At 44.4% G+C, this 72,089-nt stretch overlaps 1 pseudogene; it reads left to right on the forward strand.

Moving 5' to 3' along the window:
• The first annotated feature begins 1,572 nt into the window (after positions 1 to 1,572).
• LOC124594283 lies at positions 1,573 to 59,481 on the forward strand (annotated as a pseudogene).
• Positions 59,482 to 72,089: the final 12,608 nt, after the last annotated feature.

The raw sequence follows: 72,089 nt of genomic DNA on the forward strand, positions 1-72,089 counted from the left end.
CATCTAACACAGCCACACATCGATCAAGACGCATCCAACACATGGCTAAGAAAAGGCAATATATACAGTGAGACGGAAGGATTCGTGATTGCAATACAGGATCAAACAATACACACCAGATATTACAGCAAGCATATTATTAAAGATCCCAATACCACAAGAGATAAATGCAGACTTTGCAAACAACAAATAGAAACAGTAGATCACATCACAAGCGGATGTACAATACTAGCAAATACAGAATACACCAGAAGACATGACAATGTAGCAAAAATAATACATCAACAACTTGCCATACAACAAAAACTAAAAAAACAACACGTTCCCACATACAAGTATGCACCACAAAATGCACTGGAGAATGATGAATACAAATTATACTGGAACAGAACCATTATAACAGATAAAGCAACTCCACATAACAAACCTGGCATCATACTCACCAATAAAAAGAAGAAATTAACACGACTAATCGAAATATCCATACCCAATACAACAAATATACAGAAGAAAACAGGAGAGAAAATTGAAAAATACATCCAACTAGCTGAGGAAGTCAAGGACATGTGGCATCAGGATAAAGTTGACATTATACCAATTATACTATCAACTACAGGAGTCATACCACACAATATCCACCAGTACATCAACGCAAAACAGCTACATCCAAACGTATATATACAACTACAGAAATCTGTAATTATTGATACATGTTCAATTACCCGAAAGTTCCTAAATGCAATGTAACATATACCGTACAGTTAAAAGGAAGTCACGCTTGGTCAAGGTCCGCGTCACTTTCCATTTTTAACCAGACATAACGTCTGAGAAAGGAAAGAAATAATAATAATAATAATAATAATAATACCACAGGTTGAAAATACCACTACACTTGTGGGGTTCTTTTATTTACAACACGACCGGTTTCAGGCTGTTATACGCCCATCTTCAGATGTTATCAGTTCGTGCTGTGGCCCCGAGCGGCGTAAAACAGCCCGAAAACGGTCGTATTCTAAATAAAAGAACCTTACAACTGTAGCGGTATTTGCAACCTGTGGTATAGTGCTCAGTTGTGGATGTGCCTCCGATAGAATTGTTTGTCATAATAATAATAATAATAATAGTTGTAGGCAACTCTGGCACTTTATAAGTGGTGGTAATGACAAGTTAAATTTGGAGGGGGAAGGTGAAGATGGTTCTGTAATAAACTGCGACCTACCCCCAGAGCTGAATACTGTGTCCGAGCATGCTACTACCACCCATGTATCGCTCTAGTGGTATTCGCGAAGTCAAGGTTAGACTAATTATGGCACGCACAGATGCGTTCAAGCAATCATTTCTCCCTCTCTCCACACGTGAATAGAATGGGAAGAAGCCCTAACAACAGGTTGTTTGGGAATTAGCCTCTACCATCATCTTCACAATGGTTTACACAGTGTGGGTATGTCAACTAAAAATCATTTCTTTTATTCATAGGAGTCATGGATTTTCTTGGGAAGTGACGTGTCATGCAATCAAGTTTGTTTGTGGCCGGTTCTGCAGCTCTTGCCCTTTGCTGTGGTGTGTCCAGTGATGCCCTGGATACCCCGCGACGCCCGGCGGCGCGGCGCGTCTCTGCACGAGGCGCTGCGGCCCATGCTGGTGGCTGCGCAGGTGTTCGCCCTGATGCCAGTGGAGGGACTGCGCCAGGCCTCGCCGGCCTCTCTCAGGTACTTGCAGCGGCCAAGTGTGCCACTTCTCTCCGCATATGTAGCACACGAGACTGCAGCTACCTTCCCACTGATCTGAAACGCAGAAGCTCCAAAGAAACTGGTAAAGGCATGCGTATTGAAATACGGAGGTATATGTAAACAGGCAGAATACGGCGCTGCGGTCGGCAACCCCTATATAAGACAACTAGTGTCTGGCGCAGTTGCTACATAGATTACTGCTACCACAATGGCATGTTATCAAGACTTAAGTGAGTCTGAACGTAGAATCATAGTCGGCGCACGAGCGATGGCGTACAGCATCTCTGAGGTAGCGATGAAGTGGGGATTTTCCCGTACGATCATTTCACGAGCGTACTGTAAATATCAGGAATCCGGTAAAAGATCAGATCTCCGACATAACTGAGGCTGGAAAAAGAACCTGCAAGAAAGGGACCAACGACGACTGAAGAGAATCGTTCTACGTGACAGAAGTGCAATCCTTCTGCTAATCGCTGCACATTTCAATGCTGGGCCATCAACAACTGTCAGCGTGCAAAACATTCAACGAAACATCATCGAAATGGGCTTTCGGAGCCGAAGGCCCACTCGTGCACCCTTGATGACTGCACGACACAAAGCTTTACGCCTCGCCTGGGCCCGTCAACACCGACACGGGGCTCTTGATGAGTGGAAACATGTTGCATGGTCGGACGAGTCTCGTTTCAAATTGTATCGAGCGGATGGACGTGTACGGGTATGGAGACAATCTCATGAAACCATAGAACCTGCGTGTCAGCAGGGGACTGTTCAAGCTGGTGGAGTCTGTAGTGGTGTGGGGCGTGTACATTTGGAGTGATATGGGACTCCTGATACGTCTAGATACGACTCTGACAGGTGACACGTACGTAAGTGTCCTGTCTGATCACCTGCATCCATTCATGTCCACTGTCATTCCGACAGACTTGGGCATTCCAGCAGGACAATGTGACATCCCACACATGCAGAACTGCTTTAGAGTGGCTCCAGGAACACACTTCCGAGTTTAAACACTTCCGCTGGCCACCAAACTCCCCGGACACGAACATTGTTGAACATATCTGGGATGCCTTGCAACGTGATTTTCGGAAGAGATTTTATTTTATTTTACTTACACGTCAAGTTCCGTGGGATCAAATTAAGGAGTAAATCTGCAAGGCCATGGAACCTGTCAGTATATGAAATTACAACATAAAAGTAATAACAGATAAAAATAAATGTTTATGAACCCGAAAAAAGTCAGTCCACAAGTTTAAGTAAACGCCATCAACAGTACAATAAGAATCAGCTTAATTTTTCAAGGAACTCCTCGACAGATAGGTGTGACCCATGAGGAAACTCTTCAGTTTCGATTTGAAAGCACGCGGATTACTGCTAGGATTTTTGAATTCGAGTGGTAGCTTATTGAAAATGGATGCAGCAGTATACTGCACACCTTTCTGCACAAGAGTTAAGGAAGTCTGATCAAATTGCAGGTTTGATTTCTGCCGAGTATTAACCGAGTGAAAGCTGCTTATCTTTGGAAATAAGCTAATATTTCTACATATAAATCTACATCTATACTCCGCGAGCCACCTTACGGTGTGTGGCGGAGGGTACTTATTGTACCACTATCTGATCCCCCCTTCCCTGTTCCATTCACGAATTGTGCGTGGGAAGAACGACTGCTTGTAAGTCTCCGTATTTGCTCTAATTTCTCGGATCTTTTCGTTGTGATCATTACGCGAGATATATGTGGGCGGTAGTAATATGTTGCCCATCTCTTCCCGGAATGTGCTCTCTCGTAATTTCGATAATAAACCTCTCCGTATTGCGTAACGCCTTTCTTGAAGTGTCCGCCACTGGAGCTTGTTCAGCATCTCCGTAACGCTCTCGCGCTGACTAAATGTCCCCATGACGAATCGCGCTGCTTTTCGCTGGATCATGTCTATCTCTTCCATTAATCCAACCTGGTAAGGGTCCCATACTGATGAGCAATACTCAAGAATCGGACGAACAAGCGTTTTGTAAGCTACTTCTTTCGTCGATGAGTCACATTTTCTTAGAATTCTTCCTATGAATCTCACCCTGCGCCTGCTTTTCCCACTATTTGTTTTATGTGATTATTCCACTTCAGATCGCTCCGGATAGTAATTCCTAAGTATTTTACGGTCGTTACCGCTTCCAATGATTTACCACCTATGGCATAATCGTACTGGAATGGATTTCTGCCCCTATGTATGCGCATTATATTACATTTATCTACGTTTAGGGAAAGCTGCCAGCTGTCGCACCATGCATTAATCCTCTGCAGGTCCTCCTGGAGTACGTACGAGTCTTCTGATGATGCTACTTTCTTGTAGACAACCGTGTCATCTGCAAATAGCCTCACGGAGCTACCGATGTTGTCAACTAAGTCATTTATGTATATTGTAAACAATAAAGGTCCTATCACGCTTCCCTGCGGTACTCCCGAAATTACCTCTACATCTGCAGATTTTGAACCGTTAAGAATGACATGTTGTGTTCTTTCTTCTAGGAAATCCTGAATCCAATCACAAACCTGGTCCGATATTCCGTAAGCTCGTATTTTTTTCACTAAACGTAAGTGCGGAACCGTATCAAATGCCTTCCTGAAGTCCAGGAATACGGCATCAATCTGCTCGCCAGTGTCTACGGCACTGTGAATTTCTTGGGCAAATAGGGCGAGCTGAGTTTCACATGATCTCTGTTTGCGGAATCCATGTTGGTTATGATGAAGGAGATTTGTATTATCTAAGAACGTCATAATACGAGAACACAAAACATGTTCCATTATTCTACAACAGATTGACGTAAGCGAAATAGGCCTATAATTATTCGCATCTGATTTATGACCCTTCTTGAAAATGGGAACGACCTGCGCTTTCTTCCAGTCGCTAGGTACTTTACGTTCTTCCAGCGATCTACGATAAATTGCTGATAGAAAGGGGGCAAGTTCTTTAGCATAATCACTGTAGAATCTTAAGGGTATCTCGTCTGGTCCGGATGCTTTTCCGCTACTAAGTGATAGCAGTTGTTTTTCAATTCCGATATCGTTTATTTCAATATTTTCCATTTTGGCGTCCGTGAGACGGCTGAAGTCAGGGACCGTGTTACGATTTTCCGCAGTGAAACAGTTTCGGAACACTGAATTCAGTATTTCTGCCTTTCTTCGGTCGTCCTCTGTTTCGGTGCCATCGTGGTCAACAAGTGACTGAATAGGGGATTTAGATCCGCTTACCGATTTTACATATGACCAAAACTTTTTAGGGTTCTTGTTTAGATTGTTTGCCAATGTTTTATGTTCGAATTCGTTGAATGCTTCTCTCATTGCTCTCTTTACGCTCTTTTTCGCTTCGTTCAGCTTTTCCTTATCAGCTATGATTAGACTACCCTTAAACCTATGATGTTTCTTTGTTTCCGTAGTACCTTTCGTACATGATTGTTATACCACGGTGGCTCTTTCCCCTCGCTTTGGACCTTAGTCGGTACGAACTTATCTAAGGCGTACTGGACGATGTTTCTGAATTTTTTCCATTTTTGTTCCACATCCTCTTCCTCAGAAATGAACGTTTGATGGTGGTCACTCAGATATTCTGCGATTTGTGCCCTATCACTCTTGTTAAGCAAATATATTTTCCTTCCTTTCTTGGCATTTCTTATTACACTTGTAGTCATTGATGCAACCACTGACTTATGATCACTGATACCCTCTTCTACATTCACGGAGTCGAAAAGTTCCGGTCTATTTGTTGCTATGAGGTCTAAAACGTTAGCTTCACGAGTTGGTTCTCTAACTATCTGCCCGAAGTAATTCTCGGACAAGGCAGTCAGGATAATATCACAAGAGTCTCTGTCCCTGGCTCCAGTTCTGATTGTGTGACTATCCCATTCTATACCTGGTAGATTGAAGTCTCCCCCTATTACAATAGTATGATCACGAAACTTCTTCACGACGTTCTGCAGGTTCTCTCTGAGGCGCTCAACTACTACGGTTGCTGATGCAGGTGGTCTATAGAAGCATCCGACTATCATATCTGAACCACCTTTGATACTTAACTTAACCCAGATTATTTCACATTCGCATTCGCTAATAACTTCACTGGATATTATTGAATTCTTTACTGCTATAAATACTCCTCCACCATTGGCGTTTATCCTATCCTTGCGGTATATATTCCATTCTGTGTCTAGGATTTCGTTACTGTTCACTTCCGGTTTTAACCAACTTTCCGTTCCTAATACTATATGCGCACTATTTCCTTCAATAAGAGATACTAATTCAGGAACTTTGCCCTGGATACTCCTGCAGTTTACCAATATTACGTTAACTTTTCCTGTTTTTGGTCTCTGAGGACGGACGTTCTTTATCAACGATGATAATGTCCTCTCTGGTAAGCCGTCAGGTATTTTATCGTTTAGCCCAAGGGGGGGTCCCTCTAACCTAAAAAACCCCCGTGTGCACGCCACACGTACTCTGCTACCCTAGTAGCTGCTTCCGGTGTGTAGTGCACGCCTGACCTGTCTAGGGGGGCCCTACAGTTCTCCACCCAATAACGGAGGTCGATGAATTTGCAACCATTATAGTCGCAGAGTCGTCTGAGCCTCTGGTTTAGACCCTCCACACGGCTCCAAACCAGAGGACCGCGATCGACTCTGGGCACTATGCTGCAGATATTAAGCTCAGCTTGCACTCCGCGTGCGATGCTGGTTGTCTTCACCAAATCAGCCAGCCGCCGGAAGGAACCAAGGATGGCCTCAGAACCCAAGCGGCAGGCGTCATTCGTTCCGACATGTGCTACTATCTGCAGCCGGTCACACCCAGTGCGTTCAATAGCTGCCGGAAGGGCCTCCTCCACATTACGGACGAGACCCCCCGGCAAGCACACCGAGTGCACACTGGCATTCTTCCCCGACCTACCCGCTATTTTCCTGAGGGGCTCCATAACCCGCCTAACGTTGGAGCTCCCTATAACTAATAGGCCCGCCCTCTGTGACTGTCGGGACCTTGCCGGAGAATCGGCCACTGGCCCAACAGGCGAGGCATCCTGTGGTGGCTCGGAAACGATGTCATCACCACTAGGAAGCACCCCGTACCTGTTGGAAAGGGGTAAGGCAGCTGCCACGCGGCCAGATCCCACCTTCGCCTTTCGGCCAGGCACGCGCGAGCCCACCACTGTCCGCCATTCACCCTGGAGTGATGGCTGACCGGTAAGATGCTCACTGCCGGAAGACGCAGCGACATCAGGGGTTCCATGTGATTCCAAGGCCACCGAAGTAGGCATAGGTCTCACCACAGTTGCCCCAACGCCACTACGAGCCGACGCCTGCGCCTCGAGCTCGATGAGCCTAACAGACAAAGCCTCCACCTGCCCCCGAAGAGTGGCCAATTCTCCTTGCGTCCGCTCACAACAACCACAGTCCCTACACATGACTATGTTTACCCTACTCTATACGGTGACAAATTCCCAAGATAATCTTCTGATGAGCTACTCTGATAATCAAGAAACACTCACTTAAATACGAGGCGCGAAAACTACGCTAGGTTTTCCCAGAAAAACTATTTAAAAGCTAAGCGCAGCAAATAAGTACAAAAACGCTTTATACAAACAGTACTCGCTGCTGCTGGTGCTCTCGCTCTGGCTGTCACAAGACAACTGCTGATTCAAGTGACTAGTGGCTAACGGCCGCGAAACAAACAAAAGACGGTTATAGGGCGCTTTCTGTTCTAAACGATCAAGAAAACACTAAGAAATCTAACACGAAAACTACGTAAAGTTTTATCAAGAACTGTTAGTTACTATGCAGAGCAGATAAACACAAATAGAATCCCTTCCTTAGTGGAAGGTCGTAAACAAAATGCAAAATAAACGCTTTATACAAACAGTACTAGCTGCTGCTGGTGCTCTCGCTCTGGCTGTCACAAGACAAAAAATGACAGTAAGGAATATATATATATATATATATATATATATATATATATATATTGAGATGCCAATGTCAAAATACCCAGACTCGTGAACAGGTGTCGACAAGAGGTTCGTGAACTTACACCACTTATTGCCCGAACCGCCCGTTTTTGAGCCAAAAATATCCTTTTAGAATGGGAAGAGTTACCCCAAAATATAATACCATACGACATAAGCGAATGAAAATAAGCAAAGTAGACTAATTTTCGTGTCGAACGCTCACTCACTTCAGATTCCGTTCGAATAGTAAAAGTGGCAGTATTAAGTCTCTGAACAAGATTCTGAACGTGGGCTTTCCACGACAGCTTACTCTCTATCTGAACACCGAGAAATTTGAACTGTTCAGTTTCACTAATCATATGCCCGTTCTGTTCTATTGTGCGGAAAGGTGTGCAGTATATTGCTGCATCCATTTTCAATAAGCTTCTACTCGAATTCAAAAATCTTAGCAGTAATCCACGTGCTTTCAAATCGCAACTGAAGAGTTTCCTCATGGGTGACTCCTTCTATTCTGTCGAGGAGTTCCTTGAAGGTCTAGTTGTGTTGTGTATTAGAAACTGTAAAAACTGAGTCTTACTGGGATTTAGCGTTAGTTTATTTTCGACAAGCCATGAACTTAGGTCATGTACTGCACTATTTGAAACCGGGCAAATGTTGCACACAACATCCTTTACTACCAAGCTAGTGTCATCAGCAGACAGTATAAATAAGGAACAGGAGTGGTCCCAACACTCAACCCCCTCGTACTCTTACAGAATCATGGACAGCCCTGCAAGATTCATGGTGTCAGTTGACTCCAGCAGTACTTCAGACGTTAGTCGAGTCCAGGCCACGTCGTGTTGCGGCACTTCTACGTGCTCGCGGGGACCCTACATGATATTAGGCAGGTCTACCAGTTTCTTTGGCTCTTCCTTGTATAACGGACCCGCTGTCTCTGGCGGCTCGTTACAGAGTTATTGCATTTCGTTCGCTTTCTTGCCCTGTATTAGCTTTGTACCTCTGATGCACTGAAAGTAGTGCACCACAATGCAAACTTCGACGGTATGCGCTGTGTGTGTTGTTTCCATTCTTCACGGTACCTGCTGTTGACAACAGTAATGGCCCTTTTAACACGTTGTTTCGCGTTTGCATTCAGTACTGCTCGGTTATGTCTATGATCTCCTTTTCCAGCTGTATCAGTGTTTCATCAGCAGTGATTCAGTCAGCACTATGGATAGGTTTATTGATGAAAAGGTGGCCGACATGCAGCTCGTGTATGGCTTCACTGAATGTAACGGAAGAACTGCGCAACGACACTACGATGAGCTGCTCCTGCACTGAGGGCAAACGCATCACAGGAACGATCGTTTATAAATTAGTTAGACGAAAGTAACCTTTAATTGTGAGAAAGGTAAGTAACTTACAGAAACGTTCGATACAGCGGCGAATGCAGTTTATCTGCAAGTGTCACTCCCGCCTAACACTGTTAGTTCCCGGCGTTCCCACTAGGTGACATAAGCGGATTAGTTATTCCAACAGTCATCATGGAGTCGTATAATGCTGAGAGAGTAATTGGAATATCGTACCTGGTCGCGCTTGAACATTATCTGATGGCGCAATTACAACAGGATATGGGTACAGAATTTATTTTCAGCAAGGTGGCGTGCTGCGAAGTCGTCCTCCTTAGGAATGTGCCCACTTGAACTGGACGTCGAGGCATAATATCCTGGACACAACGACCACCTGACTTAATACAAATGGACTTCTATGTATGGGGTTACATGAAAGGCAGAGTGTTTGTTCCCCCACTTCAGAGAAACGTAGACGAGCTGCAGCAATGGATAATACAAACAGCTGCCACCATGCATCAAGATTTGCTTCAAAGGATTTGGCGGGAAACTGGTTAAAGAGGGGCCATTTGTTACAAAAGGTAGCCACATTGAACATTTGTAAATAAAACTTGAAGATACTCTACACTCAGTGCAGTATCAAACATTTCTGTAACTTATGCACCTTTCTCACAATTAAAGGTTACATTTGTGTAACTAATTTATAAACACTTTGTACTTTTGCATCTGTAAATAGGCGCCTACGAAAAACAGGACCCTTCCAGTTTAGAATGGAAGATAGTGGCTGTGTGTAGTATACTAGAACACCCGATATGGAAGAGAATGTGTTATATGCGATTGGTGTCACACCTGTCTCTAGTGCTCAGCGCGTTGCACTAGCTCTGAGCACAAGCCACTGAACTGTTTTGAGGGGGCGTTTGCTGTGAACGTATGGGCTGGTATAGTAAACAAGTATGTGACTGGACCTTACCTATTTCCTTATACACTGAACGGAGTGGTGTACACATCGTTCTTTAAACATGTGCTCGAACAATTCGCAGAAAATGTGCCGCTGAGAATTCGTCACCTTATCTTGTTTCAACATGACGAGGCTGTGGTGCACTTCGCAACTCGATGTTAGGAACGACATTGAAGTACAATTTGGATGACGATGTGTTGTATATATCTGAGAGGTGCCTGCTCCGTCGGACATGTCCGACAGGACACCATTCCTGATGACGCTGCTGGTGCATACATTTATATGAAACAGAGGATGGGGAGAAACGGAAAGAATGGGAATTCCAGCCGCGCAGTCCATTGTGGTAATGCAGTGGCTGAAGTTGAAAATTTGTGACAAACTGGGACTGGAACCCAGATGAAGCGCTTCTCTTAAAGGGTTGCCTTATTCGCCTCGGCCACTACAATATACTAAAAAATAATAATAAATTTTTAGGTATATGGAAATAGTGAGATTAATTTTTCGGCGAGTCGGCCAAGCAGAATAAGCTGAGCTATGCCAGTAAATGGGTAAAGAATCTTTTCATATTAGTTCCTCATAAACGAAATAGTCTTTCTCTTGTTGTAGATTTATGCTTACCAATTAATAATACTACGTCCGATTGCCGTCCCACCTAGAAAATCTTGGCCGTGTCCATCATTCCTTGTGTAATCGGATCTTCCTAATAACTCTGAAGTACACAGTTGGGCTTCTTGGATTTTTATATATTACAGTACTACTTGGATTAATTACTTGCCGGCCGCGGTGGTCTAGCGGTTCTAGGCGCTCAGTCCGGAACCGCGCGACTGCTACGGTCGCAGGTTCGAATCCTGCCTCGGGCATGGATATGCGTGATGTCTTCAGGTTAGTTAGGTTTAAGTGGTTCTAAGTTCTAGGGGACTGATGACCACAGATGTTAAGTCCCATAGTGCTCAGAGCCATTTGATTAATTACTTAATTTTCCACTGGTGAAATACCGCTATGCCGGCCGAAGTGGCCGTGCGGTTAAAGGCGCTGCAGTCTGGAACCGCAAGACCGCTCCGGTCGCAGGTTCGAATCATGCCTCGGGCATGGATGTTTGTGATGTCCTTAAGTTAGTTAGGTTTAACTAGTTCTAAGTTCTAGGGGACTAATGACCTCAGCAGTTGAGTCCCATAGTGCGCAGAGCCATTTGAACCATTTGAAATACCGCTATATTCTTCTTTCTACACACATAAAAAATACAGACTTTTTAATTAGTCTCAGAACCATAATGGCTACTGCCGATTTCGCTCTAAAATAAGTGCGTCTGTCTTGGTTCATTAACAGAGAGCGAGTCCTTCCTCTTACTGAGGAACAGGAAAAAAAATCTTATGTTTTTTAACATTAGAAAATCAAAAATACATGACGGTAGGGGCAGGCTCAACGCTGGGCTACCGCTTCACCTTTTCTCTTTGCCCTTGGGGGGGGGGGACATAAAAGCAAGAAATGGTACATCGCACCACCCTGCTTAAGAACTGGGTCGGACGGAGACCGTGTCCAGATGGCCAAGGTGGTTAAGCCAACCAGGGATTCGTGTCCTGATCCGGCACAAATTTTCAACTTTCACCATTACATTAACACAATTCCCCGTGCGGCTGGAACTCACGAGATTTCCAGCCATCCCTTCCCTTCCCTTCCCTTCCCTTCCCTTCCCTTCCCTCTACATCATATACTCATTGGATCGCTCGCAGCGGTCCTATTCCATGACCAAGCCGCTCACCAGTCATGACACCAATGGAGCTCTTCTCCCGGGGACGTATGTAGTGCTTAGTTTACGTTGCGCGGACCTGTTTGCTAGGATTATCGCAGCTGCGGAAATAGTGTGCCAGAGTCCTGGAATTCTTGAACATACAAGACAGTTGACGGAGTGGCACTATACTAACTTCCATGATCATGGTGGTCGACATTTCGAAGAAGGTTCAAATGGCTCTGAGCACTATGGGATAAACTTCTGAGGTCATCAGTCCCCTAGAGCTTAAAACTACTTAAACCTAACTGACCTAAGTACATCACACACATCCATGCCCGAGGCAGGATTCGAACCTACGACCGTAGCGGTTTCGCGGTTCCGGACTGTAGCGCCTAGAACCGCTCGGCCACCCCGGCCGGCTTTCGAAGAAGGCCCGTAAGGAAAGAGTTCTACATTTATTACGTGCTGAATCTGTGTTCCGACTGAGGGTATGTTGTTTTACTATGTGTTGTACGTTTTGGTTATTGCATATTACAGGATTCTTCGCTGTTGTAAAGGCGTTTTTACAGAAGCGAGGGTGATTGCGGTAACAAACGGAATAAATTATAATTATTTTATTACTCTGTAACGAACCGCCAGAGACCTTGGCTTCTCTATTCCAAAATAGTCAGAAGGTATTCCTGAATAACCTCTGAAAGTTTTTCAGTGGGGTTTTGGGTATACAGGGTGTCCCTCGTAAGGGTCAACGCTAACAAATACTTCTCATTACAAGTTTCCTGTGACGTCCATTGCCAATGGAAAACGTTGGCTTATTGCCTGTTACTAGCAAAACGATTTTTAAAGTGGAATTCTAGATATAGTGCGACATTCGGTTTAGCAACATGTATTAAGCGATATGTATCAACAGGGACAGTGAAACACAAAGTAACCAGTACTCCAGCAGCGACAGAGTTGAACTGCTGTGTGGAGGCAGCAGGCAGCGCCGGCCACGGCCGTTCTGACACTGGTTATTCTTCGTCTTTTACCGTCCCTGTTAATACATGTCGCTAAACCGAAGATCGCACTAATGAATTTGGAACCGCTCTATCCAATAGGCACGTAAAATTCCGCTTTAAAATCATTATGTTTGGAACGGGAAACAAACGGACATTCTTCGTTGACGATAGAAATAGCAGGAAGCTTGTGACTGGGCTGCATTCAGCTACACTTTGCAAAAAATAAATTGCAAACAGCTGCCGAAACACTAGAGAAAAATTCTCCCCGACTCATAGGAGTGACACCCTGTATATACATATAAAAGGCGAGCTTCTAGATTCTCAAATGTACAACTCTTGTGGATGTAGGCTGCTTATCTGGTGTATATTGCTCGGTGTTATAGATATATTGCTCATATAATATTTGACATGGTTTCAAAATTAACTTTTCTCAGTGTTTGCTTGTTACTATTCTGTACAAAACAAAAACACATTGTTCCACTTCAGTGTGGTGTCATACCGTTGCCACCGTACCGTTATTAGAACCGAAACATCTGATAATGTTGCACCCATCAGCAATAACTGGCGTAACTCACTGAAAACTTTCAGTTCTCGCCAAAACTGCCCACCTTCATCTCAGGCCACATTTTTTATTCTGGGAACTTGTGACGTCATACGGCATCAAGCAAACTCTTCATCAGTAGTGCGAAGCGCCTTATGAGTCAGACCATCATTCACACAATTTCCAATGACACTGAAGCCTGATTTTCAGTGTGATTCAATGGGCCAAATTATAATTCCGGAGTTCTCAAACATTGCCGGTTCTGTTTACATGAAAATAATGTTTTCAAAGCATTAATTAAACCAGGCTGACATAGGGATACAATGGCTTAAAAGATACAGAAACGAAAATCACTATAAAATGTCTAAATAAAAGTGAAACACAATGTGCCTGATATATGGATGACTGGTATGCGACAGTAGGAAAAGCAAGAGAAGGAAAAATAGTAGAACATGGACTGGGGGAAAGGAAGAAAGGGGGAAGCCATCTCGCACAACTTTGCATAGTGCGTAATTTAACCGTTTCTAACACGTGATTTAAGAGTGAAGAAAGAAAAGAAGGTTGCGTATGTGGAACAGACCTGGTAACACTGGAAGGTTTCAGACTGATTATATGGTGGTAAAACAGGGATTTCAGAAGCAGATTTAAAACTGTAAGATATTCCCAGGGGTATATATGGACTCTGACCATAATTGATTGGCAATTAAAACTGTAGAAATTGCAAAAAAGTAGCCATTCAAGGAGATGGCATCTGGATAAATTGAAAGAACCAGAGGTTGTTGAGAGTTTCACAGGAACCATTAGGTAACGTTTGACTGAAACAGGGGAAAGGAATACGCAAGAAAATGAAATAATGAAGGGAGCAGACGTCAACATAGTTAAAAAGCCAAGATGTGGTATCCTTGGGAAACAAAGGATATATTAAATTTAAGTAATGAAAAGAGAGAGTACAAAAACGTAGCATATGAAGCAGGTAGCAGGAAATACAGATGTCGAAAAAATGATATTGACAGAAAATGCAAATTAGCTATACAGAGATGGCTAGAGGACAGGCTGTGAAAACTTCTAAGGTTAGGGGAAACATAGGTGCATCCTTCAGAAAAATTGAAGAGGCATTTGCAGAAAAGAGACGTAGCTGTATGAGTATCACGAGCTTGGATGGTGAGGCAGTGCTGAACGAAGAAGGGAAAGCTCAAAGGAGAAAGGAATTTGTAGAGGGACTTTGCAACAGAAATAAACTTGAAGATAGTATTATAGAAATGAAGAGGAAGTAGATGAATATGACAAGGGAGATATGATTCTGTAAGAATAAATGAAAAATCACAGAAAGTTCTCAATCGAAACAAGGCCTGTGAAGTAAATTACATTTCCTCAGAATGGAAGAGCGAGCCATAATAAAACGTTTTCATCTGGTGTACAGGACATATGAAACAGGCGAAATTCCTGCAGACTCTGGGATTAATGCAGTAATTCCAACTCCAAGGAAAGCACATATGAGCATTACCGATACGTTAGTTCAACAAGCCATGGTTTCAAGATACGGACAGAGATATTTACAGAAGTATGGGAAAGCTGGTAGAAGCCAACTTTGGAGAAGATCAGTTTGGGTACAGGAGTAATGTAGGATCACACGAGAAAATTCTGATCCCACCTCACAGTAGGCAACACTCTATGAGATTTGGAAGATTGCAGAGATAAAATACAGTTAGTGAAAGGTTATGTACGACTTGTACACAAACCAGACTAATTTTAAGAGTCGAAGGATATGAAAGAAAATATTAGTTGAGAAAGGAGTGAGACAGGATTGTAACGTACCTCCAACCTGTACATTGAGCAAGCAGTAAAGGAAACCAAGGAGAAATTTGGAGAGGGAATTAAAGTTCAGGGCGAAGAAATAAAATCTTTGAGGTTTCCTTATGACGTTGTAACTCTCTCAGAGAGCAATGAACTCGAAACAACATTGGAGTGGAATGGTCTCGTGAAAAGGGGTTATAAGATGAGCATCACCAAAAGTAAAACAAGTGTAATGGAATGTAGTCGAATAAAATTAGGTGATGCTGAGGGAATTAGATGAGGAAGTGAGACACAAAAAGTAATAGAAAAGTTTTGTTATTTGGCAGAAAAATAACCAACTAAAGCCCAAGTAGAAAGTGTATAAAATGCAAACTGGCAACAGAAAAAAAAAGAATTTCATAAAAAGAAGAATTTTTTTAAACATTTAATATAAAATGAAAACTTAGGAAATCTTTTCTGAAGGTATCTTTGTTGAGTATAGCTCTTGTACAGAAGAGAAACGGGGACAATAAGCAGTTCAGACAAGAAGAGAATAGAAATTTCTGAAATTTGTCGCTATAGAAAATTACAGGGATAAGTTGTAAGTGTAACAACAAACGAGGTAGTGCTAAATCGAACTGCAGAACAAGAAAATTTGTGGCACACTTTGAGTAAAAGAAGGGAACAATTGATAAGAGACACCCTGAAGCATTAAGAAATAATCAGTTTGGTAACGAAGAGGTGCGTGAGGGCCAAAATTGTAGAGGGAGACCTAGATATGAACACAATCAGCAGGCTGAAATGGCTGTAAATTGCTGCAGTTATGCAGTTAGGCACCGGATATGCTGATGTGGAGAGCTTGTCAAACCACAACAATGTACCCTATCTTTTGAATGAATTAAATTACCTGCATAGGAGTATTTCAGACTCGTATATCGACTTTGATACTTCAATTGCTTCAGAATGTTTTCAAAAACTCTCGAAAAGTTAAATGAGGGCAGTTCTTATATCAAGCTTTGCGAACTTAGTTAATAGAAACTATCCTCCAAAAGCTCTATTATGTTTCTGTGGACTATTCATGGCCTGAACTTCCAATAAATGTTTGTGGTGCTGGGAATACATAATACTAAATGGCTAACCCAGGGCATAGCCCCCTTGCAGGTTGCCTATCTAATGGCTTCTAGGGCCAACAAAAATTTTATTTTCAGTATTTCATATAATGATGGTCTGAGTTTAAAAATTTAAAATGCTGTCACAATCTACTCATTAAACTATGTAATCTTTCATTAAGGGCTTAATACAGTGAGTGAAATATTGAAGTTAGAAACTGTGTGTGCATCTTGATGCAACGTATCTCGCTGCAGTACATTCTTTGGTATTTGAGATGACTGCACTTACTGATTTCCAATACATTTTACACTTAATTTCAACCCTTTTCGAATTTTTCTTTCACTAAACAACCCCCCCCCCCCCCACACACACACAAAACAATGAAAGGAAAGAAGTTTCATTGTTCATACGATAAAACATGAGCGTCAGGTCCGATGTCTTAATTTATTACTTCTTCACTACTAACTCTATTTGCACCACATTTTGCTAAAGTACCCACATGTCCCTGTAAACGTATCTGCAAAACTGTTTCATTTTACTACACATAGTTTAGAGGATATGACATCATAAACAATGGGATGCATGAAAAACTAGCTTTTCTTAAAAGAAAGCCAAATAACCCACATTATACTCATCCTGTGTTTGACAGTAAGATTACTTAGCGGCTTCCAGCAGACTTTAAAACCTAATTTCAAATCATGAGAGTTTGATTCTTCAAAGAATTGAAGGTGGTGGTGGGGTTACTGGTAATTTCTGAAAGATATACCAAACACAAAAAATTGAAATACTGATCATTTTTCGTATACTGTGTAGTGTAAACGTCATGTCAATATGTTGTTTTTTACATGGTACCTTCACAGCAGTAGAGGAGTGAAGCGCTTTCTAGTGCAGTTCAAGGTCCCCTTTCATTGTCATATCGCAAGGGTACAGGTCTTTGTCACCCTCAATGTCATACTGTATGGTCACCTTTTCCCCCATTTACTTGTAGTTGCCCTTCAAGGTCACTTCTCACTGTCACCCCGTCACCCCATAAGATCACCTCCATCTCCTTCCCCTTCCCCTTCCCCTTCCCCTTCCCCTTCCCCTTCCCCTACCCCTTCCTCTTCCCCTTCCCCTTCCCCTTCCCCTTCCAGGTCTTCCCTTCACCTTTTCCTACGAAACATTGCCATTTGAATAATGCATGGTGGCGGATACAGCGCTCTTGTGATACTTAAAATACAAGATGGTGGAAATAATTCGTGAGTTAAGTGTGGGAGATTGGTAGTGTGAAAGTTAAAGATGTCAGAAATGGTGGTAATATGAACAGGGTGATGGAGCAGTGAAGAAGTCGAAACTTGTAAGAATCCTGTTCAAACTCTAACAGTGATGATGGTATTGGGAGGGAATGAAAAGTTAACACCTCCACGGAACTTGTTCAAACAAGCCAGTAGAGGAACGGAGGCGGTGGCAGGAGATGAACAAGTCGAAACTTGCAGGGAGCTTGTCCAGGCCAGTCAATATAGGAGTTCTGACAACAATGAATAAGTCAAAACTTCCAGAGGGCTGCTCAAACTTTGCTGAAAAACCTCTGTAACTGCTGGAAATACTGTTCATCATGAGATCCTACATATTGATTATCTTTCTGTCCAAATTTCAACCATTTTTTCTTAGTATATGAATACTCTTTTCACTATATTTGATTCTTATCCTGCCACTGACGCTCACCGATTTATTTCATCATTTATATTATTCTACAAATGTCACTTAGATATTAATTTTCTCAATCAGAAGATCAAAGGTATCCAACGACCTATTATGGGACATTGCCTTTCGCTTTTATGGTGGCCTGAACTGAGCTGGGAAAGCTTTCAGTGAGGTCTCTGGATGCCTATGAAGGAATGCATCCTACTATTCTTCAAGAGTCAAACTCAGAGAAGGTAGTGAAATTGGATGCTGGGGTCTGCAGCGACTTCAATGTTCTAGCCCATCCCAAAGGTGTTCCTTTGGGTTCAGGTCAGGAATCCGGCCAGGCCAGTCCATTTCAGGCCACCATGCTGAAAAACAGGTTCGTATCCTTCCACGTTTAGCGTTTTCTTATGCACAATAAGGTGAACTCGCTCTAACCGCATAAAACACCCCTATACAACAAAACCACCACCTCTGTACTTCACAGTTTGTGCTACACATAGCGACAAGTAATGTTCTCCAGGCATACACCAAACCCAAATACTTACACTGGACTGCTACAGAGTGTAGTCTGATTTGTCACTCCAAATCATTCTTTCCAGTCATCCACTGTCCAGTGGCATCAGTCTTTGCACTACCTTAACCTTCACTTAGTATTTACTACGGATATGTGCAGCTTATGAGCAGCTGCTCAACCGTTGTACCCCAATCTTTTTAACTCTCTAAACATAGTCATTGCTTTAGTTGGACCTTTGGTAACACTTTGGAACTCAAGAGTGATGCCTTCTGTTGTTTCCATGCGATTTTTTATGACCACACTCCACAATACTTGTTGGTTCCTGTCCATTATTACGTGAGGTTTGTCTGGTCTTGGTGTAGCTGTGGTTGTTCCTTCATGTTCCCACTTCGCAGTCACATCGCCAACATTTATCTTCAGCAGTTTTAGGAGGGATGGAATGCCCCCGATGGATTTGTTACTCAAGTGACTTCCAAAGACTAGGCCACATTCAAAGTTACTGAACTTTCCTGACTGATACATCCTGTTGCTGCTGCTTCTCTATTCAGAATGGAATACCACCTTCCTCCTTACACACTGGTGGGTCTGCTTCTCATGACATTGAGTGATCTGACATACCTATGAAATGAGTAACTGATCAGATAGTGTATTACAAAGTCATGATATTAATAAAAATTACAAATTAATAATGTTATACTAAAGGATTTTTGAGTATCACAGATAGGTTGTCTCCAACATAGTAGTACATATAAAAAGCTGACTTATATTACCATAGTTTCTCACATCTTGGATTCGTACACCAACAATCTCCCATCATTTTAACGTAGGTCTAGTCATCTATTTAAGTCAAGTGACCTATTGTTGCAATCTTGAATTTTAAATAGCACAAGTGGGCTATATCCGACATTTTGCATTTTTCCTACCACAAATAGGGCAACACTGCATGGGGAAGACGTAGGTTTTGTGAGGGGGACAGGGGTTGAGATGATCTTCAGGAGGAAGGGGATGACGTGAGGTGTGACCTTGAAGGCGATACGGTGACCTTCAAGAGAACGGTAACCACTTAATCCTGCTACTCGTGGCATTGTATGTTTAATGGCCAGCTGAGTAGAATTAAAGTTCTTTCTTGACCATGCACGCCACACTTGCTGAAATATCAGCTAGTCAGCGACGTCAGGACATCCATCTCTTCCTTACCTGCACTATATCAATGGCAATAGTTTAAAAAAGTATAGATTTCTTCCAGAGTGTACTGGTACTTAAAATCTGAGAAGTGGTTTTAGTATGATATTAACTATAAGTGACAAAAAACGACTATGTGTTTCGATGTGGCGTACCATCCAACTTCCTGATTAGCCATGTCGAAGAAATCATTCTGTATCATGCTTGCAACGGTTTAGGATTAGTAGGATATAACTGTAAGGTGCATTCGAAAAGAAACGAGGCAGAGGCTGTAAAACGAAAACTACAGAAGGAGTTTTAACGCTATTACCTATGGAACGAAGTATGTCCCTCATACTCAGCGCTAGGCGGACATGGACATACACTTATGTGACGACAGAACAAGCACGTGAAACTGTTGGCGGTCCATTGCTGAAAACCGTGAAATGTAGGCTCCAAAAGAAGAGGAAAGGAATGTAGTGCATTTCCTGACGGTGGGAGGAGTGCAGGAAATTGAAATTCATCAAAGGATGGCACGAGTGTATGAAGATGATGACGTGTTCATTGTAGGGTCAAACTGTGGCACAAGTGGTTCACGGTAGGATAGAAGTCGTTGACCAGTGACGCACACTGACTACCGCTACCACTCTCCAGCATATACATGCTTTCACAAGGGCACTCATATGATAGTTTGTAGGGGGGAGGGGGGGGGGAAGACCTGCGTGTATGGAACATTTTTAAAACTTTGGAAGACGAATGACGGCTTGTTAGTAGCCTTAAAACAGTTTCTGTTCCAAACCTGTTAAAAACCTGCGTAATGCCAACTTTTAGATCATTTTCTTGAAAGAAAAACGCAAGGCTGCACTGCACTTTTCGTTTCTCGAAGGCCACTCTTATCCCTGGGTATAGACTCCCTTGTGCCTGTTATTGAAGACCGGTGTGTTACAGTGGCAGCCCTTGCCGTAGAGATGGGACTGAGTGTCTGATTTGTAACGGGAATGTGGTGCTATCTTTACACTTGTGCCATCTGCTATGAATTTACGTTCCCCAAACTCCTTCCGCTGTAGGGAAACACACTGTATCCCTTTGTTCTCGGCTGAAGCCTCCATTTCACGGTTTTTAGTACTATAGGGAGCAGTGGACAGTCAGTGGGTACACGTGCTCTGTCTCTCGTCTCGGGGATGTGCGCGAACATCCCTCTAGCGGCGTGTCTGGGATGCCAGCACTCTTATAGGAACCACGCCTTCTCCCGTGGGCAATGGCATTACCATCCTTTGAGCGGTTTTCGTTTTATAGCCTCCTGCTTGCTTCTTTTTCAAAGCGGCTTATAACTTAGACAAGCTCCATACTGGAAAAAGTAGTTCAGGATATCTTGAAAGGTACTGCCAGTCACACTGTTGTGGTAGATAGATGCAATACTTAGACGTTATTTACTTCTCTGTGTTGCTGTAACAATATTTGTACTTGGTAGACTAAGTTGTTCCGACTCTGATACGTAAAATTGTACTTGGTGCAATATACAGGGTGTTACAAAAAGGTACGGCCAAATTTTCAGGAAACATTCCTCGCACACAAAGAAAGAAAATATGTTATGTGGACATGTGTCCGGAAACGCTTACTTTCCATGTTAGAGCTCATTTTATTACTTCTCTTCAAATAACATTAATCATGGAATGGAAACACACAGCAACAGAACGTACCAGCGTGACTTCAAACTCTTTGTTACAGGAAATGTTCAAAAAGTCCTCCGTTAGCGAGGATACATGCATCCATCCTCCGTCGCATGGAATCCCTGATGCGCTGATGCAGCCCTGGACAATGGCGTATTGTATCACGGCCGTCCACAATACGAGCACGAAGAGTCTCTACATTTGGTACCGGGGTTGCGTACACAAGAGCTTTCAAATGCCCCCATAAATGAAAGTCAAGAGGGTTGAGGTCAGGAGAGCGTGGAGTCCATGGAATTGGTCCGCCTCTACCAATCCATCGGTCACCGAATCTGTTGTTGAGAAGCGTACGAGCACTTCGACTGAAATGTGCAGGAGCTCCATCGTGCATGAACCACATGTTGTGTCGTACTTGTAAAGGCACATGTTCTAGCAGCACAGGTAGAGTATCCCGTATGAAATCATGATAAAGTGCTCCATTGAGCGTAGGTGGAAGAACGAAACTAAAATGAGCTCTAACATGGAAATTAAGCGTTTCCGGACATATGTCCACATAACATCTTGTTTTTATTTGTGTGTGAGGAATGTTTCCTGAAAGTTTGGCCGTACCTTTTTGTAACACCCTGTATGTGTGCTGTTTCAAACTTTTCCTTCTCTTTTGCACTGATGCTTCGTTTACGTAGAAGTGCTGTTTACAGTTCACTTCTGTGCTGAAACGACTTTTTTTCAGATACCGATGGCTGAGCTTTCGGACAGCGTATTCGCTGGTGATGGCGTTAGGTTCTGCGCTCATGGTGGTTACTCATGTGATGTGGCTCACAGAGACAAGCTTTGCTTTCTCAAACACCTGTAAGTAAAACTGTGTGTGATCATCCTCTAAGAGATTACATGCAATGCTTTAGATCATACAGTCAAAGCTGATGAGATCAAAATGAATAGGGTTAACAACTTCGCTTCCGTTATTTCTTAGGGCAATATTTATAAAATAAGTTCATGTGGATTCTGTACCCGATTTTTTCATTCGTATCGCTTTTATAGGAGTTTAAGAAAACGCTGATTCGAATTTAGGAAATGATGCCTTCTATTTAGCTAGGAGCTGAAGCTACCAATTGCCATAACATTGTTAAGTAATGCCGACCACTCACGGGACGTGAAAAGGCGCTTAGACCAGGAGCTGATGACGTCACAAAGCGTTATTCTACATTTCACTACACTGCGGAGTGTGAAGTGAAGAACCTGGCATATAATATTTTTGCCTCGTGGAGAGGAACGTGGCCAATCAGATGCGACATCATTTTATATCACAAGCAAGATTTAACACGCTGCCATATTGTATTTAATTAAACTACGTATTTGGTGGATTTTATTTATCTTATAGTACGTGGTATGCGTGTAAGCTGTTTCAAAACATCTGCAAATTGAGGATCTATCGAAAACGCTTCGTTGTAGCGACTATTTGTCATAATAAAATGACGGGAAACTACATATCGGCAGGTAAAAGTTTCCTGTATTTAATATTCCTATGACAGTTTCAGTGCTACGGCATAATGATAATCTGTCAAAAGCGCGTCGTTTTGATATAATTTTTCGTAGTTAAATATCAAATAATGATATTTGTAGATACAGTCTGTAGACATTATATTCCAGACGAGAAAGCCACACTAGCCTGCTCAACTCATAGCTAAGTGCAGAGCGTCTCAAGCTATGAAGTGCGCGGTAGCAGGTTCGCATCCACCTCTTTCCAAAGAAAGTTTTTTCATTTTTTGTTTTGTAAAATATTCTGGCTCTTCTTTATTAATTTAATAGCAGTCAATGTTATTTGTGGTGTCACCGCCAGACACCACACTTGCTAGGTGGTGGCCTTTAAATCGGCCACGGTCCGGTAGTATACGTCGGACACGCGTGTCGCCACTGTCAGTGATTGCAGACCGAGCGCCGCCACACGGCAGGTCTAGAGAGACTTCCTAGCACTCACCCCAGATGTACAGTCGACTTTGCTAGCGATGGTTCACTGACAAACTACGCTCTCATTTGCCGAGACGATAGTTAGCATAGCCTTCAGCTACGTCATTTGCTACGACCTAGCAAGGCGCCATTATCAATTGCTATTTATCTTGTGATGCATGTACCGTCAGACCGATGTTCACCAATTATGGATTAAAGTTAAGTATTCCAGAAGCTACGTACCTTTTTTGCTAGTCTCTATTCCTTTAACTGTTCCAGACCTCACGCCAGCCTGCGTGAGCTTAAACGCGTGCCTTTCGGCTTCCTCTCATAGTGGCTTGGCTGTCTTGCCAAGTCACAACATTATTTATTACAAATAATGTATTTACTGCAATTCTTTTTTCGAAGAGTAACGGCTAAAATGTTTTCCAGTAACCATAAATCAAAACATGACTGCCAGTCTGTGCCAGAAACTAAACAGAAGTTACGCACTGGAAATTTTTTCTCTTATGAAGCTTTGTGTAAAATATATATAGAAATTACAATGAAATGAATACCCTTAGCTGCATACAGGCGTTGATATAAGTCAACTGCGACAGTTGAAAATGTGTGCCCCGACTGGGACTCGAACCCGTGATCTTCTGCTTACATGGCAGACGCTCGACCCATTTTTTTCCCCCTCTATCCATCTTTTTTTTTATCTAATTTTGTTCTATACTGTTCGTTGAATTTGTTCGTGGCGGACGTCCGATGACACCCATTCAGGTTGTTCATTGATCCGTTCACTCAGTTTTTTTTTTATTATTATTACAGAGGATAGCTAAACCCTCTGACCGAACACGCTGAGCTACCGTGCCGGTATCCATGTGAGCCACCGAGGACACAGAGGCTAGTGCGACTGCAGGGACTTAACCTCTGAGACCCACATTCGCAACTTCTTGTACCGCACTATATTCATGGTGCCCCTGCCCATCATACTCATTACTCGCGGCTTTACTGCCGACATGTCCGAGAGAACAGACACCTTCTTCATATATATATATATATATATATATATATATATATATATATAGTTCAGGCTCACCGGCCATTTGACCATCTTCTTCAGTGCGGATGCACAAAGTGCCCGAACTCTTACGGGAATCGGCAAAAAGCCGCTAGTAACGAGTATAATGGGCAGAGGCACTCTGAATATAGTGCGGGACAATAAATTGCGAATGTGGGTCTGACGGGAGGCGTGGCAGCGATAAGTGCCTGCAGTCGCACTAGCCTCTGTGTCCTCGGTGGCTCAGATGCCGGCACGGTAGCGCAGCGTGCTCGTCAGAGGGTTAACTACCCTCTATAATAAAAAATCTGAGTGGACGGGTCAACGAACAACCTGAATGGGTGTCATCGGACGTCCGCCACGAACAAGTTCAACGGACAATGTAGAACAAAATGAGATCTTAAAGGAATGGATAGAGCGTCTGCCAAGTAAGCATGAGATCCCGGGTTCGAGTCCCAGTCGGGGCACACATTTTCAACTGTCCCCGTTGACTTATATCAACGCCTGTATGCAGCTAAGGGTATTCATTTCATTGTAATTTCATTCTAACGAGCTGCACGGTCATCGATGGTATCTGTTTTTTCGGGCATGTCCGAAAGAACAGATACCGTCTTCATAAATATATACAGGGTGATTCAGCTGCTCTTACCGAAGTCGTTTATACAGTCCTCAATGTTATTTCTGGGCTTCAAAAAGCACGCACAAGATTTTCACATTCTCCCCCTTGCTACGCAGAAACTATTAGTGATACAGAAAAATAAACAGGAGCATTTTGTAGGAAATTTAATGTAGTAAATTTTGTACAGATCCATTTCCGCTGGAGCCCGCAGTTTTCGAGTTATCTAAGATATACGTATGAAAGTGACCTTCAAACGTTCCTCCCCCACATTTATCTCACACCTGACAGCATTCCTAGTATGTTGTTCGTGGTACTCCCTGCTACAAACGTACAAAAATTTCCGACAACACGAACTGTACCTGATATTCGACCTATTTGTTTTTTATTGAGTGGGCTGTTAAGTCACCAGCAGTGTCGGCTACTTCGTTAACATGATTAATTTAAAAGTACTCGTGAGGATAACGAAAGAGAAACGACTTTTGTAAACGCTACCCTCAAAGTAATTACGTTGACAATTTGATCTAAACTTAACCTTTACAAGCAAAGTAGTTTCGTAGTCAGAAGATGTGCCGAATGCAACGAGGTAACTGTTTTTTTTTGTTTTCCTGTTGAAATTCACAAAACTACAAAACTGTGGGGTAAAAATTATGCAAATATTATTCTTACACTGTGCAAGTGCTCGACTAAGACGGTGGCGTAATAAGGGCAGTCAGTGAAGACCAAAAATGGCCGAATGTAGGAAATAATACGGGCAACCGCAAATTTTTGTACTGTCGTAGGTGGGAGTGCCACGAACAGCATACTAGAAATCTTGACGGGTGGGGGCTGCGTGTGGGAGTAGATTAGCGTTTGAAGGTCACGTTTGTACGTTTTTTTCTAGAATAACTCGAAAACTATGGCTTCTTGCGCAAACGTATCTCAGTATAACATTTAACTAAATTAAATTTCCTATAAAAAGTTCCTGTGCAGTTTTTCCTGTAGGACTAATAGTGTGTGCATAGCGAGAGAGAGAAAATGAAAATCGTGCGGATGATTTTTGAAGGCCAGAAGTACTGTTGAAGGTTGCATAAAACGACATCGGTAGGGACAGCTGACTCTCCCTGTACATATGTCTCTTGGTTTTATGGACTGCCTCATGTTTATATCTCGTCGGTAAATATCTTTTTCAGTTGTACCGAGCTGCTTCAAAAAAATCTCGTCTTCCACTCAAATGAAATTACAAAACGAATTTCGCTCTTGACATCTATGTACGTTACTTGAGAGTGGTAGTAGTAAATACAACCTCGAGAACATAGATTTATGAATGCGCAAGTTCTTTTTCCTTTATTGTTATTTCATACCCCTGCCCCATCTGGGCTAGCAGCGGCACAATTCGCCGTTCTTTAGCCAAGAGACTGTAGAAAATTCCACAGGAGAACGGTACATACATAAAATATGGGGATAAAAGATGAAGTTTACACATGAAAAGAGGAAAAATTGGAGCGAAATTATACAAAAAAGGGGTAGTTTGACGAGACACGTTTGCGTAAAATCCATATATAATTAAAAAGACACTCGACGAAGACGTAGCACATAAACACTAGCGCCACGAATAGCACAATTAAAAAAGGCGTTCGCAGTATGGGAATACGACAGTGAACACACACTGCACTTGTGTAATATACACGGTGAGCCCAACACACGACAGACAGTAACTGGATTAAAATTGGAAGTACTTGCCAAGGGAGGGGAGCTCAGAAAGGAGGGAGAGAGGAAAGAGAGAAAGGGGGGGGGGCGGGGGTTAGGGGGTCGTCGGAGGAGGATGGGGTGGATGCACAAGCTGACACCAGGCACTATAACTATAGTCACTTTAAAACCGAAAATGAAATGAAGATTCAGTTAAGTTACCGAATAACTTCTACTAGTGCGTACGTCAGATCGTTGTACAGCATTATTCGCTGTTCAAGCCGTCGACGAGTCTAGAATCTTCTTCGCTAATTTTTTCTCTTTCATGCTACAATCGCTAATAAAGTTAAGGTGCGTCCATTTTCGTGAAGAAACTGTGAGATTTAAGCGCCAGATGTCGCACAAGACGCCGCAGACTGTCGCTGGAGAGCTCTGAGGTCGCAAATCACGACGAGGAGCACGCTACGCGCCATGTTGCTGGCCGTCTCAGAGCGAGCAGCGTGCTTGGCGACGAGAAACACGCCCCCGCGTGGACAGCTTAAACAAAGCGTCCTAAATAGAAGAACTCGAGCGAGATCGCGCAGTGGTTGTCTCAATGGGCGGTTTCTTAACGTTCATGCCTCAATAAGAGCTGCAAGTCTGGTATGGCAGTTGAAGATAGCAAAACGCAAGCCGAAGTCTTAAATTTCATTTTCAAGAAATCGTTCATACAGGAAAATCGTACAGACACAACATCATTTCACCATCGGACAGAATCTTGTATGGACGACATAGTAATAAGCATACCTGTCGTCGGGAAACAACTGAAAGATTTGAAAGCAAGTAAGTCACCAGCTCCAGAGGGAATCCCAGTTTGGTTTTACAAAGAATACTCTAGGGCATTGGCCCCTTACCTAGCCTGCGTTTATTGTGACTCTCTCGCCCAGTGCAAAGTCCCAAGTAAGTGACTGGAAGAAAGCGGAGGTGACTCCAGCATAGAAGAAGGATAAAAGAACGGACCCGCGAAATTACATACTGATTGCATTTACCTAACACACTCCCAATGAACCGTGAACCGAAGTCTGCCTCTACTTTACCTACGACTGACCCAGCCCATGTGATCGTTCCATTTTACACCCCTACAGATTGTTACGCCGAGGTATTTGTATGCGTTGATCGATTCTAGTTCTGACTCGTTGATATTGTAGTTGCATCGTTTAGTTTCGACAAGTATACAATTTTACATTTCTAAACATTTAAAGCAAGTTGTTAATCTTGTCAGCACTTTGAAATCTTATCAATATCTAATTGCATATTTGTGTGTGTGTGTTTTTTTTTCAGGCAGTACGTCGTTATCGGGGTGCACTCAGCCCTTGAGAGGTAAACTGAGGAGCTACTTGATTGAGAAGTGGCAGCTCCGGTCTCGTAAACTGACACACGGCCGGGAGAGCGGTGTGCTGACCATATGCCCCTCCATATCCACATCCAGTGATGCCTGTGGTCTGAGGATGACACGGCGGCCGGTCGGTACTGTTGGGCCTTCCAAGGACTGTTCGGCAGGTCTTCTGACATCGGCTTGCTGCAGAATCCTTGAACATATTCTCAGTTCGAATATAATCAAGTTTCTTGAGGTTAAGCAGCTTAAGTCCTCGAATCAGCATGGTTTTAGAAAATATCGATTGTGTGAAACTCAGCTTGCACTTTTCTCACGTGAGATCCTGGGAACTATGGATGAAGGGTAACAGGCAAATTCCATATTTCTGGATTTGTGGAAGGCGTTTGACACGGTACCCCATTGCAGGCTCTTAACGAAGGTACGAGCATATGGAATAAGTTCACAGATATGTGAATGACTCGAAGACTCCTTAAATAATAGAGCCAGTATGTCGTCCTCGAAGGCGAGTGTTCATCAGAGGCAAGGGTATTGTGAGGAGTGCCCCAGGAAAGTGACAAAATTTCTAAGTGGTGATGAAATACAGTATTACTAGTGTCCTGCTTTAAACAGTCAAGTTGTTTAAATATCTTGGCATAACGTTGCAAAACGATATGAAGTGGAACGAGCATGTGAAAACTGTGGTAGTGAAGGCAAGTTGTCGACTTCAGTTTATTGGGAGAATTTTAGGAAAGAATGGTTTACCTGTAAATAACATCACATATAGGACGCTGGTGTGCCCTATTTTTGAGTATAACTAGAGTGTTTGGGATCCGTACCAGGTAGGACCGAAGGAAGACACTGAAGCAGTTCAGAGGCGGGCTGCTAGATTTGTTACTGGTAGGTTCTAACAACACGTAAGTATTACGGAAATGCTTCGGGAACTCAAATGGGAATTCCTGGAGGGAAGGCGACGTTCTTTTCGAGAAGCACTATAGAGAAAATTAAGAGAACCGGCATTTGAAGCTGACTGCCGAACGATTCCATTGCTGCCAACATACATTGCACGTAAGGGCCATGATGATAAGATACGAGAAATTATGACTCACACCGACACGTACAGACAGCTGTTTTTCCCTCGCTCCATTTTCGAGTGAAACAGGAAAGGAAATGGCTAGCAGTGGTACAGGACAAGCTCCACCACGCACCGTACTGTGGCTTACGGAATATCTGTGTAGATGTGGATATACACTCATGGAAATGGAAAAAAGAACACATTGACACCGGTGTGTCAGACCCACCATACTTGCTCCGGACACTGCGACAGGGCTGTACAAGCAATGATCACACGCACGGCACAGCGGACACACCAGGAACCGCGGTGTTGGCCGTCGAATGGCGCTAGCTGCGCAGCATTTGTGCACCGCCGCCGTCAGTGTCAGCCAGTTTGCCGTGGCATACGGAGCTCCATCGCAGTCTTTAACACTGGTAGCATGCCGCGACAGCGTGGACGTGAACCGTATGTGCAGTTGACGGACTTTGAGCGAGGGCGTATAGTGGGCATGCGGGAGGCCGGGTGGACGAACCGCCGAATTGCTCAACACGTGGGGCGTGAGGTCTCCACAGTACATCGATGTTGTCGCCAGTGGTCGGCGGAAGGTGCACGTGCCCGTCGACCTGGGACCGGACCGCAGCGACGCACGGATGCACGCCAAGACCGTAGGATTCTACGCAGTGCCGTAGGGGACCGCACCGCCACTTCCCAGCAAATTAGGGACACTGTTGCTCCTGGGGTATCGGCGAGGACCATTCGCAACCGTCTCCATGAAGCTGGGCTACGGTCCCGCACACCGTTAGGCCGTCTTCCGCTCACGCCCCAACATCGTGCAGCCCGCCTCCAGTGGTGTCGCGACAGGCGTGAATGGAGGGACGAATGGAGACGTGTCGTCTTCAGCGATGAGAGTCGCTTCTGCCTTGGTGCCAATGATGGTCGTATGCGTGTTTGACGCCGTGCAGGTGAGCGCCACAATCAGGACTGCATACGAACGAGGCACACAGGGCCAACACCCGGCATCATGGTGTGGGGAGCGATCTCCTACACTGGCCGTACACCACTGGTGATCGTCGAGGGGTCACTGAATGGTGCACGGTACATCCAAACCGTCATCGAACCCATCGTTCTACCATTCCTAGACCGGCAAGGGAACTTACTGTTCCAACAGGACAATGCACGTCCGCATGTATCCCGTGCCACCCAACGTGCTCTAGAAGGTGTAAGTCAACTACCCTGGCCAGCAAGGTCTCCGGATCTGTCCCCCATTGAGCATGTTTGGGACTGGATGAAGCGTCGTCTCACGCGGTCTGCACGTCCAGCACGAACGCTGGTCCAACTGAGGCGCCAGGTGGAAATGGCATGGCAAGCCGTTCCACAGGACGACATCCAGCATCTCTACGATCGTCTCCATGGGAGAATAGCAGCCTGCATTGCTGCGAAAGGTGGTTATACACTGTACTAGTGCCGACGTTGTGCATGCTCTGTTGCCTGTGTCTATGTGCCTGTGGTTCTGTCAGTGTGATCATGTGATGTATCTGACCCCAGGAATGTGTCAATAAAGTTTCCCCTTCCTGGGACAATGAATTCACGGTGTTCTTATTTCAATTTCCAGGAGTGTAGGATGATGGAGATTAGAGATCGTACAGCGGTGTAGAGGCAGCAGCTGTTCCATCGCTCCATCAACGAATGGAACAGGAAACGTAAAGTCTGGCAGTGGTACGAAGTACATTCCGCCATGCTCTGTACAGTGGTTTGTGTAGTAGGTATGTAGAGCAGAATTAGAGCTATGCATTATATGAGCAGTACAATGCAATCATCCGATATTTCACAGCAACATTCCTCCCAGTCGTTTAGAATAGCTCGAGGAATAAACTGATGAGCATTATCGCCACTGCCCAGAGCATGACTGAATGCTACAGGGTAGCGTTGGGGTCACGTGACGCTGTCAAGAAAGTACAAGCGGAGCATTGACAAGTGAGGGACCATGCGGACCGCAAATGGGAAAATCCTCTGACATAAGCGACTTTGACAAAGGGCATATCGTTATGCTAAGGCGCCTGTGAACGAGAGTTTCAGAACTGGCAAAGCTAGTCGTTGTACGTGAGCAACTGTCGTGGGCATGTATGGAAACTGATTGAAGGACGGTGAAACCACGAGTAGGTGATAAAGTGTTGGACGTCGACGCCTCGTCCCACAACGTCGAGATCGGTGGCTTGATCGCGCTGTGAAGCAGGACAAGGCATTGATCTGCGGCAGATCTGACGACAGAAGACAATGCTCGTGCATGCACATGTGTCACGGAGCACACAGTTTAGCGCACAGTGTTGAACATGGACCAGACAAGAATAACTTCCTATAGGACCCTGCTCAGATTTTGTGGTCAAAGTGGCCAGTGCACAGCCCGTAAAATCTGAACACAAATCAAGCATGGAAACAGGAAGAAGGTGTACTGAACTGTGAAAAAAAAGTAGAGACAGTGAACGGTGCAAGGAGAAGAAGTATAATATAGAGAAGAATACAACAGCAACAGCGTTGTGGGTAAGTGGTCCCAGTGTTGGTCTGCAAGGCACGGGAACCGTGTTCAAACCTCGATCGTGCCCTTTTTTTTCTTGTTTTTTCATTCGCTGTTCGCTGTATTCAAATTTGTGTCCGTGTCTTTATGTTGCTCTTTTTTGCAACAGCCGGGTTCATGGAAGGACCTTTAATGACAGTTGATTCTGCACAACAGCGAAAGGAAGTAGCTTTCGAGTGGGAATCGCAAACTTTTGATGACAAAACGACAAGTTAGCCGAATCCTCCACCGGAAAACACATCTGGTGTGTCATACACGGCATTAGTGACAGTATATGTGGAGCGAAATGCAGGAAGATCTGCAGCGGATAGCCACTTGGTGCAGGGAGTGGCAACTGACCCTTAACATAGACAAATGTAATGTATTGCGAATACATAAAAAGAAGGATCCTTTATTGTATGATTATATGATAGCAGAACAAACATTGGTAGGAGTTACTTCTGTAAAATATCTGGGATATGAGTACGGAACGATTTGAAGTGGAATGATCATATAAAATTAATTGTTGGTAAGGCGGGTGCCAGGTTGAGATTCATTGGGAGAGTCCTTAGAAAATGTAGTCCATCAACAAAGGAGGTGGCTTACAAAACAATCGTTCGACCTATACTTGAGTATTGCTCATCAGTGTGGGATCCGTACCAGGTCGGCTTCACAGAGGAGATAGAGAAGATCCAAAGAAGAGCGGCGCGTTTCGTCACAGGGTTATTTGGTAAGCGTGATAGCGTTGCGGCGATGTTGAGCAAACTTAAGTGGCAGACTCTGCAAGAGAGGCGCTCTGCATCGCGGTGTAGCTTGCTGTCCAGGTTTCGAGAGGGTGCGTTTCTGGATGAGGTATCAAATATATTGCTTCCCCCTACTTATAACTCCCGAGGAGATCACGAATGTAAAATTAGAGAGATTCGAGCGCGCACGGAGGCTTTCCGGCAGTCGTTCTTCCCGCGAACCATACGCGACTGGAACAGGAAAGGGAGGTAATGACAGTGGCACGTAAAGTGCCCTCCGCCACACACCGTTGGGTGGCTTGCGGAGTATAAATGTAGAAGTAGATATGATAAGAATCTCCTACCGAAGCACCTAATTTGTACGCCTGGCAAGTGAGTGAGATATGCCTCCTTGCCCGATTTTAGTGTTCGTACGATGTGATCATTCCCAAGGGAATGATGAAAACATAATAGTTTGTCCCATGAGCTGCAACAAATGAACTCAACAGTTCCATAATCACGCTGTTTCTCTGTGCTCTGTCAAAACATATGTTTTTGAAGTTGCGTTTCGTTTGGGAACTTTTGACACTGAATTCCTTAGTTACAACATAGTTCAAATCGTTCATTTGTTGTTTTCGTTTCTGTGAGACGCCTATGTGATATTTCGCCTGCTCTCACTGCTCATGACGTTTACTTGCGATGGTGACTTATTCTTACCACATGACTCATATTCTATAATCAATGTATAGTATGACAACTGCCAAGACTACACAAAGAGAACCAACATTACCATGACCGGACGGAAAGTTTCTAATGCTGTGAAAAAAATAAACGGCATGAGAGAGTTTTATACACGGCTCGTCCGCTTCATAGTCCAACACCGTGTCCACCTAACCACGACGCTACGAATGTTGATATTCACTCATATTTGCACTTGTTAAGCTTTTGCCGTTCACTGCTTCTATATTGCTTCTTTTTTCGCAGTTCAGTACAGCTTCTTCCTGTCTTCATGCTTGATCTTTGTTCAGTCTGTGACGGACTATCCATTGGGCCATCTTACCATTAAATCTGAGGGGGCTGCTTTGGGAAGTTTCCCTTGTCAGCAGCAGATGATCCCCACGCTTCCCAATACATACCCAACGACGTCGTCAGTTACGACTGCAGTGGGCTCGAGATCATTGAGATTGGTCCGTGCATCGACGGAAACATATCGCCTGGTCGAATGAGCCACGTTTTGTGTTACAACAGGTTGACTGTCCCGTTCGGATACGCAGTCATGCGGGCAAACGGCTGCTCGAAACACGCACTGCGCCACGGGTGCAGACCGGTGGGGGCAGAGCTATGGCGTGGCAGTGGCTCCCGACCTTTCGGCGATCGTCGCCGTGAGTGCAGTCAGGTATTAACTTGAACCCCCGCCCCCTCCTGTCCTCGCTACATCACCATTATTAGCTCCTCACTAAAATCTGGTGTGAATAAGAATTTTGTTTGAACACTTTTACTTTTAAAATTATGAAAGGTAAATGATGTTTAGTTTTTGTAGGTGTTTCATTAAACCACGAACTAGTAAATCAGTGAGACAATTGGTAATGCTTATTTCTTACAACATCTTCCTTTCAGAATGATAAAACAATTGTCAGTGCATCGCGAGAGTTACATACAATTCCTCCTCAGGAAAGAAAGATGACTTATCTACATTTAGAGTGGATACTTGTTACACAACATGCTTCCTCTGCACTTCTTCTCTCTTTAGCGACACTTGCATCCAAATTTAAAATCAACCGAGTTGAAATGTTTGCATTATGGTTGTTGTCTGTAAATCTTTTCATTTCTGAACTGGCAGGAATTGGATCCCTTCAGTCTGCCAGTGCCTTGTGTCTCACCATTGACACTAGTCTTCCTCTTCCTTTTTTGTGCCTTTGTAACGCATCGTCGCACGGTCGGCACGGTTATTAACCTACCTGGCGTGGTTAATTTAAGGGGTGGCCGGATGACCTCCCTATCGCCACCGTTATCGCCCTCCCCCACCCTCTCAGGCTTTTCGCAGATGATGTAATCCTCTATAAAGAGGTAACGCCTGGAAAAAAAAATACAAATATGCAGTTAGATCTTGATAAGATTTCAAAGTGGTGACAGGATTGACAACCTGCTTTAAATGTTTAGAAATGTAAACCTGTGTACTTTACGAAACGAAAAGTTACGTGGTACGAGTCACAACTAGTATCGATCAAAGCATGCAAATACCTGGGCGTAACAATCTGCAGGGGAACGATCGCATGGGCTGGCTCAGTCATAGGTAAAGTAGGGGCAGACTTCGGTTCATTGGGAGGATGCTAGGTAGATACAATCAGTATACGCAGCAGACTGCATACAAAATAATTGTGCGACCCATCCTAGAATATTACTCAAGTGTGCGGGACCTGTGCTAGAGAGGACTAACAAGGGATATTCACCGAAAAAGAGAAAGACAGCACTAATGGTCACAGGTTTGTTTGAACAGTGGAAGAGCGTTACGGAGGTGCTGATGCAAAAACTGAACTGGCAGACGATTGAAGATGGAAGCGAACTGTCCCGAGAAATCCTAATTAATAAGTTTTAAGAACCTGCCTTAAATAATGAATCGGGGATGTAGTACAACCACCTACATATTGGTCCCGAAGCGATCACAAGAATAAGTTTACACTAATTACAGTGTCCATTCAGGTATTTAAGCGATCGTTCTTTCCACACTCCATACGTGAATGGAACATCAAGAAACCTTACTAAATGGGTACAACGTGAAGTAATCTCTGCCATGTACTTCACAGCAGTTTGCACAGTATGTATGTAGATGTAGAATTATTGTTATAAAGAAGCTGTTTTCATGTTCTTAAGCCACATGGTTTTGAAGTCACGTAGCAGTAGAGTGGGAGAGCTATGTACAACTCATGTCATCTATTGAGGATGAAACAGAACTCCGTCGACAAAATTTCGGAGTTTGTTCATTGACATTTTCTGAGTGTTTTGGTATAACGACCCTAGTCTCCGGTCGCTCGTCGCAAAGTAATATTGTCATTACCACTTATACGTTTTAAACTAGAATTATTTTTATTTCTGCGAAAACACATTTACAACAGGGAAAGAGCTGTAATATGCAGCCACCAAGACGTAATAATACAAAAGGATCCGGTGTTTCATGGGCGTCTATGTAAGGATGTAACACTGCTTTTGTGTGGTTGCCATCGCAGCGGATACGGCTGAGCATATCGTCGTCTTGCCGTTTATCAAAAATGGTTCAAATGGCTCTGAGCTCTATGGGACTTAACATCTGAGGTCATCAGTCCCCTAGAACTTAGAACTACTTAAACCTAACTAACCTAAGGACATCGCACACATCCATGCCCGAGACAGGATTTGAACCTGCGACCGTAGCGATCACGCGGTTCCAGACTGAAGCGCCTAGAACCGCTCGGCCACACCGGCCGGCGCCGTTTATCCATTGCATTCAGTGAACCCATATACGACATGCAATTAGGCCGATTTTTCATCAGTAGACCTATCCATGCTGCTATCTGTTACTGTTAACGTACAACCAACACTGCCGGGAAAACCAACCCGAGACTGTACCGTTAATGCAAGCTTGAGGACCAAGAGTAAAGTAGACCCTACTCTTGTCAACAGCAAATACCACGAGTGAGTCGAACAAGCGCATGCCGCCGACATTTTCGCTGTTGTGCAGATGCTTTCAATGCAATACCGATACAAGGGGTAAGAAATCAAACGAAATTACTCTGTAACGAACCACTGGAGACTACGAGCGTCTTATACCAAAATACTCAGAAAACATCCGTGGACAGCCTCCGCAATTTTGGCAGTAGCGTTCTAGTTCACTCTGTATAGAAGCAAAATGGCCTTTCGCCAGGATAACAACGTACCTTATGCAAATGTTGTAGGGAAGTTCTTGTAGAATGTAAATACTTTAGGATTAAAGGGGACCACTCACCAAAAAGCAGAAGAATTGAGTCGATAGGCACATACAACAGACGGAAAACTTGCTAGGTTTCTAAGTTATTCTTTGACGACCCAGATTACACAAACAAACACATACACTGTCTCACAAACGCATACACACGTCTATCCCCCTAAATTGTGTCAGCTATACTGACAGTGCCAATGCTATTTGCGGCAGGTGGACTGCTTGTGTTGGGGTAATGTTGGGTGGGGTGGGTCTAGGGAAAGGGAGGCAGGAGGTAAGGAGAAGGACTGGTGGTGGGTAACTAGTGGCGTGGAGGGAGGCACAACTAGCTCTTTATTCACATGAAGTGTTGAGTGCTATTGACAAGGGATATCAGAACGATTCCGTGTTTCTGGATTTCCCGAAGGCTTTTGACATTGTACCACACAAGCGTCTCGTAGTGAAATTGCGTGTTTATGGAATATCGTCTCAGTTATGTGACTGTATTTGTGATTTCCTGTCAGAGAGGTCACAGTTCGTAGTAACTGACGGAAAGTCATCGAGTAAAACAGAAGTAATTTCTGGCGTTCCTCAAGGTAGTGTTATAGGCCCGTTGCTGTTCGTTATCTATATAAACAATTTGTGAGACAATCTGAGCAGCTGTCTTCGGTTGTTTGCAGATGACACTGTCGTTTATCGACTGATAAAGTCATCAGAAGATCAAAACAAACTGCAAAACGATTTAGAAGAAATATCGGAATGGTGCGAAAAGTGGCAGTTGACCCTAAATAACGAAAAGTGTGAACTCATCCACATGAGTGCTAAAAGGAACTCTTTAAACTTCTGTTACATGATAAATCAGTCGAATCTAAAAGCCGTAAATTCAACTAAATACTTAAGTATTACAATTACGAACAACTTAAATTAGAAGGAACACATAGAGAATGTTGTGGGGAAGCCTAACCAAAGACTGCGTTTTATTGGCAGGACACTTAGAAAATGTAACAGACCTACTAAGGAGACTGCCTACACTACGCTTGTCCGTCCTCTTTTAGAATACTGGTGCGCGGTACGGGATCCTTACCAGATAGGACTGACGGAGTACATCGAAAAAGTTCAAAGAAAGGCAGCACGTTTTGTGTTATCGCGAAATATGGGAGAAACTGTCACAGAAATGATACAGCGTTTGGGCTGGAAATCATTAAAAGAAAGGCGTTTTTCGTTGCGACGGAATCTTCTCACGAAATTCCAATCACCAGCTTTCTCCTCCGAATGCGAAAATATTTTGTTGACACCGACCTATGTAGGGAGGAACGATCACCACGATAAAATAAGGGAAATCAGAGCTCGCACGGAAAGATATAGGTGTTCGTTCTTTCCGTGTGCTATACGAGATTGGAATAATAGAGAATTGTGAAGGTAATTCGATGAACTCTCTGCGAGGCACTTAAATATGATTTGCAGAGTATTCATGTACATGTAGATGTAGAGGCCGGTTTGCTGGCTAGGAGTGTAAAGGGAAGGGTGGCAGTTATAGTTGTAGCAGCCAGCTGGAAGTAGCTCACGCTGAAGGGTACATGCGGATGTGAATTGGGAGGGGGTGACAGAACGGAGGAAGGGAAAACTGTTGGGTGGAGGGCGTGGGTACAGTAGGTTACCTGAGATTGAGAAGATGCCAGGACGATTATGGGAGAGTAGGATGTGTTGTATGGATAACTTCCATCTGTGTAGTTCAGAAAAGCTGGTGGTGGAGGGAAGGAACCACATGGGTTGAGTTGTAAAGCAGCCATTGAAATTAGCATGTTGTGCTCAGTCGCATGTTGTGCCAGCAAGTGCTCTTCTTTGTTGTTGATGACAGTTTGGCAATGGCCATTTATCCTGCTGGACATATGGTTGGTATCGTACCAACAAAAAAGGCTGCACCTTGTTTGCAGCAGAGTTAGTATGACATGCCTGCTTCCACAGATGGACCAGCCTCTGATGGGGTAGGATAAGCATGTAACAAGACTGTAGTAGATGATGCTAGGTGGATGTGTGGGGCAGGTTTTGCACCTTAGTCCCTCAAAAGGGCATGATCCTTATCACATGGGTTGGGTGTGGAAGTGGTATGGAGATGGACTATAATGTTTGTAGACTGTATGGGCGACGTAACACCACTTAGAGAGGGATGGAAAGGATCTGGGGTAGGATGTCACTCATTTAAAGGTAGGATGAGATATAATCAAAGCCCTGGCGCAGGATACATTCAGTTGTTGCAGTCTGGTGTGGTATTGGGCGACAGGGGGGTGCTCCTTTTTAGTTGATTATTGGGGGAAGTTGGAAGAATTGGGCGTATGTGAGGGTACGGCACATGAAATCTGTTTGTGGATTAGGTCTGGGGAGTACTGCCTGTCTTTGAAGGCCTTTGTAAGGCCACCAGCATAATAGGCAAGAGAGTTCTCGTCATCACAGATATGTCATCCATGGGTGACTAGTTTGTATGGGAGGGACTTTTGATGTGTAATGGATGACAGCTGTTGAAATGCAAGTACTGTTGGTGGTTAGTGGGTTTAATGTGGACAGAGCTCTGCATGGATCTGTCAGTGAGGTGGAGGTCAACATACAGGAAGGTGGACCATGGGGTAGGAGAGGATCAGATGAAGTGAGAAAAAATCTTGGCCCTGAGTTTAGATCATTAGTGAACCTGAACCAAACATGGTTGAAAGTTTTGAGAGGCTAGGAAGGTTTCCTGTGGATGGCACATAAACAGGTTGGAGTAGGACGTGCAATGCAGGTGGCCAGGGCTGTGCTGCAATTTGTATGGATACCTTCCCTTCAAAGAAAAAGTAGTTGTGAGTCACTATATAGTAGCTAAGATGTGTAAGGGGTGATGTGGTGGGTTTGAAATCTGAAGGACTTTGGGAGAGGTCTGTTCAATAGTGGCAAAGCTAGGGCATGAGGGATGTTGGTGTATAGCTAGGTAACTTCAACAGTGATCAGCAGAAATCCAGGAGGTGAAGGTGTGGGGATAGCGAAAAGTCAGTGAAGGAAGTGGTTAATGTCTCTGATGCGGGAGGATAGGTTTTGGGCAATTGGTTGGAGGATTGCTGCATGCTGCTGCTAGCTCTGTATAGTCACGTCACGTGCACGCGTGCCCTCTAGGGACGAGCTGTAAACTTCCACGCTCTGGTCGGAAGCACACCTCGTTACACACGCCACGATATTACCCTCCTGTCACCGGTTTGCGCATTCCAGATTCCGGCTCGTCCTTATTGAACGCCCCTTATATTATTGAGGAATGGTATCTTGTTCTTGTCCATATTACGCTCTTCTTAACAACACAGAATAGTTATAGTAATTACACATTAATGTGACCACAGCATACGTTCGCCATGAACGCGCAATAACCACTCACAGACGGTAGATGGCAGCACTAGCAGTGGCGGCCATATAAAGGATGCAGAGTGGGACGCAGGAAAAATGGTTCAAATGGCTCTGAGCACTATGGGACTTAACAGCTATAGTCATCAGTCACCTAGATCTTAGAACTACTTAAACCTAACTAACCCAAGGACATCACACAACACCCAGTCATCACGAGGCAGAGAAAATCCCTGACCCCGTCGGGAATCGAACCCGGGAACCCGAGCGCGGGAAGCGAGAACGCTACCGCACGACCACGAGCTGCGGACGACGCAGGAAAAACTACAGTCGCTATCGTAATCCGGAAAAGCAACGATTTATTTGAAATCCAAAAGGACATGACCATTGGCTTTCAGGAAAATGGCAGAATCATTTCCTAAAGGGCTACGTTTATCTGTTAACATGACGCTGTGGTTAAAGTACTCCGTGCATGGCAAAGTGGCGCTATTCAAAACTGGCGTCAAGGCAACATTGGTGCACCACAGGCCATAGGCGATGGGGATGAATAACGACTGTCGAGATGTGTACGAGCGAACAGAGGTGCAACTGTTAAGCAGCTCACCGCCCAGATGAACCAAGGGGCTACCAACAGTGTCTCCTCAATGACCGTTCAGCGAACGTTGCTGTGTGTGGGGCTCAGCGGCAGGCACATGGTTCATACAGCTGCGGTGACTGCTGTTCAGCGGCGATGAAGGCTGGATTTTGCACGCCACTACCACAACATTGCTATCCCCATTGAAAGTAAGAAGGGTTGTAGGGTCTGCCGAATGGAATAGACAGTCTAATGAGAACAGAATATGGATTGAAAGTAAATCGAAGAAAAACCAAAGTAATGAGAACAGCGAGAAACTTAACATCATAATTGGTGATCACGAAGTAAATGAAGTTAAGGAATTTTGCTACGTAGGCAGCAAAATAACGCATGATGGACAAAGTAAGGAGGACATAAAAGCATATCAATATTGGCGAAAAGGACTTTCCTGGCAAAGAGAAGCCTACTAGTAACAAACATAGGCCTTATCTGAGGAAGAAATTTCTGAGAATATATGTTCGGAGCACAGCATTGTATGATAATGAAACATGGAATGTGGGAATACCGGAAAAGAGGAGGATCGAAGCGTTTGAGATGTGGTGCTACAGAAGAATGTCGAAAATTAGGTGGACTCATACCATAAGGAATGAAGAGGTTCTCCAAAGAATTGGCCAGGACTGGAATAAGTGGAAAACACTGACAGGAAGGAACGGGATGGTAGAACATCTGTTAAGAAATCAGGGGATAACTTCCATGGTACTAGAGGTAGCTGCAGAGGATAAAAAGTGTAGAGGAAACAGAAATAGGAATACATCCATCAAATAATTGAGGACGTACATTGCAAGTGCTGCTCTGAGATTAAGAGGTTGGCACAGGAGAGGAATTCGTGACGGGCTGCAGCAACCAGTGAGACGACTGATGACCCTCTCCCCCCCCCCCCCCCCAAACAAAAAAAAAAAAAAACTACAACTGGACCACTGAGAGGCAACAGGTGGCCTTTTCAGATGACAGTTGGCCATTGGCGTGTACAGCATATGAAACGCCTGAATGCACACATCCTGCAACAATGGTCCGAAGGGTCCAGGTCAGATGAGAGAGCGTTGTGGTCTGGGGATTGTTTTCGTCGTATACCTTGGATGATCTCGTCGTTCTGGAAGGCACAATGGATAAACACAAATATGCATCTATCCTTAGAGAACATGTCCACCCCCACATGCAGTTTGTTTTTCCTCAGCACGACGCTATCTACCAGCAGGACAATGCAGCCTGTCACACAGATCTGAGGAGCCATCTCGATGGGCTGTTCGCACCATGGATCCTCAACCGAGAAACCTATCTCATCTGACCACGGTACCGGAGATGGCATGGCTCCACACCCCTGTCGCTACCTTTCAGAACGTCATTGACTCTCTTCCTGCCAGTCTCACAGCGGTCCACTCTGAAACGTTTGGTTATCCGTGTCTTTGACATGTGATCACATTAATGCGAGTGGTTATACTAGAGTGAAGTGTTTCTTATGGTGCGTAGAATGATTTCAGTGCCTCTATTTACAGATTTGTATTCTTTCTCACGAGAATTATGTGTGTTTTTCCAGCACCAGGTGTGTTCTTCATGTGCCACGTCCTTACCTCGCTTCTGTTTATACAACTTGCACGAGGATGGCCGGATCTCATGGCCCAGTGGTGGGCGATGGATGCAACAGTCCCAAGTTTCAGTCCACGTCTGCCAAAGCTCTTTTATATCATCACGTGTGTTCTGATGCTCACAGCTTTGGGTAGGTAACTTTTTTCTTGGTCTCTTACATTTTTGGTTACAACATGTAAGTTTGTAACTGCAATAAACTATAAAGTATATTTTAGTATACAAAGAGGTATATTGTAATTTTATTCTGACGTATATCCAAAGACTGTGCACATTTTATACAAAGTATTGCAATAGTTGTACTTCTGCATTATTAAGTATCCCGAAAGGAATTGCATCGATCTCTGATTTGTGCGTCTTCAGGTCTCTTTTAAAAAATTGTTTGCTACGTTTATTCTAAAGATAGAAGAGATGTTTATGTGGAAATTACCTAGTTGTTATGAACTTTTAGCACGAAGTAAATAGGTATGGCGCTAGATAGAAGTATTCAAAGATATTGCCAATAATTAATTTTTTAATCCAAAGGCATTTTCCTGTCAAATCTCCCATGAAAATGTGCTGGAGTATTACCTGTAAATCCGCCACGCAGCAGAGTGTTATAACGTATTACACTGCTTCACGTACAACGCTCGCTGCGTCCCTGGCGTTCATTGAGCTACTCGAATTCGGGAGGCTCAGATACCTACCTGGCCACAAAGATTTAGGTTTTCCTACATACCTGGATGGTTTCTTTCAAAAGGACACGGCCGATTTCCTATTCCATTTTTCGCTATGCAGAGCTTTTGGATCGTGACTTATGACTTCGTTGCGACGGGACGTTAAACCATAATCTCTTTTTTTTAATGACTGGTGCCAAATGACGAGCGGCTCTAGAACTATGTCTGGTTGGAGTTTTCGTTCCCCGAAACTGGAGCATTGGAATTCAGATTACTAACCACTTTAGGACGCCACTGGTACTGGTGGGTTTCAACGCAATACGAAATAAGAGGGCCTTTTCGGTTGCTCTTCTTGGTTATGTACCTGCACTGAAGAGTAAGAGAATATCTAGTGTTGTTCGAAGCTTTTTTCTTTTATTTAAAATGGGTGAGGGAACGCCTGAGGAATAATTTACTTTCAATAACCTCCAAGAAACTCTCATGACTGGTGCCCGTCAACTGGATATTTGACAAGATAGCTATTTTTAGAACTGTGTTACTCGTACATCACACCACAGTCTTCTGAGCTGTCTGGGGCACCACGTGTCTATGAAGCACGTAATTTTATCTTTTTAAATTTTATGTATCACGTCGTTCTGTTCAACTACGATGTTAGCAATATTTCTTACTTGCACTTTTCTGTTGCTTTACGGATAACGTCTTTTGGCGATATTAATACATTTTGTAATACATGATCTCCATAGAAGCAAGTCCCAGTTACGAATTTTAAAAGTGACTCTAAGCGTTGTAGAGTGTCGTTTCAAGGTCACAGTCAAAGAGTAACTCAAACAATTTTAGATGTGCGCATGCGCGAGTACTGCTTTGTTGTTTTCGCGTTTTCAACACCACATCACAAAATGGCGACTCCTGAGCGTATAGCGTTTTGTGTTCTGCAGTTTACTAAGAGTGAATCCGCAATTTCAGTTCAGTGTGAATTTCTTTTAAAGCGTAGTTGTAACGCCCGATTTCGCAAATACATCCGCCGACGGTATGATGAATTCGACACGATCGGGTAAAGGGGCGACCAGCAGTGTCTGAAGAGTATGTTGATCCTGTCAGAGCATCTTACCTTCGTAATCATAAGAATTCTGTTCAGAAAGCAAGTCTTGAACTTCAGTTGCCAAAGACGACAGTGTGGAGAGTTTTAAGAAGACGTTTGCACATGCGCCCATGCCGGTTGCAGTCGGTACCGTACTTGCTTTACAGCGACATGACTATGATGTGCGTTACAACTTACAAGTGAACTGTTGCAGTGATAAGATGACTTTCTTCATCGTTTGGTGTTCAGTCATGAGGCAAGTTTTCATTTAAGTGGAAAGGTAAATATTCAAAATGTTCTTATCTGGGTGTCAGAACATCCTCGTGAAGTTGTATAATATCAAAGAGATTCCCATAAACTAATGGTTTCCTGCGTTGGTTCTTGACTTCAAGTGTACGGACAATTTCATCCGCTAAAGCTAACGCAATAGAGGTGACTCATATATGTTACAAGAATGGCTGTTTCCCCAGTTAGAAGGTGAATCTGAAAACTTGGCGAGAAGATAGAGCCCCTCCCCACTGGCATCTCTTTGTATGAGAGTGGTTCAATGTCGGAGACCCTGACCGTTGGACTGGCTGTAATGGTCACAACGACAAAGGCGTTTTCCACTGGCATCAACGTTCGCCTGACCTCACAATATGCGATTTTTTCTTTTGGTGCTTTATAAAAGATCGTGTGTACATTCAGCCACTATCTAATGATTTCCCATAGTAGAGCCACAGAAGTGAGGAGGCTATTGCTTCCATTATTCTAGGCTTGTTAACTAAAGCGTGGAAGGAGCTGTATTTCAGGTTGGTTGTGTGCCGCATAGCTTAATGTGCACGTATTGAACATTTATAAGACAAAGTGGGTTAGTTTACCTTCAATTTGATGTTTGGTTTGTTGTACATAGTCTAAATTAAACTGTTGTAATGTACCATTGAAACTGGGACATTCTTTTATGGACACCTTATACATTACCGTACTTAAATCCATCTCAGTTCATTTAAGGAGCACGAGTTTCTTCAGTAGATGTCGTTAATGGGCTTTAGCGCGCAGACATTCGACCCCCAGATAACCGATTCGAATCCTGGAGCAGGAAAAACTGTTGATCAACAACACTGAGCTGACAGCGGTAGAGAATTGGCAGTGTAAAGCCCCTTCCCTAGGTTACGTCCCAAACTTTGAAGAGTCTTTAGGAGTGATGGTTATACAACCAGTGCGTGGCGAACCAAGAGTAGTCCCAAAAGATTCACCGAAGATGAGGTCATCGTAGATGGTGGAGAAGCTCTGACTGGACTGGGATGGAGAAAGTAACCGGCCGTATCCATTTCAAAGGAGCACATCCGCCTTCTCCCTAAGGGATTTACAAAAGATACATATCGCAAAGCGGTAAATCGGGATTGCTGATAGGAAGGGGGATACATACCCTACTTCTCCCGAATGCGAATCCAGCCAGTTAATCACAGCGCTTTGGATGGCGACATTGACCTCGGAGGTCGACAAGCACCGACACTGTGCTAGCACGGCGTTTCATCTTCCCTCTTCCTTTCACTATATAACCGTCAACAACAACACGAACCGGTCACTACACTGCACGGGCACTTGTCACAGAACAAATTACTGATCTTAACAGTTCGTAGGAAGATGGCAACAAACTGCTCCAACAAGGAACTTATCCAGGAAAGCAATGAGGGATAACCCCGTTGCTTCCCGCGCTCATAACGTCACTAAGCCACTAGCTTTAACTTTTGAAAACTCCTTCCGTTGCTCCTTCTGTTTAAGCTGTTGACGTGTAGTGTTTGCAGCGCACACCGTGCGTGTGGTAGCTGTAAGTACAAGGGTTTCACGCAATCTTTCCACAGCGGAGCACATCCTGGCCAGGCTGTTCAACGTCGTCCACGCCTACGAGTGTTCCCCAGGCGGGCTGTCGTGGCTGCAGCTGTACCTGGCCAACGAGTTCCCCTCGGCCTACCACTACATCGGCTTCAGCTACTGGACCTCCGCCTGGCTCGCCACCATAAACACCGCGGCCACCTTCAGTTGGAACTACATGGACCTCTTCCTCATACTGATTAGCCTCGCACTTGCCGATCGCTTTCAACATTTTAATCAAGATATTGCTCGTGTATTTGACAGGGTAAGATATATATCCAGTGTAACACGATGTTATTTACGCTCCTACCTTGACATTTAAAATTATATCCATTATTATTCACAGGTATTCAGATGGAATTATTATATATCTATTATAAAGTTGCAGACGAGTGTGTATAAGCCACCCAACGAAATGAGTATGTTAATCTTACGGTAAAGGGAGCAACGGATAGCGGAGATTTACTTCATCCCAGTTTCATTGTACTAATCAGATCTCTGAAAGAAAAGTCAGGCCACATAATGTGTGGAACAAAAAGGGTAGTAGGGGAGGGGAGAAACACGAAGAACACAGCGGTCATCAGTAGCATGTTCTGCAACCTACTCCAACTCAGAACAGTGAGGTTTACGAACAAGACATGCAGTATACAACATCTTAAGGATGCATTTACATCACAGCAACTATTAGTCACCCTCATAGAGAGGCGTCAGTGAGTTCTCAACTTGTTCGTGCGACTCAGCAACACATTCCTTTTGTGCAAGCGGTGCAGCATCCAACAAGTTACTTTATTTACTTATTCATTCGAGACATAAAGAAATACATAATTATCAATATTAAAAGCAAATGAAAAAAGTAGTCAAGTTACATTACTGATGAGCAAAACTTCAATGGCTCTCGGAGTTGCAACCAGATTATCTTCTGTCCAGGATGCAGGGAACAGTTGGCAAACCACCGTTTGCGGTTCTCCACAATGACAATTGGTGGTATCCACAGGGAATTGCCATTTATGGAGGCTACTCCCGGATATTCCTGCTCCAGAAGGAAGACGGTTGATTGACCTCAACACGCTCCAAATCTGTTATGACCAACGGGAGGATTTCCGAACGGAGAAGCGAGATAGTTATTCTCAAGTCGAGAAATTTACGATTGTTTGCGTACCGTAGCTGCCGCTGTATGCAAGACTGAAGTGGCTTTGAGGAAACTTCTTCTGGATCTCAGCTTTGGATCTTCTGCAACGCACCCATGTAATGGATGCACTTCCTGATGAGACCGATTTATTCTCTCTGTGTTGACAGCTACTTCACGACGTATAACCGGTTGTGCTATGCCTGTGAATCGGTACAAAAAATGGTTCAAATGGCTCTGAGCACTATGGGACTTAACTTCTTAGGTCATCAGTTACCTAGAACTTAGAACTACTTAAACCTAACTAACCTAAGGACACCACACACGTCCATGCCCGAGGCAGGATTCGAGGCAGGATGGCTCTGAGCACTATGGGACTTAACTTCTTAGGTCATCAGTTACCTAGAACTTAGAACTACTTAAACCTAACTAACCTAAGGACACCACACACGTCCATGCCCGAGGCGGTCGCGCGGTTCCAGTATGTAGCGTCTAGAACCGCTCGGCCACCCTGGCCGGCTGAACCGGTAGAATTTTACACATGGCGTGGGTTTAAGACAGCCTAGATGTTTAATTAGTGCTTTGTCAATGTATTTGATGGATAGATTTGCACCCAACTGAACACATATACCCTGCAGCACTGTAATTTGTTGCTAGGGTTGTCGTTCTCATGATTTGTAGTCGATAGCCACAGGTCATGCCAGTGATCTTGCGAAAGATGTTGTTTATAACTTCCAGTTTTATTTACGTATTCTTGCGATGGTGCTTGTATGTCACAGTACGACCCAGAGTGACTCCCATATATTTTGGATCGGACGTATTTCTAACTGTATGCATTCCCAGGAAATCACTTTTTAGAAGAAACTAAACATGTCGAAACACGGAATCTCTACTTGCATCATCACTATCCTCGCATCAGAAAACGGAACAATATACAGAGCCGTCATGGAGTTTTTGAGAGATTGTACCTTGCTCGTATTTTTAAGTACCTCTACCGTCCCTTGTACAGGCAGGCGATAGTGCTGCATTTACGTATTTCATCCATAGTTTATGGGAACTATCATGCAACCAGAAGTAAATTAGCAACTTGAATTCAGAACTAATTATTGTATTCACATTATCTTTATCTTTCCCCCACGATAACCTCAAAGAATTCTATTTATTGTCACTTATCGTGATGTTTTGGCTGTTATCAACCGGTGGTATAAAAAACCGGTGAGACAAGAACCCAGAAGTAGGGACGTAAAGAGAAACCGAGAAGACGCAAATTTTCAGTCATTAAATAAGAATATCCTTATGATGTAGACTCTAAGGAAAAAAGACGCACCACGAAGGAGTTATTCAGATTGGTCATAAATTGATATTAATACAACTGTCGACGGAAAATGAAAAATTGTAAATTTCGGTGGCCGATGGATGAATGTGGGACGCAATGCCATTTGTCTGTAAATTTTGTTCTGTACTTCATCCTTTTTTTTCATTATTTGTGGGCCGCGTTTTGTGAGCCGTTCAAGGAGGCCATCTCGATGTTTCCCTAAACGAGCGTAGTAAATCACCTTAAAACATTATTGCGGCATTACGGTATATGGGAGCTACTGTCGTATAAGCTAGTGTTGCGTGTCCTACTGAGTGTCTTCGTGCTTGTCAAACCCTAGCTTGGCCAAGAAGGTCGTCAGATCTCTCCGCAGCTGAGAACGTTTGGAGTATTATGAGCAGGGCCCTCCAACCAGCTCGGGATTTTCACAATGTAAAGGACAGAATTTGGAACGTTATCCCTCAGGAGGACATCCAACAACTACCCTCATGCTCATAATTTAAGGATAATTGCAGAAGCCGGTCGCGGTGGCCGTGCGGTTCTAGGCGCTCTAGTCCGGAGCCGCGCTGCTGCTGCGGTCGCAGGTTCGAATCCTGCCTCGGGCATGGGTGTGTGTGTGTTGTCCTTAGGTTAGTTAGGTTTAAGTAGTTCTAAGTTCTAGGGGACTGATGACCACAGCAGTTGAGTCCCTTAGTGCTCAGAGCCATTTGAACCATTTTTTTGATAATTGCAGAATGTGGTGCCAGAAAACGTGGCACTACACAAAACTGGCGCTAATTGCACAGGCACATAGGGAACACACACGACACAGATCTGTAACTCCACGGTATCGGTGATAAGTTGAGAAAACCGTCCAGAAACACATGTGCTACAAAACGCAACTGTTTCCAGCACATGTACACCGACATCAATATGGGATATGATCACCATGCACACGTACACAGATCGCACAACGGGGTGGCATGCGCTGAATCATGTGGTCGAGCAGCTGCTGGGGTATAGCCTCCCATTCTTGCATCAGTGCTTGTCGGAGCTCCTGAAGTGTCGCAGGGGTTTGAAGACGTGCAGTGATACGTCGACCGAGAGCATCCCAGACGTGCTCGATGGGGCTTAGGTCTGGAGAACAGGCAGGCTATTCCATTCGCCTGATATCTTCTGTATCTAGGTACTCATCCACGATGGCAGCTCGGTGGGGCCGTGCGTTATCATCCATCAAGAGGAAGGTGGGACCCACTGCACGCCTGAAAGAGTGGACATACTGATGCAAAATGACGTCCCGATAGACCTGACCTGTTACAGATCCTCTGTCAACGACATGCAGGGGTGTACGTGCACCAATCATAATCCCACCTCACATCATCAAACTACGACCTCCATACAGGTCCCTTTCAAGGACATTAAGGGGCTGGTATCTGGTTCCTGGTTCACGCCAGATGAACACCCGGCGAGAATCACTGTTCAGCCTATACCTGGTCTCGTCCGTGAACATAACCTGGGACCACTGTTCCAATGACCATATACTGTGTTCTTGACACCAGGCTTTACGGGCTCTCCTGTGACCAGAGTACAGTGGAATGCACCTTGAAGGTCTCCGGGCGAATAAACCACATCTGTTCAGCCGTCTGTAGATTGTGTGTTTGGAGACAACTGTTCCAGTGGCTGTGGTAAGGTCCCGAGCAAGGCTACCTGCAGTAGTCCGTGGCCGTCTGCGGGCGCTGATGGTTAGATGTCGGTCTTCTTGTCGTGTTGTACACTGTGGACGTCCTGTACTGTAGCGCCTGGATACGTTTCCTGTCTGCTGGAATCGTTGCCATAATCGTGAGATCACACTCTGTGGCACACGGAGGGCTCGTGCTATGACCTGCTGTGTTTGACCAGCCTCCAGTCGCCCTAGTGTTCTACTCCTCATAACGTCATCAATATGTGTTCTATGAGCCATTTTCAACACATTTTCACCATTAACACGTTACTCGCTGCACCGTACAGTGACATGCACCAACACATATCTGCGTATGTGTACTGCTACCAGCGCCACCGTACGACGACCGCAGGTCAAATGCACTGCATGGTTATACCCCGAGGTGATTTAAACCCGCAAACCGCCCACCAGAGCGTTGTTTCATCGTGTATCAGCATTATCCTTAATTTATGAGCATGAGTGTATATCAGTCAAGGCCAGGCCGAATAAACGCTTGCGTAAGGGATAGAGGTGGACCAACTCGTTACTGACTTGCTCAGTTCGTGAAGCTCTTTGTCTTGAATAAATGGTACAATTATACTGAAATTGCAGTCGTCAGTCATTCTACGTAATAAGGAAATGTGATTCTGCTATGAGCAAACACATTTTTTTTCTGTCTCTCTAGGCAGAACCGCATTTCCTATATTACATACTAGGAAGTAAACGTGGACAAGGAAAGAGCTTCCACCACAAAATCATTGTAACAACCAGTTTGTCTGTACATGTACATCACGTCTACCGATATCCTTGCCATTCGGATGATTTCTTCGTAGTACGTCTCCTTTTTGTCTTAGAGTGTATTATGAACCAAGCTGGTACACTGGTCCACCGGTAGTGGAAAGTCTTCGCTCTGTTCACCAAAAGTAACAGCTTTAAGCTGGTAGTAAAAGAATTCTGATGGGTGCCATGCGGCTGAGTGTTTTCGGCATGTACAGTTCAGGCATGTACTGAGTTGTCCATCGGCTGATTGCGACCTCCTGTCGCACCGAATTCAAACTTTCTTAGTTGCCACGTTCAGAAATTTTTTGGAAACTCCGTGTACTCAGCCATTTTGTTAGCAGTGCCTAAGAGTGGGGACATTTGGCGTCCGCCTAATGCTCACGCGGGACAGGTCATGACATCCCTAAAACGGAGATATCTGGCAACACTATGTATCATCTAGGTAATGAGGCGCTGACCACATAGTATGTACACCAATAAAAGAAAATAAGGCTTAATCAATAAATAAATCTTGATTAATCTTTTGGAGAAAGGTGTCACAGAGAATGCGCAGTATGTTGATGAAACAACTGCTTTCATTCTTCAAGTGTTTGACGACTGTGGATGAAATAGTCCAGTAAGTAGCCAATTGTCGTGGCGAAACAGTAACAGGCAGGAGTGAAGCGACGGCCTGTAGATTCCGCAGTCATGTGACTCCCGTCTGCAAGGCTGCCGAAGGCCGAAGTACGAAACTGTGAATTCTTAAGTCACCTCCTACGTCGCCCATTGCAGTCGGCGTGGCTATTGCGCCGTCAGTGGCAAATTCCACAGCTCGCTGTGATGTATCCCTTGCCTCTCCTAATAGATTAATCGAATTAATACTTATGTGGATGTGGTCCTCTTAGGTAACATTGTCACAGAAAGAGTAATCATTACCTAGAATTTTGAAGTTTTTGTATTCCACAACTAACTTATATTCAACGAGCACTAGACAGCGGCTGAATTTTTCGATTACTTGTTATGGCACCAGTGTCCGTAGCATCTATCCTTAAACGAGTTTAGTCTTTTCTGCGCTGATACGTAATTCATAAGCACCCTGTAGTCAGAGACCCAGATTTCCCTAACCGAACACAGGAGGCGAGAGTAGAAGCCAGTGCGCTACCTCGCTACAGGCAATCCATCGAACTAATTGCAAAGTGCGCTGTTGTCTCGTTGCCACAACGGAAGATTTTTGAGTAAAGGCTGAGCAGTCGTGTTTCGCCACGCTAAAGAATGCTTTGCCGTGCTCATCCACCAACTGTTACCACTGTAGCCTGGAGGTGACGTGGAGGTGCTCCATCCAAGTACTGTATTTCGCACGCTCAGTGATACGATATGATACGTCGGCTTTGTGTGTCAGCAGCAGTGAACTCACCATCTTCTGTATGGGTCCAGCAGTGATCAATCACGATTATAACGGCCTCTCCACCGCTGGATTCAGCGCGTCGGTATCACACCTAGGGCACGTGGCACAAGTTGAAAGAAACAATTCATCGACGCTGTCTGCAGAAAATGGTGAAAGGTTTAGATGATAAGGTCTTGACAAATGCTGATTACAGAATCTTTGATCATTTACCCTACAATATAAAATATCTTGCACATACGAAAGATAAGTGTGAAAACAAATTACCCAAGTTCCTTGTGGAAAACTACTACTACGGTGTAAAATAAATTATATTAAAAACTTGTCGCTTATCTAGTAGAAACAATCGAATACTTGCTGCTGTTGTTATACTCGTATGTAATAAATGAGCATGCAACATACACTACTGGCCATTAAAATTGCTACACCAAGAAGAAATGCAGATGATAAACGGGTATTCATTGGACGAATTTATTATACTAGAACTCACATGTGATTACATTTTCACACAATTTGGGTGCATTGATCCTGAGAAATCAGTACCCAGAACAACCACCTCTGGCCGTAATAACGGCCTTGATACTCCTGGGCATTGAGTCAAACATAGCTTGGATGGCGTGTACAGGTACAGCTGCCCATGCAGCTTCAACACGATACCACAGTTCATCAAGAGCAGTGACTGGCGTATTGTGACGAGCCAGCTGCTCAGCCACCAAGGCCAGACGATTTCAGTTGGTGAGAGATCTGGACAATGTGCTGGCCTGGCAGCAGTCGAACATTTTCTGCATCCAGAAAGGCCCATACAGGACGTGCAACATACGGTCGTGCATTATCCTGGTGAAATGTAGGGACCGCAGCGATCGAATGGAGGGTAGAGCCACGGGTCGTAACACATCTGAAATGTAACGTCCACTGTTCAAAGTGCCGTCAATGCAATCAAGAGGTGACCGAGACGTGTAACCAATGGCACCCCATACCATCACGTCGGGTGATACGCCAGTGTGGCGATGACGAATACACGCTTCCAATGTGTGTTCACCGCCATGTCGCCAAAACCGCATGCGACCATCATGATGCTGTAAACAGAACCTGGATTCATCCGAAAAAATGACGTTTTGCCATTCGTGCACCCAGTTTCGTATTTGAGTACACCATCGCAGGTGCTCCTGTCTGTGATGCAGCGTCAAGGGTAACCGCAGCCATGGTCTCGGAGCTGATAGTCCATGCTGCTGCAAACGTCGTCGAACTGTTCGTGCAGATGGTTGTTGTCTTGCAAACGTCCACATCTGTTGACTCAGGGATCGAGACGTGGCTGCACGATCCGTTACAGCCATGCGGATAAGATACATGTCATCTAGACTACTAGTGATACGAGGCCGTTGGGATCCAGCACGGCGTTCCGTATTACCCTCCTGATTCCACCGATTCCATATTCTGCTAACAGTCATTGGGTCTCGACCATCGCGAGCAGCAATGTCGCGATACGATAAACCGCAATCGCGATAGGCTACAATCCGACCTTTATCAAAGTCGGAAACGTGATGGTACGCATTTCTCCTCCTTACACGACGCATCACAACACCGTTTCACCAGGCAACGCCGGTCAACTGCTGTTTGTGTGTGAGAAATCGGTTGGAAACTTTCCTCATGTCAGCACGTTGTAGGTGTCGTCACCGGCGCCAACCTTGTGTGAATGCTCTGAAAAGCTAATCATTTGCATATCACAGCATCTTCTCCCTGTCGGTTAAATTTGGCGTCTGTAGCACGTCATCTTCGTGGCGTAGCAATTTTAATGGCCGGTAGTGTATTTAAATGTAAATGAATTTAATTATCTGAAAAATAATTTACTCCATATTATTTCGATGTATGTAGGTTATACATTAACATTGACGTAGATGAACGGTGTATAATATTCACTGTGCAGTCAGAGTAATATGAGCACCTGTCGAAAGGCTGAATAACTACCTTTTGCAGCGTAAACAACTGCGAAACGTGCAGGAAGAGCATCAGTGATGTCCTGGAAGGTAAAGACAGGAATCTTCAGCCACTTGCAGTCCAATGCCGTGGCCGGCTGTGCTGGGTCTCTCGGTTGAGGATCCTAGTGCAGGATGCATGGCGCGAACAGCCCGATCTAGGTGGTCCCACAGATTCTCGACTGAGCTCAAATCAGGAGAGTTTTGTGGCCAGGAGAGTACGGTAAACTTATCCTGGTGATCTTATAACTACACAAGTACACTGTGAGCTATGTGACACTTTGCCTTGACCTGCTGGTAGATGCCTTCGTGCCAATGAAAAGCATCCAAGAATGCTACGCCAGACGGGTGTAAAATGAATGTGCACAACGGAAAATAATAAACGCTAAAATGATGATTTGGTCCTGTCTGACTACCCCCTGAAGCAGAGCTTAGGATCTCCTAATTCTATAAATTACAATCTAAACATAAACGAATGATAAAGGCTACTAATACTACTGAATGATAAGCATTGTTGTTCAATAGATATTTACTTTAGATTAAAATCAACCCTTTAAGTACAATTGTCTATATTTCCTAACTAAAATTATTAATCAATTGCCCAACTCTGTCCCTTATTATGACTGCGCGGTCTAATATCAATAACGCGGAATGACTGACATCATCTACGTACCAAACACTTGAAGACACTACTTTCAAAGATGATCTACGGTGGTGTGGAACCTCAGTTGCAATAAACTAACGTGATCCCAACTGTTAAGCTCTGTAGCCCTAATACGCCGAAGCAATTTGCGATATCACCGTATGTACTGCGTCCGGTGCGTCGAAGTGATGGTTCTCGTACTCGTCTGCTATGATGGAAGAACTCCAATCACAAATAAACTCTTTCAAACACTAAGACAGCAGAAGTCGGTCCTCTGACCAATCTACTCTGATGTCTTCTCCTCTGAGTGTTCTACAGACGAGAAACTCGAACTCTCAGCCACAAGGACGGAGTTCAGATGTCGTCTCAACGTAAGTATAGGCAGAGGAAGTGCTCTCAATTACTGAACGCTGCGTCCTCGACGACGACTTCCAACCCGGAGGTGAAATCCAGAATCGTATAGGTTCGCAACAGTACAGTGCCTAACTGTTCTAACTATAAACTCTCCTGAGAGCAAAGACAGCAAGTCTGTCTGTACCAACAAAGCTGTTACCGAGCGACCGTCGCACACGGACGCTCTCAACGGAAGACCTCGTCTCTCCACCGCTGGCTTCCCAGCAAGGCTCGGCTCCCCACCATCGTAATTCCGAAAACGAATCATATTCCCGAAACCACGGAATATTCTCCCTCTCTACATATTCTTCCGAACGCCGATCAACCATATTTTAGTCTTTTGTTGTCCAGCGCGGAAGGTTTGCGAGAAAATACCTATACTCATACCATGGTAAGCTTCTGAAATAACCCAGCTTGCATGATTTACAAGGTGACGCTTCCTCGTTCCTCTCAGCTGCGTCCCAAATTTTCGTAGTTTCCGAAATATAATCCTTCCCGTCCGGCTACAATACTGGCAGGTCGCGACTCCATTGTGCGCCAGCGCTCAGGTGTCCCAACGTCCGTCTTGCTACTTGCTGTGTTTAAGCAGGACCGCCACACCTGTGTGGGGCCTTCCACTCAGGGCTTAAGTTCCTCCTGCAGTTTCATTTCCACTGCCGTTCCAACCTCTACTAGTATAGGCAATCATTCATTACGCCGCTCTGATAATAAAGACACTCCGTCACCTTTCATGCAATAAGCGTTAACAGTTATTTACAAAGCGTACATGGCAGTGTCAGTCTTCTTTATATATTCATATATACGATGTACAACGTATCACGTGATACCTAATTGTGTTTGTAGATCACGGCAAAGTATGTGGATGAGTGCTTGTAAGGTGCGAAACTATAGCCACCTTACAAGCAAACTTTATTTAGGGGTAGACATGGTCCCCAAGCAAACTTGTGTTGATCCATTTTGCCTTCTAGAACGACGAGATCACCTAGGGAATGCCACGAAGACATTCCCCAGTTCATAACGCTCCCTCATCCGGCCTGACACATCTGTCGATGTTACAGAGTATTTGCTTTCTATCCGACCGATCAAAAAACTTGATTCATCGGAAAAGACCACCTGTGGACGTCCATTTGCGGTATTGACTTGCAAATACCAATCTTTGTCTCCAATGAACAGCAGTCGTCTTGGGTGCATGAGCCAGGCACCCGCTGCGAAGGTCCACATGCAGCAACGTTCGCTGAACGGTCTTTGAGGAGACACGACAACCCCTTGGTCGATCTGGGCAGTCAGTTGGGCGGCAGTTGCACGTCTATTCGCCCGTACACATCTCCGCAGTGGTCGTTCACCTCTTTCAACTACGGCTCATTGTGCACTACAGTTGCATCGGCAATTGGGTAGTGCCATTTCGCATTGCACTGTGTGCTTTAACAAGGAAGAAAAATTTACAAACTTAGCCGTTTCTCGGAAATGCTTCCACCGTTGGCCCGAAAGCTAATGATCATGCCGATGTGGACATGAGATAAAACTCTCCGTTTCCGTATTACAACAACGACTTCTGTTTTCCCTCTGCCTGCTTAGCAGGATGGTAACGTGCTTGCCTCCCATGGAGCGGCCCCGGGTTCGATTCCCGGCCAACTTGGAAATTTTTTTCCGCTTGTGGACTGGCTGTTGTCTCGAACTTCCCCGGATGGGGCCTCCTGGCCAGCAATGCCATGCGATCATTTCATTTCTGTTTTGCACGTCCCTGCTACACGTTTTATATACCCTCCATTGCTACTGCTGCCACCAGCCGTCTGTAAGGGCTTGTCGTACATTGTCGCCGAAATCTAGACAGTGGCCACATTAATATGACTGGACTATGTACTAACAAATTAATGTATGACGCTTTGCTACACAACGCTAACACATTGATGTAACATAAGCTGACTGGCATCCAAACTTTTTATGATCTGTAGAATGACACGCATTAGCTTAAAGTTAATGACTGTAAACGATTTGCAGTAGTATCTAGTCGACATGTCAAATTCCTACCCCACAAAATAATAGCAATAATAATAATAATAATAATAATAATAATACACTACTGGCCATTAAAATTGCTACACCACGTAGATGACGTGCTACAGACGCCAAATTTAAACGACAGGAAGAAGATGCTGTGATATGCAAATGATTAGCTTTTCGGAGCATTCACACAAGGCTGGCGCCGGTGGCGACACCTACAACGTGCTGACGTGAGGAAAGTTTCCAACCGATTTCTCATACACAGACAGCAGTTGACCAGCGTTGCCTGGTGATGCGTTGTTGTGATGCCTCGTGTAAAGATGGGATATGCGTGCCATCACGTTTCCGACATTGATAAAGGTAGGATTGTAGCCTATCGCGATTGCGGTTTATCGTATCGCGACATTGCTGCTCGCGATGGTCGAGACCCAATGACTGTTAGCAGAATATGGAATCGGTGGGATCAGGAGGGTAATACGGAACGCCGTGCTGGATCCCAACGGCCTCAAAACACTAGCAGTCGAGATGACAGGCATCTTATCCGCATTGCTGTAACGGATCGTTCAGCCACGTCTCGATCCCTGAGTCAACAGATGGGGACGTTTGCAAGACAACAACCATCTGCACGAACAATTCGACGACGTCTGCAGCAGCATGGACTATCAGCTCGGAGACCATGGCTGCGGTTACCCTTGACGCTGCATCACAGGAGCGCTTGCGATGGTGTGCTCAACGACGAACCTGGGTGCACGAATGGCAAAACGTCATTTTTTCGGATGAATCCAGGTTCTGTTTACAGCAACATGATGGTCGCGTCCGTGTTTGGCGACATCGCTGTGAACGCACATTGGAAGCCTGTATTCGTCATCGCCATACTGGCGTATCACCCGGCGTGATAGTATCGGGTGCCATTGGTTACACGTCTCGGTCACCTCTTGTTCGCATTGACGGCACTTTGAACAGTGGACGTTACATTTCACATGTGTTGCGACCCGTAGCTCTACCCTTCATTCGATCCCTGCGAAACCCTACATTTCAGCAGGATAATGCAGGATCGCATGTTGCAGGTCCTGTACGGGCCTTTCTGGATACAGAAAATGTTCGACTGCTGCCCTGGCCAGCACATTCTCCAGATCTCTCACCAATTGAAAACGTCTGGTCGATGGTGGCCGAGCAACTGGCTCGTCGCAGTACTCCAGTCACTACTCTTGATGAGATGTGGTATCGTGATGAAGCTGCATGGGCAGCTGTACCTGCACACGCCATCCAAGCTCTGTTTGACTCAATGCGCAGGCGTATCAAGGCCGTTATTACGGCCAGAGGTGGTTGTTCTGGGTACTGATTTCTCAGGATCTATGCACCGAAATTGCGTGAAAATGTAATTACATGTCAGTTCTAGTGTAATATATTTGTCCAATGAATACCCGTTTATCATCTGCATTTCTTCTTGGTGTAGCAATTTTAATGGCCAGTAGTTTAATAATAATAATAACAATAATAATAACAGCAATCAAATAACTAACTTGCATAATATACAGTGCCTGGCAAGAAAAGAGAAATACCCGGAAGAGGTAGTCGGATGGTAGGAGACAAGTCCGCTCTTTGGGCACAAATTGACATTTGATCTATGGGTTGCACATATGCAGGGCTTGGCGAGAGGAGCGGCAATGACGGGCACCTTTGTAAGTATTTACAAAACCCACACAGCATCCACGGAACCCACACAGATTCGTCAGCACACACACACACACACACACACACACACACACACACACACATCTTGCTCTTCGAATCACAACAAAGTACCTTACCGCCATTTAAAATTAAAGAGTCATTCAGTATATGCGGCGGAGTTGGCCATTTTGTTGGCACCAAAACACTACTGTTACTTGATCATTTACCCACTTGATGGAAGGCCAAATACAACCTCAAATTAAACGTCGCTAATCTGTATTAGTGTTCTGTCACAGTACAATATACGTGTGGCTCACTTTACTGAAATTACGTGTTTACCTTACAGGTTAAGTTACAGATGTCGTCGAATGTGGTTCGATCTTTGCAGCAAACTGAAATAGTACTTTAGAGAAATCAAAAATTTTCTGGATCGTTTGTCAAAATTGATGTTCCTATTTCGTGATGTCTTGCGTGGGTGCTCTTAAAATGGCGTTGTCCTCTTTTGCAGGCTGTGCCACAGAAAATTTGGCAGCGCATCCGTGAGAATTACTGCAGCCTGGCACACCTCGCCCACGCCACGAATGCGCGTATCAACAAAATTGTTCTGCTGTCATTCACAACTAATCTCTACTTCATTTGCTATCAGCTCCTCAACAGTCTCTCGTAAGTGTACCACGAATTTCACAATATTTATCAAACACAGAGGCATAATTATACTAGATGCATCAGATGTGCTCTTGCAAACTTCGGACGTGTATTCCACACCAAAACAAGAAAAGCAGTAAAGGAAACCTATGCTCTGAAATCCGTTGTTTTTAGTTATTAACGAAAGAACACATTACAACGTTTTCAAGCCGGAAACACACAACAAAACTTGAAAAAGTGTCCTTTGCTTGCTTCCACACACGCGAGCACTTGTAGGATCACGGACTGTCACGCCTTCTGAACCTACCCGGACGGTGTCGCTGGTTCTGCACACTTCTATGGTACTATGATACAGAATTTCTGCATTATGAATGCCCTCTACATAAAACCAATAGTTTTAGATTTGTCCATACATAATAAGCCAACTGAGTGAGATCGGAGGGAAATTCTAGGCCAAGGAACTGGTCCTCCTGTACTTATATATCTGTCATGGAACGTTTCATACAGTGCAACTAGAATAACGAAGGGATGTTAAAACCTTAAACCCCATTATTTTTTCTACATATCGATACATGCGAACGAAATGTGCTGGAAACTGATAGTGCATGAATCACTCCTTTTATTCGCAGGGATGCATCCTGTACGAAGCGTGGAAGAGTGAATGAAGTCCTTGTGGACAGAATGTGAAAGACGTGCCGGGAGTATACAGGGTGTTCAAAAAAAGTGTCGAATACTTTGAGAGGTGGTGGCATAAACAAGAAAAATTAGTCCAATAAACATGGATCCGGAAATGCAAACTTTCTACGATAAACACGTGTTTACAAGAGGTGTTCAACGTGGCGTCTATTCATGAGAATGCACACTCCTGCATTCCGGCGTAAGGAACGACGCACGCTTGGAAATATATACGATTATTGTTTTACATGCTGGCACGCATTAAAGAAGCGTCCCTATAGTGTGCTCACAATGTTGATTGCCCTGGTGTAGACCAATTCGTTTAAGTGCCCCTATCACCAAAAATGTAGGGATTGAGGTCTGGGGAACAAGGAGACCAAAGTGTGCTCCCCCTCCACCCCCCCCCCCCCCCCCCCTCTATACTCGCACACATTGTGACGAAAGCGTGCTGGTGCGCCTTCATGTATGAATCACGTTTGTATTCGTTGCTGCAGAGCCTCCAGCAAAGAAGGCAAATAATGCGCCCCAGGTAACCGGTTAACCTTTGTGGTATAGCCCTATTAATCTGTCGCCAAGTACGCCTGCCCATACGTTGATTTAGAATCGTTATTGATGTCTTCCTTTCTGAATTTCTCTGGGATTTGCGTCTGCCCATTCACGCTTGTTACGAAAATTCACAACGCTACCTCTTGCGAACACTGCCTCATCGGCAAATAAAATCATGGACGTGAACAGTGGATCTGTGGCACACTTCTGGAACAACGATTGACAGAACCGCTGTCTGCCATGATGATCCTGTAGCCCTGGGGTCTGAAAGTGCTGTACATGATATGGGTACAGCAATTGTTCATGAAGTGTCTCCCAGATAAGTGAATGAGACATGCCTTCTGCTATTGCTAATCGCCGCACACTGGTCCCAGGGGTTTCTTCCACCGAACGTGGCACACGGTCCTCCATATCAGGCATCCAAGGGTATCTGTGTACATCAGACGCTGGAAAAGTTTGCCGAACAGCTTATCAGAGGGCGCTCTGCACTGCTGATATTTTTCAGCGTAGAGGGCACGGATTGGCAGGATACGTTCATTTGTTAAACAGTAGCAGAATATCATATCCACCATTTCACTCGTCGAGTAGTAGGCTTCTACTGTTAACAAGTGGTGGAAGAGAGAAAATGTGAATGTACTATACCATTTGTACTCACAAACATTGCAATAACAGTTAACACATAAGTGAATTCGCGTTTGGAAGAAAGGAAATCACCATGATACGTACTTAGGGTTGACGGTACTGTACAATAAGGGAGACAAACACGACGAAAACTAACGCAGCTTACAACACAACTCGAACCATACAACTGACTGCAGACGACCTAATGGTAGGTAGAATACTGTGAGTAAGACATCATAATATCCTGCCGACACATCTGACGGAGCGCCAGTGCAACGACTGAGCTAATATCCGCAACCAAACGTAGCACAGCCCTTCCTATAAACAAGTGTTAATCTCGGAAAGCATGCGTTTTCGCACCCATGTTTATTGGACTTATTTTTCTTTTTTCGGCGAGAACTACCGCCTCTAAAGGTTTTCGACTCTTTTTTTGAACGTCCTGTATTAGGACCTACCATGAAGTCACTAACAGTTTCAGCTCACACATTAACCCTAAACTGAACTGGTATATGGCCTGAAATGTATCATTAGCTTTTTATAACCCCAAAAAGGCAGGCTGTAAAAATTTGTTGTTTCAGCTCAGTTGCAACCAGTACTTAAGATACAAGAAGTGGTTTAGAAGCTGGTGCTACAGAATATTGGTAAACTAGCAAAGGCTGCGTGTCTCGGCTGCCTTTTGTCAGGAAACATGTCTTGATGGGATTGTGTGGTCTCTCGCTCATCGTCAGCTGCACGGCCGTACATGCAATCATTTGTGCCTGTTAACAAGGCAAACACCTTGTCATGGTTAAACGAAAAACGTACCAAGCGACTCACTCTAATCGTGAAACGTTGGAGACAGATTAGTTTCAAATGTACGTAAATGTCAAATGAGAACATGTATCTCTAGGAACGTGTCACGATGGTGTAACAGTCGACTGACTCGCGTCTACACTATCATATTATGTAGCACATGAATACTAAATACTGGACACAACGGTCGTGGCATTTAAAATTTCAGTAATAACTTAGAGATACGAATAATTTTTAGACAAATTTCTATTTGGACTTTTTTCTTGTTACGGTATGAGAAAGCCACCTACAAAGTTTTCAAAAGTATTTCTGGTACTACTTGTACATGAAGGTCGTCCAATGGATAATAATGATCGGTTTATTGTTCAGGAAGTTTCCATAATGATGTTGATATGAACGTTCAAGTATAATGAGGAAGGGCGAACGTATCAGTGTGAGACAGAGAACGCTGCTTCAGAAATTAGTTAGTCGATAGTTATAGAGAAAAATGAAGGAAAATTCAATTTATTGTTGATGTACTGTCTAGGGCCAACGACCTTGCCGTAGTGGTAACACCGGTTTCCGTCAGATCACCGAAGTTAAGCGCTGTCTGGCTGGGCTAGCACTTGGATGGGTGATTATCCGGTCTACCGAGCGCTGCTGGCAAGCGGGGTGCACTCAGCCCTTGTGAGGCAAACTGATGAGCTACTTGATTGAGAAGTAGCGGCTCTGGTCTCGTAAACCGGCATACGGCCTGGAGAGCGGTGTGTTTACCACATGCCCCTCCATATCCACATCCAGTGACGTCTGTGGTTGAGGATGACACGGCGGCCGGTCGGTACCGATGGGCCTTACTAGCCTGTGCGGGCAGAGTTTAGTTAAGTACAGCCTAGGACAAAATCCAAGCACACATATTTCTGCAACACTTTTATTTGTTTTCACAACATGCACAAGGTGTTACATTGATAACAATTGCTGGGAGTGGTATCCCCAAGAAGTTATGCTGGCATGACATCTGCTCTTTTTGTTTCTAAATGTAAAGTTAATTTATAGATAAAAAGGTGCAGGTCTCAGCATATATTATAACTTTACTTTATTTTATTTCTGCGTATTTATGTGACTGCCAAATTTCATTAAAGCATTTCCCCATACATCGACTGTATTCAAATAAAAGCAAATAATGTCTCTGTGCAAATTACGTTATATCTTCGTATGAAATTCCTGGCTTCAGCGGCAGCTGTACAGCACATCCGCATGCTGACTAAGTTTCGCAACTATCGTGTCCTGTGAACAGTAACCTGTCAATCACAATGGAAACTGACAGAAGGAGACTAATAACAAAGCCACCTATTCTATCGCAGTAGGTATAGAATTCATTTTTGGATCTAAATCGCTGTATAAACAATACTCATGGCGATACGTTAAAGAATTTTCCATCTTCTTGTTACAGAGCCAGCATTCGGCATTACGCTATGAGACAGTCATGTAACTTCCTGTACATCATCTGAGTATGAGCCTGAAAGGGTCCTAAAAAGTTCTACAACCGGCTTATGGAATAAACCACATTTCAAAAATTGACTCATTACAGTTTCCTGTGTTTGTATTAAAAAGTTACGGGTCACTAACCATCCGTAAGGGATAAACTTACTAATAATGCTTTTTTGTATTGTGTGGATATGACTATGTAGTACACTACTGGCCATTAAAATTACTACACCAAGAAGAAATGCAGATGATAAACTGGTATTCATTGGAAAACTATGGTACACTAGAACTGACATGTGATTACACTTTCACGCAATTTGGGTGCATAGATCCTGAGAAATCAGTATCCAGATCAACCACCTCTGGCCGTAATAACGGCCTTGATACGCCTGGGCATTGAGTCAAACAGAGCTTGGATGGCGTGTACAGGTACAGCTGCCCATGCAGCTTCAACACGATACCACAGTTCAGAGTAGTGACTGGCGTATTGTGACGAGCCAGTTGCTCGGCCACCATTGACCAGACGTTTTCAATTGGTGAGAGATCTGGAGAATGTGCTGGCCAGGGCAGCAATCGAACATTTTCTGTGTCCAGAAAGGCCCGTACAGGACCTGCTACAAGCGGTCGTGCATTATCCTGCTCAAATGTAGGGTTTCGCAGGGATCGAATGAAGGGTAGAGCCACGGGTCGTAACACATCTTAAATGTAACGTCCACTGTTTAAAGTGCCGTCAGTGCGAACAATAGGTGACCGAGACGTGTAACCAATGGCACCCCATACCATCACGCCGGGTGATACGCCAGTATGGCGATGACGAATACACGCTTCCAATGTGCGTTCACCGCGATATCGCCCAACACAGTTGCGACCATCATGATGCTGTAAGCAGAACCTGAATTCATCCGAAAAAATGACGTTTTGCCATTCGTGCACCCAGGTTCGTCGTTGAGTACACCATCGCAGGCGCTCCTGTCTGTGATGCAGCGTCAAGGGTAACCGCAGCCATGGTCTCCGAGCTGATAGTCCATGCTGCTGCAAACGTCGTCGAACTGTTCGTGCAGATGGTTGTTGTCTTGCAAACGTTCCCATCTGTTGACTGAGGGATCGAGACATGGCTGCACGATCCGTTACAGCCATGCGGATAAGATGCCTGCCATCTCGACTGCTAGTGATAAGAGACCGTTGGGATCCAGCACGGCGTTCCGTATTACCCTCCTGAACCCACCGATTCCATATTGTACTAACAGTCATTGGATCTCGACCAGCCGAGCAGCAATGTCGCGATACGATAAACCGCAATCACGATAGGCTACAATCCGACCTTTATCAAAGTCGGAAACGTGGTGGTACGCATCTCTCCTTCTTACACGGGACATCACAACAACGTTTCACCAGGAAACTCCGGTCAACTGCTGTTTGTGTATGACAAATCGATTGGAAACTTTCCTCATGTCAGCACGTTGTAGGTGTCGCCACCGGCGCCAGCCTTGTGTGAATGCTCTGAAAAGCTGATCATTTGCATATCGCAGGATCTCCTTCCTGCAGGTTAAATTTCGCGTCTGTAGCACGTCATTTTCGTGGTGTAGCAATTTTAATGGCCAGTAGTGTATTTTTAAAGTACTGGAAATAATTGATCATTGATATAAAAATTTGTGTATATTCGAACGTTTGAAATTCAAATTCGAACAATTTCACTTTATTTAACCACATTGTAGTGTTGTAAATTGATACAAGATTTTTATTTACATCATTTTTATTTACTTCTGTACATTCTTGCGTCTTGCATTATCCTAGTCGTGAAGGGTACAAGAACAGGTCTGTTATTCTCGGCACATACTGGGTAGCATTCAGTCAATCTTAAAAGATTTTCAAATCATTCCTGGTGTCACAGCCAATAGCTTTCCACACAATGATTCCAGGAGTTGGAGAGCTATGGTTCTGGAGAATTGCTGCTTTCTGTGATTTTCCACCATGTCGCCTATGGACACGATGGCGTGGAACGGACAACCACGATCAGAAGAGAGACTCGTCACTGAACATCATAGGGCGACCCTCAATATCCCAGTCCTATCTCTATACCATGCAAGTTCCTGTTGTCTGTGATAAGGTGTCAATGGTAAACGATGCGTGGTAACTCGAGAACTCACCCAGCCTCCAGTAATCTGACTCCTGGTGACACTGTGCCTGTAACTTCTGCTTGCATTTCAGATGCTATCCTCCATCTACTCGCCATACTGCTATCCTGAATGCAGCTCCTTTCATTTCAGGCAATCGTCTGTGCGATTTGTCGATATACTTCTCCCATGTCCCCCAGGACAAAGATTCGACCTCAGGGCACATCCTCAGTTGTGGAGCAAATAGAGAACGAGAACAGTTTCTCAGTGTGGGTTCCCTACATAGGGGTGAGCGTATATTTAGGGGCAAACCTATTATTCTGCTCCATGTCAGCCCTTAGCCTGTTGTTCTCTTTTTATTGGCAGGTCTTGCTCTTGTTATAAGCCACTTTATATCAAATTGGTATCAAAATAATGAATTAATCGGACCCATCCCTCACCTCACTCTCCTCTTTTCTCCCCCACCCCTCTGGAAACCTCCAACTGTCCCCCGTCCCCCATCACCCTCACCGATACAGGTGCACTTTCAGGCCTGAGTTATTCGAATAGCCCCTCCCAGTCTGTCAGTTTGATTGTCTAATTAATTAAATTGATCAATTCATTAATGCCTCCCCTTCTGGGAAATCCTCCAGCCCACCCACTTCCCCCCCCCCCCCCCCTCACCTGGAAATTGGTGGGTCTGTGCTGGAGAGGAGGGTACTCGGAACAGGAAATTCAGTTACATAGAAGAGGGTACACTGTTTGCTTATAGAATTGCTTCAATTTGCACTGGTTGGACCTCTCTTGCTCATTAGTCTGCTGTTTGGGAAGATGCAGGTCTTGCAAAATACATCGAAAAGAATCAATTATATCAACTGCTTTTTTTTATTCCGAACACACAAGGAATACTGTCGACATAACTCACCGCATGTAATCATACCGCTAAAAATCTTTCAGTCGCGAAGCACGTGCTCTACGTCATGCGCCACCTACCTCACGTATTACTGTGACCGCTGCTGACTGCTGTACAACCATCCGTCCCATTTGCGCGCGTAAACAAATTAGGTGAAGCGTTTGATGCCTCAGTACGTTTGCAAATCTTGCTTTAAATAATTTGTTTCAAATGCATTTGCATACAAGGCACTGCACTGTAGCTGCAAAGTGTGCTGGAAGTTGCGGCGCACCGAGCCACAGCCAGGTGTCTTGGAATCCATGGTGGCTCTCTCAAGAGTTTAGTTCTGGCACCAACTTCTGTCTCCGCTCGTGAGCATAGTAGCCTTCCCAGGAGCACGTGGAACAGTAATACTTCACATAAAAATAAATGAACCCAAATACACTCGAAAATACGTCGCATGGGAATATTGTTTATAAATTGAAACTAACATAAATGAGTGCAAATAAACCACTTCGAATTCTAAAGACGAATCTAAATCACGCAAAAATATTGTTAAATGCACTAGCACAGTAGTTTGCTAGTGCAAAATCTGGGACCAGTGAAGCGACACGTCCATCAGTGGCCGCAGCTCGCCACAGAGTGAACCAGCAACCGGAAGTGGGTCTCTGGCTGGGTCGACGTGTGCGTCCAGCACATAGAACGGATCAGCAGAACAAGTGGGTCTTTGCAGAGTGCACCAGAACTCGCATACAAAAGCGCACAAAATCTGTGGCTGCCAGACCAGCACCAACTTGTCCTGCATGCACAGACCAGCATTCATCAGCAGATGGGGGAATGCTGCATTCCTATTGGGTCCTTGGGTGAAATGGTGGGTGGAGGGGCTAGACGTTATATAAACCCTCATCGTGCATCGTGGCGCAGTCGCTTTCATTCTGCCATCCTCAGTTGGCATGTATGTTTTTTTTTTTATTTTATTTTTTGGAAAGAAATGAAGCGCTCAAATTTCAACGACAGCTTCAGCAGGGGTAGCAGCAGCAAACGCATTCGCCAGGACAGCCTGCCATGTACTACCTTCATTTTAGTATCCCTCATAGCAACCGTTTAGGTCGTAGTCGGTAGAGGCACACCTCCGTATTACCGAGCTTTTGAACAGTTTGCTACTGTAACTTTAGTGTATGACGAATTTTTATTGCGTAGCTGGTATTACAGTCCTCCTTTTTGTTTCTTGTCGTTTCAGCATTCATCCCGAAGAAGTTGGGTGATCTACTGTAGATCAGCAGCTGCAGGCTTAGAGACTATTGCAGCAGCTGCCTCCAGGAATAATAATCGAATCGGCGCATCAATAACATAAGTGCATTGAGGCCTATTTATTTTTGGTCGTAAAATGCAGCTGCTAGAGAAATTTTCTTCACATAATGTACTGTGGATGTAATGATCTACATTTATTATTCGTAACACGTCGCATTCAGTTGTCTGAGACATATTCTTTGCTTTCCTAGATATTTCTATGAAGGTGTGTGAGGCTGAAAGCAGGTGACATTGATTCAGTCTTGTAAGCAGCAGAATACGATTTTCAAATTCAGTGTGTGTGTTCTATATATAAGTAATTTCAATGAACTACAGAATATGATTTTTTATTTTTATTTCAGCGAGCTAAAGAATACGATTTCCTGTATGATTGTCAGTTTATGTCTAACATTTTCAAGAAATGATTACGTTCTACATCTTATTGATGTTGGCAACGTCAGCGAGCAAGATAGATAGCTCAAAGGAGAGGGTGAAGTACCGGAGTGAGTGCATGAGATTGCAACTCCTGAGGATGATGAAAGGCATCACTATCTCACACTTTTGGATGAGGAGGAGGAAATACAGAACTGGGTGGGAGAACTCCCAGATCGACCAACTGAACTGTTCACTTCTTGGACCCAGAGTGTAAAAGATGATTATAAAGCAACTGTCGTCATTACAGGATATAATTATTATTCTGAAATGTTGTTATTTTTATATAGAATATATTTTTTAAAAATCTTGATCGTTCTACTTAATTTTTTTTTCGTTATTCCTATGTTACTGAGGCACTACAGTTACCACCAGTACCACAACATCTAGCTGTGGCACGGGTGCCTAGAGCGTGGAGGCAGAAGTGAAACACTAGCCTGAGCAGATTGCACCTCGGTGCAAAGCGCCGCTCGTGGCTGTGCGAGAGGTGGTGGAATCACTTGCGACCACTGCAGCGCCGGCCCCTGCACCATCGCTTACCCTCTGGTCTCTGTGGACGGTTCAATCAGAGGAAGGAAGGGCAGCAATCTCCCACCTCCTAGGCGGGCGGAGGGATGGATGCTTCGAATCTTCTAGTCTGGTGCTATTCAAGACTTGGAATTCTGTGGGTGTTCAGCTCTCCATCGACTCAAGAAGAAGATGTGTGAAAATCGTGTTGCTGTGTCTGCTAATGAAAATGTAAAATTACTTTTAATTTGAATGAGAAATAAATTAACTTTAAGCTTATAGTATGTGTGTTATGTCGCTTCATATCCACATTCAGTGACGCCTGTGCTTGAGGGTGACACGGCGGCCGGTCGGTACCGATGGGCCTTACTGATTTCACCCTGATCCCCCTTTGATAGCATACAGTGTTGCCCAAATACTATATCTGTTGTTTTCTTCTAACACAGGAGATACAATTTTAGACATGTTTGCTACAATTCTTTGGAAGTGGACACATTCATGTCCCTCCTGCTTCATAAGACAGCCGGTCGCAGTGGGCGAGCGGTTCTGGGCTCTTCAGTCTGAAACCACGCGATCGATGCGGTCGCAGGTTCGAATTCTACCTAGGACATGGATGTGTGTGATGTCTTTAGGTTAGTTAAGTTTCAAAATAAAAATGGTTCAAATGGCTCTGAGCACTATGGGACTTAACTTCTTTGGTCATCAGTCCCCTAGATCGTAGAACTACTTAAACCTAAGGATTCGAACCTGCGACCGTAGCGGTCGCACGGGTCCAGACTGTAGCGCCTAGAACAGCATGGCCACTGCTGCCGGCGTTAGTTAGGTTTAAGTAGTTCTAAGTTCTAGGAGACTGATGACCTCAGATGTTAAGTTCCATAGTGCTCAGAGCCATTTGAACTTTTTTTCCATAAGACAATTGATGCTGCACGATAGGTGTAATCACATGCAACCATTCCATATACTTTATTATCTTCCATCTTAAACTTCACCTCCATAATAGCGCTCATCTTCAGAGAAACTAATCTCATTTGTGCCATGCACATTCTTTATAAATAAAATGCGATAGAGGATAGTTTTTTTTGTAAATAACGACAACAAAAATATATAGCAACGATTTTTTTTCATTTACTCAGTTCACAGAGATACTATTTGGTTTTTGAGATACAGTTCAGTTCTTGAGATACAATGCAGTTTTTGAGGCACAGTTGAGTTCTTGAGATACAATTTGAATACAATTTGACTCTGATATTTTAATGCAGAGACGCTATTTCACATACACGCTGCAATAGTAACATTGGTTGAGAATATTTTTACATTTTTTTCCCAGCTACACTGGATGAGAATATTTACAATTTTTTTTTATAAATCTACGCTAAAAACTAACGCGGAGATACTTTTACTTATTTCTGCTAATTTCCACAGTCCCAGTAGCATATGTTGTACGGTAACTCTGATGGACTGTGTACACTTAAAAACTAATCAGTCTTGCACAGCTAGAGGCAGGTGAGACTTAAAAACTATTCTATTTACATGACGTGCTTGGTAGGTAGATAAATACATTTACACAGTACACATACGCTGTGGATGGATAATAAATAAATATATAAGTATTTTTTGTTTGTTTACGTCTTTGTTTACTTTTTTTAAACTTTTTGTCTTTTTTCACACATGTTGTGCATATATGCGAGGGCTGGAACTTAAATAGTGGCAACTACTTATTCACAACCAATACAAAAGAGTTACATGTTTGTACCTGTTATTTGTACCTGTTACTGTCCTTCAAAGTAGTCACCAGCGTTGTGTAGAACCCGAGACGGCGATGTGGAAGGCGTAGTATACCGTAAGCAGAGCCTGTTCGTTGATGGTGCGAATGGACCGCTCTACTGCCTGTCGAATCTCTGGAACAGTTCTGAAGCGAATGCCACGAAGTGGTTCCTTCATCTTAGGAATCAAATAAAAATCACAAAGACTTAAGTCTGGGGAGTATGGTGGATGCTACAGTACTTCCCAGTCCCATCGACCGAACAGACCAGCCGGCCGCTGGTGGCCGAGCGGTTCTAGGTGCTTCGGTCCGGAAACGCGCGACTGCTACGGTCGCAGGTTCGAATCTTGCCTCGGGCATGGATATGTGTGATGTCCTTAGTGTTATATCCTAGCCAGTAATGCCACCCGAGCCCGCTGCCAAAAAGGTTGGCAGCATCAAAGTCCGGACGCCGTCGGCATAAGCAGCGCCAGCGAGACAGGAAATCGCCGCAAGTCTGCGCGCACCACCGCTGGCTTCTGGTTTCTTAAGCGCTGGAGTCGCGAGCGCTAGGCCAGTTCTGTATTCGCCGCTCAGTTGTATACTCGCCACCGAATTGTGTACTTGCTAGTCAGTTGTGTGTTCATCGCAGCAGAGTTGTTGTTTGTCGTCAGCCGACGCTGACCTAGCCGCTCCGACTCGAACTAGACAGATCTCGGTAGACACGGAGTTCACTACTGTGTTTCTGTATCTTCGTTAATAAAGATAAGTACCGACTTTTATTTAATCAGAGTGTTTGGGTTTTCATCTTTCTGTTCACTGTTCCGGCGGACCGGTCGGCCCGCTATTAAAAGTGTGGCGGTGACTTCGTAAGCCGTTTCTACAGCGAATTGTTTGTCCCTACGAACGCCGCCACAAAACTTAGGTTAGTTAGGTTTAAGTAGTTCTAAGTTCTAGGGGACTGATGACCTCAGATATTAAGTCCCATAGTGCTCAGAGCCATTTGAACCATTCGAAGAGACCAGCCATAGCTTGTGCTGTATGCGCCCGTGCATTGTCGTGCAAAATGATGGGTGGGTTGCGCTGAAAGTGTCGCCGCTTCTTTCGCAAAACTGTTCGCAGGTGATGCTCCAAAAACGAACAGCTATACTGTGCATTGACGGTCTACCGTGGAGGAACGTAATGCGTTAGGATAACACCATCACAGTCGTACACGAGGATCACCATACTGGGGCTCTGACGAACTTCCGAATTTGGCGGCGACGCATAATGACGCCATTCATAGGATTGGCGTGTCAGTTTTGGCTCGTTCGATGTGGCCCATGTTTCATCCAGTGTTACGATACGACGTAAGAAAGCCTCTCCTTCGTGCTCATAGTACCCCAAGTGCGCCTGAGCAGCGTCGTAACGCATCCATTTCTGCATTTTCGTCAGGTCATGCGGAACCAATCGTGATGCAATTTTTCGTATGCCCAGGCGTTCCTTCAGGATGCGAAGCACAGTCGCATGCGCTAATCCGGTTTGGTGGGCGAGCTCACTAATCGTATGGCGTCGATCACTGTCCACTAACTTCTTCTTCAGCGACGCTAAGACGACCTGCCCGATGCATGTCTGCCACAGTTAGCCGATCTTCGTTGAAGGATTTTACCCAACGTGCCACTGTTCTGTACGGCAATACCGATTCAAAGCACGCCTCTTGAAGACCTTGATGACACTATCGTGCTGTACGACCTCTGGCACATTCAATCTTGATCCAACTCCGTTGATCCTGTTTCGAAAACATAGCGACACCGTTACGTTAGACCGCTCGCTCACAAGTGACTGTGTTTCCCTCCATTGTGCGCACGCCAGTGACGTGGGATGGGCGAGTCCATTTGCTCGGAGGCAAGGTAGGTATGTCAACAACGTGTGCTATCAGCGACAATAGTAGATTCCATTGCATAGTGTCTCCGCAGTAGTGTTGCCACTATTCAAACTGCAACCTTCGTACTTACACATGGAACTGGACAATAGGTTTGACTCTGAATGTAAGGCAATCTGCACTAGCAAATTGTCTCTGTCCCGCTACTATCCTCGACCTGTAAACTTCCAATAAAGGTAGACAATATTTTTTTCTGTACTAAATATAAACTAAGGAGGAAATAATAACCTACAAATCCCACAGGCAAGGAAATAGTGCCATGTCAGTTTTGTAGTGTGCGATCAAGGTTTTCATGTTGTAACACTTTCTATTTCCGTCTGT

The sequence above is a fragment of the Schistocerca americana genome, chromosome 2, assembly GCF_021461395.2.
Source record: "Schistocerca americana isolate TAMUIC-IGC-003095 chromosome 2, iqSchAmer2.1, whole genome shotgun sequence".
NCBI lineage: Eukaryota > Metazoa > Arthropoda > Insecta > Orthoptera > Acrididae > Schistocerca > Schistocerca americana.